Source organism: Somniosus microcephalus, chromosome 2, assembly GCF_052327205.1.
Source record: "Somniosus microcephalus isolate GS21.2 chromosome 2, FLI_Smic_1.0, whole genome shotgun sequence".
Taxonomy (NCBI): Eukaryota; Metazoa; Chordata; class Chondrichthyes; order Squaliformes; family Somniosidae; genus Somniosus; species Somniosus microcephalus.
The window spans coordinates 139,634,265-139,706,353 of NC_140988.1; the positions used below are offsets into that span (position 1 = coordinate 139,634,265).

The following is a 72,089-nucleotide window of genomic DNA, read 5'->3' on the forward strand; positions in this document are numbered from 1 at the left end:
GGTATAAACACACTCAGTGTGGGAGAGGGAGAAGGGCTGGGTATAAACAAACTCAGTGCGAGAGAGGGAGAAGGGCTGGGTATAAACAAACTCAGTGTGGGAGAGGGAGAAGGGCTGGGTATAAACACACTCAGTGTGGGAGAGGGAGAAGGGCTGGGTATAAACAAACTCAGTGTGGGAGAGGGAGAAGGGCTGGGTATAAACAAACTCAGTGTGGGAGAGGGAGAAGGGCTGGGTATAAACAAACTCAGTGCGAGAGAGGGAGAAGGGCTGGGTATAAACACACTCAGTGCGAGAGAGGGAGAAGGGCTGGGTATAAACACACTCAGTGTGGGAGAGGGAGAAGGGCTGGGTATAAACAAACTCAGTGTGAGTGAGGGAGAAGGGCTGGGTATAAACACACTCAGTGTGAGAGAGGGAGAAGGGCTGGGTATAAACACACTCAGTGCCAGAGAGGGAGAAGGGCTGGGTATAAACAAACTCAGTGTGGGAGAGGGAGAAGGGCTGGGTATAAACAAACTCAGTGTGGGAGAGGGAGAAGGGCTGGGTATAAACAAACTCAGTGTGGGAGAGGGAGAAGGGCTGGGTATAAACAAACTCAGTGTGGGAGAGGGAGAAGGGCTGGGTATAAACAAACTCAGTGTGGGAGAGGGAGAAGGGCTGGGTATAAACAAACTCAGTGTGGGAGAGGGAGAAGGGCTGGGTATAAACAAACTCAGTGTGGGAGAGGGAGAAGGGCTGGCTATAAACAAACTCAGTGTGGGAGAGGGAGAAGGGCTGGGTATAAACAAACTCAGTGTGGGAGAGGGAGAAGGGCTGGGTATAAACACACTCAGTGTGGGAGAGGGAGATGGGCTGGGATTTAACACACTCAGTGTGGGAGAGGGAGAAGGGCTGGGTATAAACACACTCAGTGCGAGAGAGGGAGAAGGGCTGGGTATAAACACACTCAGTGTGGGAGAGGGAGAAGGGCTGGGTATAAACACACTCAGTGCCAGAGTGGGAGAAGGGCTGGGTATAAACACACTCAGTGTGGGAGAGGGAGAAGGGCTGGGTATAAACACACTCAGTGTGGGAGAGGGAGAAGGGCTGGGTATAAACACACTCAGTGCGAGAGAGGGAGAAGGGCTGGATATAAACACCCTCAGTGCGAGAGAGGGAGAAGGGCTGGGTGTAAACAAACTCAGTGTGGGAGAGGGAGAAGGGCTGGATATAAACAAACTCAGTGCGAGAGAGGGAGAAGGGCTGGGTATAAACAAACTCAGTGTGGGAGAGGGAGAAGGGCTGGGTATAAACAAACTCATTGCGAGAGAGGGAGAAGGGCTGGGTATAAACAAACTCAGTGTGGGAGAGGGAGAAGAACTGGGTGCAGTGTATATACCTTTAAGAGGAGAACTACTTTTACAGCTCCTGTATACTGTCGCACCGGCAGTGACCGCACCTGTATATAAACCCTGAGTCGGGATCTGTATGGTTAGTTTTTAGAATACCCTCATCCAGTAAACACCTGTTGATTGTTCATCTGCAGTCACCGTCTATTTATTGAAGAACACCATACCTCAAGATTCACGGAATTAACAGTGGCGACGAGGCAGATTCGAACCTACCTGCAACTCTGCATTTCGTCCCAGGGATTCGCTCCTGGAGGACAGTGGAAGAAAGTCGAGGCCAGAAGCACGGGCGTCGAGCACGAGCAACCGCCTAGTCATCCAGCAGAGATTGAGCATCGCAGGGGAGGCTGTTGAGAGCTGGGCTTGGTTCTCCAGTCACGATGATCCAGCGCAACAGGCTGGCAACAGGTACGGCGCAGACCCTTCCCGGACAGCGGCGTCTGGAGCCGACCGATGGCACAGAAAAGGCCGAGCGGCATCGACGGAAAACAAAAAGAGAGAGAGGGTAAAGCACAGCTGGGGTTCAGGACCGAGTGGCGTCAACGAGAGAGGCGCGCAGGAAAACGCTCAGAGCGCAGCCAGTGCTCAAGGGCTGAGCAGCGTCCGCGGGGGAAGAAAGGAAGCGCGGGAGACGTCATTTGAGCCGCAGCGGAGAATAAGGGAGAGCGCGGGAGACGCCATTTTTGAAGCCGCAGCATAGAAGAAGGGCGAGCGCGGGAAGAAAGGGAAGCGCGGGAGACGCCATTTTGAGCCAGCGGAGAAGAAGGGAGAGCGTGGGAGACGCTATTTTAGCCAGCCTAACCACACCCAGGGATGCCGAAGAGTGGCAGTGTCACAGCATTCGACACTGAAGTCGAAGATTGGGCGACATATGTAGAACGCATTGAAGTGTACTGCAAGGCGAATGAGGTGCCAGATGCCAGGAAAGCACTGGTATTGTTGAATTCCATGGGTGCAAAAGCGTATGGCTTACTGCGAAACCTAGTAACCCCAGAGAAGCCAGTGGATAAGGATTTTGAAAGCATAGTGGCAATCCTGCAGGACCACTTAAACCCCACACCGCTGCTGATAGCAGAAAGATTTAAGTTTCACAAAAGGAACCAGCATAAAGACGAAAGTAATGCTGAGTATTTAACGGAACTGTGCAAGCTATCGAAACACTGCCAGTTTGGAATGGGACTAGCAGATACGTTAAGAAACAAGTTTGTGTGTGGGCTTCAAAGTGAAGGAACCCAGAAAGGGCTTCTATCAGAAAAGGATCTTACGCTGGACAAGGCTTTCAGCATGGCAGTATCACATGAAGCAGCCACACGGGGCGCTGCAGAGATACAACGGAGACCGCAAGAATATAGCACCAATGAAATGTCATATGGAGCAGTGAAGTGTTATCGCTGCGGCAGAACAACACACGACCAGAAGGATTGTTGGTTCAAGGACCAAGTGTGCAGACAGTGTGGAAAAGCAGGACACATAACAAGAGTCTGCAGGTCGGGAAAAGAAAACCAGCAGCAAGAAATCTCCACAGGAGAAGTACAAAAAGGTACATAAAGTGACGGAGAGTAGTTCAGACGAACAGAAAAGTGATACAGACTCTGGAAGCAAGGAGCTGGGTTGTCTGAAACTACATAATGTAATCAAAATGCGGGATCACCAAACTACCTGGGTCACGCTCAAGATAGACGGAGTCCAAGTGAAAATGGAATTGGACACAGGATCAGCCCTAACAGTCATAAACCGAAGGGACTACAAGCGGCTATTCTCACATATACCCTTGAGAGATACAGAGATTGTCTTGAAGACGTACACGGGGCAAAAAGTCTACCCCAAAGGAAAAATAAGGGTGAACGTGATATACAACGGCAAGGAAACACCAAAAATGGACCGATATGTATTGCCAGATGGAGGACCACCACTACTAGGACGTGAATGGATCCGGAAGATACAGTTAGATTGGCATTCCATACAAGCACTGACGGTAGAGGCCAAAAAGGATGACGACGTCACACCTGGACGACTGTCAAAAATGCTAACTGACGCACAAGAAGTGTTCCGGGAGGGACTCGGAACACTGAAAGGCATAACAGCGACGATCAAAATAGAGGAAAATGCAAGCCCAAAGTTTTTAAGGCCAGACCGGTGCCTTATGCGATCCGCCCAGCCGTCGAAGCAGAGCTGGAAGGGTTGGAACGTTCAGGAGTACTGTCCAAAGTGGACTGGAGCGAGTGGGCTACACCCATCATTCCTGTAATGAAGAGGTCGTTGAGTAATATGCCTGGGGAACCAAAGAAGGTTCGCATCTGTGGGGACTTTAAGGTGACAGTGAACCCAGTCCTTCACACGGTACAATATCCGCTTCCGCGGATTGAAGATATTTTCGCCTCGCTATCTGGAGGAAAACGCTTCACTAAGATTGATCTGGCCCAGGCGTACCTGCAAATGGAGGTAGAAGAAGCCTCGAAACAATACCTCACGATCAACACTCACAAAGGTCTCTACCAATACAACCGGCTGGTGTTCGGGGTAGCATCAGCTCCGGCTATTTGGCAAAGGGCAATGGATCAAGTCCTGCAAGGGATTCCAGGGACCCAGTGTTATTTGGACGACATCCTGGTCACAGGCGAAAATGACAGTGATCACCTCGCCAACCTGGAGCAGGTGCTCACTAGATTGAAGGAATATGGGCTCCGAGCTAATCGCCACAAATGCGAGTTTTTCCAGGAGCAGATCTCGTATTGTGGCCACGTTATTGATGAAAAGGGGTTACATAAGTCCCCTGAAAAGATTGAGGCAGTAGTCAAGGCTCCAGCATCGGAAAATGTGTCACAACTGAGGTCATTCCTCGGGCTGGTGAACTACTACCATAAGTTCTTGCCAAATTTGTCTACAGTATTACACCCACTGAACACCCTGCTGCAAACGGGGGTCCCATGGAAGTGGAATGACGAATGTAAACGTGCTTTCCAGAAGTGCAAAAATTGATCACATCAAAAGAGGTGTTGGCTCATTTTAACCCAGCACTACCAATTCGGTTGGCATGTGATGCATCACCCTATGGTATTGGAGCGGTGCTGTCGCACAAATTCCCGGACGGTTTAGAGGGGCCAGTAGCCTTTGCGTCTCGGTCACTAACCTCAGCCGAGCGCAACTACGCCCAGATTGACAGGGAGGCCCTCAGCCTAGTGTGGGGAGTGAAAAAGTTCAACCACTATCTGCACGGGCAGAAGTTCACCTTGCTGACTGACCACCAACCACTTGTCTCCATCTTTAATCCAAAGAAGGGCGTTCCGGTGATGACTGCGCAACGGCTACAAAGATGGTCCCTTTTTCTAGGGGTGAACCAATATGAAATAGAGTATAAGGGCACAAAACAGCATGGAAACGCTGATGGGCTATCACGCCTGCCACTGCCTACTGCGGGGGAAGTACCAGCAGTGGACCCTGTCGAAATATTTTATTCAACTATAATTGAACGCTTGCCAGTAACTAACGCGGATATAGAGAAGGAGACCCGAAATGATACGACACTGTCTCGGGTATATGATTTGACGGTGAAGGGATGGCCAACACATGGCGATTCACTGTTGCCAGCATTCTCATCCAGAAGAGAACAGCTGTCAGTATGCCAGGGGACATTGATGTGTGGATCCCGAGTGGTAATTCCACCCAAGTTAAGGGAGAGAGCGCTCAATGAGCTTCACGAAGGCCATCTGGGAGGGGTGAAAATGAAAAGCCTTGCTAGGGCTTATGTGTGGTGGCTGGGAATCGATCAACAAATCGAGGACCTAACAAAGAGCTGCTCAGGATGCCAGAAGGTCCAAAATGCACCACCACATGCCCCTCTACACCCATGGGAGTGGCCCTCCTCTCCATGGCAACGGGTGCATATTGATTTTGCTGGTCCATTCATGGACTCAATGTTCTTAATAGCAGTGGATGCGCACTCGAAATGGCCTGAGGTGATCAAAATGTCCTCCACCACTACGGAGAAAACGATTGCAGTCCTACGGACCATATTTGCCAGGAACGGCTTGCCAGAGCAGATTTGCTCTGATAACGGACCACAGTTTGTGTCCGAAGAGTTTCGGAAATTTATGAGAAGGAATGGGGTAAGGCATTACACATCCGCCCCGTATCATCCAGCCACAAATGGATTGGCTGAGAGGTTCGTACAAACCTTTAAATAGGCAGTAAGGGCCATGTGCGATGACGACATTCCACTGCAGCATAAGGTGGACAATTTCCTGTTAGCCTACAGAAATGCGACACATGCAGTTACCAACCAGACCCCGGCCATGATGTTCTTTAACCGAAGGTTGAGATCTCGTCTGGATTTGCTCAGACCAAATGTACGAAGAAATGTTGAGAATAAGCAATTCCAGCACATCAATGAGAAGCCGACAAGGAGCTTCAATGTAGGACAACCAGTCTTGGCCCGCGACTACCGAACAGAGAAATGGCAACCAGGAACGATATGCACACGGCAGGGGCCACTAATGTACACAGTGGATGTTGGGGAGAACATTGTGAGACGCCATGTCGACCAGATCCTAGCGTCACAGGAACGAGTCAACCCCATGTCTCGCGTACCTGGTGATGAACCCGACATCTACCCCAGAAACAGTAGCATCGGAAGCTGATGAACTAACCGACGACAGGGGGCCAGAATCGCCTCCGCACCAAGAGCAAGACATTCGGGAAAGGCACTATCCAGAAAGGATCAGGAAGCCGCCCCAAAGACTGAATTTAGAAATGGACTATTTCAGTTAATGTGCATGTTAAAAGTGTTAACTGTTAAATGAATGTTATGGTACTGTTAATCTAAAAGGGGAGGAATTGTAGTGTATGTACCTTTAAGAGGAGAACTACTTTTACAGCTCCTGTATACTGTAGTACCGGCAGTGACCACACCTGTATATAAACCCTGAGTAGGGATCTGTACTGTTAGTTTTTAGAATACCCTTGTGGTGTATGTAACCGTTCCACCTTTAAGAGAACTATTTTAAGAGATGCACTACTTTATCTTGGCTGCTGTATACTGTAATATCGGTGGTGTGTAATGATTTATTGGGCAGTTCAGCCTGACCTCCGACTAGTAAAGACCTGTTGAATTTACTCTTGTGGTCTGTGTGCAGTGATTCTTATTAACAATAACTAGAACACACAGACTTAACAGTGGCGACGATGACGATCTTACCCTGCGGCAGAGATATATCCAAGGCAGTTTAACGGGCGTCGAGAAGAGGCATCCGCCCTCATCATCCTGCTGAGAAAAGACTCGGGTCTGAAGAGCAAGGAAGAATCCTGACACGAAGCCTTCCATCAGCAACAGGCAGTGATCATCCCTTCTATCACGGTGTTGGGTAAGCCGATCAGCGACGAGCAGCAAGTCGGCCACATTGGCTGTGAAGTAGGGGAGGGAAAAACGGAGGATATAAGGGCGGAGAACTCGACCACGGCCGGGGAAAAGAGGCGGACAGAAGTCGGGGCCAGAGGCGCTGAGACTGGGGCAGCGTAAGGCACGGGAGCCGCGGTGAATGCAAACGCAGCCGGTGTAAAAGACCGGGCTGCAAGCGGGCTGGGAGACGCAACAGCGTCGAGAGAGAGCTCGACCGCGACCGGGGAAAAAGGCCGGGCAGCTACCGAGGCCGCGAGGCACGGGATAAAATAAAAAATAAAAAAAACGCGGAGAACTCAGCCGCAGCCGGGGGAAAGGACCGGACTGCAAGAGGGGCTGGGAGGCACGATTTGAGAACCGCTGGGGAGGGCGAACGCAGCAATACGGCAATCGCCATTACAGCCAGCGGAGGAGAAAGGCAAACGCGGGAAGCCGCCATTTTCATAGGCGGGGGAAGAAGACAAGCGCGGGAAACCGCCATTTTGAAAAAAAAAAAAAAAAAAAAAAAATCTTTTTGTTTCTCAAGAAGATTGCGAGGATGCCTAAGCCGGTACCTTATGCGATACGACCTGCTGTGGAAGCTGAGCTGGAAGGGCTAGAACGTTCAGGAGTACTGTCTAAGGTGGACTGGAGTGAGTGGGCCACGCCCATTGTTCCCGTCATGAAGCATTCATCGAGTAACAAGCCAGGGGAACCGGGGAAGGTCCGCATCTGTGGAGACTTCAAGATCACGGTTAATCCGGTGCTTCACATGGTGCAATATCCGCTTCCGCGGATTGAGGATATCTTTGCTTCATTGTCTGGCGGGAAACACTTCACCAAGATAGACCTGGCGCAAGCGTACTTACAGATGGAAGTTGAGGAAGAGTCGCGCCAGTATCTCACAATCAACACGCACAGAGGCTTGTATCGATATAATAGACTGGTTTTTGGAGTGGCTTTGGCTCCAGCAATTTGGCAGAGGGCCATGGAGCAGGTATTACAGGGAATTCCAAGCACTCAATGTTACTTGGACGATATCCTGATTACAGGAGATGACGATGAGGAACACCTTGCAAATTTGAAACTGGTGCTCACCAGATTGAAGGAATATGGACTTCGAGTTAATCGCCAGAAATGTGAGTTCTTTCAGAAACGGATCTCGTACTGTGGTCATGTCATTGACCAGGAGGGGCTGCACAAGTCACCTGACAAGATCGAAGCTGTTGTGAAGGCTCCCACTCCGGAAAATGTATCCCAGTTGAGGTCGTTGCTAGGGTTGATTAACTATTACCATAAGTTTCTGCCAAATCTATCCACGGTGCTGCACCCGCTGAACGCTCTTTTGCAGAAAGAAGTACCATGGAAGTGGAGCGAGGACTGTAAGAAGGCCTTTCGCAAAAGCAAGGCATTGATCACCTCAGAGGAAGTGTTGGCTCACTTCAACCCAACGCTACCTATTCGTTTAGCTTGTGATGCTTCTCCTTATGGTATTGGAGCAGTACTCTCACACAAGTTGCCAAATGGCTTGGAAAGGCCAGTCGCATTTGCATCCAGATCATTGACCTCCGCTGAGCGCAACTGTGCTCAGATAGATAGGGAGGCTCTCAGCCTTGTGTGGGGAGTAAAGAAGTTTAATCATTACCTGCAGGGCCAGAAGTTTGCACTGCTGACAGACCACCAGCCGTTGGTATCCATTTTTAACCCTAAGAAGGGTGTTTCGGTGATGACAGCACAGAGGCTCCAGAGATGGTCCCTTTTCCTAGGGGCACATCAATATCAGATAGAATTCAAAGGTACAAAGCAGCATGGTAATGCTGATGGGCTGTCACGCCTTCCACTACCTACTGAGGAGGAGGCACCGACGGTTGACCCGGTGGAGTTATTTCACTCGACCATCATCGAATGTTTACCTGTCACCAATGCAAATATTGAAAGGGAGACTAGGAATGACCCGACACTGTCCCGGGTCTACGAATTGACAGTAAAGGGATGGCCAGCCCATGGTGATCCACTGTTACCGGCATTCTCAGCAAGACGAGAACAGCTGTCCATCTGTCAGGGAACATTGATGTATGGAACAAGGGTGATTATCCCTCCTAAGTTAAGAGAGAGAGTTCTAAAAGAACTACATGAAGGTCATCTGGGGGGAGTCAAGATGAAAAGCCTTGCTAGGGCTTATGTGTGGTGGCCGGGTATCGACCAACAGATAGAGGATCTGACGAAAAGCTGCTCAGGGTGCCAAAAAGTCCAAAATGCACCTCCAATTGCACCGCTGCATCCATGGGAATGGCCTTCAACCCCATGGCAACGTGTACATATTGACTTTGCTGGTCCATTCATGGATTCCATGTTTTTAATTGCGGTGGACGCACATTCTAAATGGCCAGAAGTGATTAAAATGACTACCACTACCTCGGAGAAGACGATCGCGGTGCTAAGAACGATATTTGCAAGAAATGGATTGCCAGAGCAAATATGTTCAGACAACGGACCACAGTTCATGTCAGAGGAATTCCAGAAATTCCTGAAGAAGAATGGGGTGAAACATTATACCTCTGCCCCATATCATCCAGCTATGAATGGGCTGGCCGAGAGGTTTGTACAGACGTTCAAAAAGGCAATAAAGGCCATGAGCGAAGATCAGATTCCACTGCAACACAAGGTGGACAATTTCCTACTGGCATATCGAAACGCCACCCATGCAACAACAAACCAAAGTCCTGCCATGATGTTCTATAACAGGAGGTTGCGGTCCAGGTTGGACTTGTCAAAACCAAATGTGCGGAGGGAAGTCGAAAACAAACAGTTCCAGCATATCAATAACAAGCCCACTCGGAGTTTTGAAATAGGACAACCGGTGTTAGCCAGGGACTATAAAAACGAGAAATGGCAATCTGGAACAATTCGGGCCAGACAAGGACCCCTGATGTACACGGTAGATGTTGGTGAAAATGTAATGCGACGTCATGCTGACCAACTGGTGGGATCGAGAACAAGGGTCGAGCCCATGGTTACGACAGAGACAACCGTGGAGGAAGTTAGTGAACCTGAAGCATCTACCTCAGAAGTGAATATATCTGATGATGATGTCCTATCCATAGGGGATCAACTAGATGAGTCACCCCAGCAACGAGAACCAGAGACCCCTGAAAGGCGTTATCCGTCTCGGATCAGGAGGCCTCCTCAGAGACTGAATCTGTGAACTGTTTTTACATGAAGTTGTGTATATATGTTATTATGTTATGTTTAATGGGGAATATATACTGTTAAGCTAAAAAGGGAGGATTGTGGTGTATGTAACCGTTCCACCTTTAAGAGAACTATTTTAAGAGATGCACTACTTTATCTTGGCTGCTGTATACTGTAATACCGGTGGTGACCACACCGGTATATAAGTGCTGTGTAATGATTTATTGGGCAGTTCAGCCTGACCTCCGACTAGTAAAGACCTGTTGAATTTACTCTTGTGGTCTGTGTGCAGTGATTCTTATTACCAATAACTAGAACACACAGACTTAACAGCCCTCATCCAGTAAACACCTGTTGATTGTTCATCTGCAGTCTCCGTCTATTTATTGAAGAACACCATACCTCAAGATTCACGGATTTAACACTGGGTATAAAGAAACTCAATGTGGGAGAGGGAGAAGGGCTGGGTATAAACAAACTCAGTGCGGGAGAGGGAGAAGGGCTGGGTATAAACAAACTCAGTGTGGGAGAGGGAGAAGGGCTGGGTATAAGCAAACTCAGTGTGGGAGAGGGAGAAGGGCTGGGTATAAACAAACTCAGTGCGGGAGAGGGAGAAGGGCTGGCTATAAACAAACTCAGTGTGGGAGAGGGAGAAGGGCTGGGTATAAACACACTCAGTGCTGGAGAGGGAGAAGGGCTGGGTATAAACAAACTCAGTGTGGGAGAGGGAGAAGGGCTGGCTATAAACAAACTCAGTGTGGGAGAGGGAGAAGGGCTGGGTATAAACACACTCAGTGCTGGAGAGGGAGAAGGGCTGGGTATAAACACACTCAGTGTGGGAGAGGGAGAAGGGCTGGGTATAAACACACTCAGTGCTGGAGAGGGAGAAGGGCTGGGTATAAACACACTCAGTGCTGGAGAGGGAGAAGGGCTGGGTATAAACACACTCAGTGTGGGAGAGGGAGAAGGGCTGGGTATAAACAAACTCAGTGCGGGAGAGGGAGAAGGGCTGGGTATAAACAAACTCAGTGTGGGAGAGGGAGAAGGGCTGGGTATAAGCAAACTCAGTGTGGGAGAGGGAGAAGGGCTGGCTATAAACAAACTCAGTGCGGGACAGGGAGAAGGGCTGGGTATAAACACACTCAGTGTGAGAGAGGGAGAAGGGCTGGGTATAAACACACTCAGTGCTGGAGAGGGAGAAGGGCTGGGTATAAACACACTCAGTGCGGGAGAGGGAGAAGGGCTGGGTATAAACAAACTCAGTGTGGGAGAGGGAGAAGGGCTGGGTATAAACAAACTCAGTGTGGGAGAGGGAGAAGGGCTGGGTATAAACAAACTCAGTGCTGGAGAGGGAGAAGGGCTGGGTATAAACACACTCAGTGTGGGAGAGGGAGAAGGGCTGGGTATAAACAAACTCAGTGCTGGAGAGGGAGAAGGGCTGGGTATAAACACACTCAGTGTGGGAGAGGGAGAAGGGCTGGGTATAAACAAACTCAGTGTGGGAGAGGGTGAAGGGCTGGGTATAAACAAACTCAGTGCTGGAGAGGGAGAAGGGCTGGGTATAAACAAACTCAGTGCGGGAGGGGGAGAAGGGCTGGGTATAAACAAACTCAGTGTGGGAGAGGGAGAAGGGCTGGGTATAAACACACTCAGTGCGGGAGAGGGAGAAGGGCTGGGTATAAACAAACTCAGTGCTGGAGAGGGAGAAGGGCTGGGTATAAACACACTCAGTGCGGGAGAGGGAGAAGGGCTGGGTATAAACAAACTCAGTGCTGGAGAGGGAGAAGGGCTGGGTATAAACACACTCAGTGCGGGAGAGGGAGAAGGGCTGGGTATAAACAAACTCAGTGCTGGAGAGGGAGAAGGGCTGGGTATAAACAAACTCAGTGCTGGAGAGGGAGAAGGGCTGGGTATAAACACACTCAGTGTGGGAGAGGGAGAAGGGCTGGGTATAAACACACTCAGTGTGGGAGAGGGAGAAGGGCTGGGTATAAACAAACTCAGTGCTGGAGAGGGAGAAGGGCTGGGTATAAACAAACTCAGTGCTGGAGAGGGAGAAGGGCTGGGTATAAACACACTCAGTGCGGGAGAGGGAGAAGGGCTGGGTATAAACAAACTCAGTGCTGGAGAGGGAGAAGGGCTGGGTATAAACAAACTCAGTGCTGGAGAGGGAGAAGGGCTGGGTATAAACACACTCAGTGTGGGAGAGGGAGAAGGGCTGGGTATAAACACACTCAGTGTGGGAGAGGGAGAAGGGCTGGGTATAAACAAACTCAGGGGAGGAATCCGTCAGCGAGGTGGGGGAGTGGTCAGGCTGGCAAAAACACACTCAGCGTGGGGCACGGCAAAAATGTTCTCAATGGAAGGGAGTCGGACAGACCTTGCCGGGGACGGGAGGTAGCCGGTAACAGCTCAAGACAACAGGTGGTGGGCATATCGCATCATGGATTTGAGGCGAGAATAGGATTCTCCCAACGGTTACAGTATCAAATGGCCTGGAAATGCAATACAGCTCAGGTCCAGAAAATAGGAATTCCAATTTTGACTTGCATAGTGGGGTAGGAATCGGCCACAAAGAGGGAAGGCGGTGGATTTTTGAGTTAGCATTTCACTTTGGGAGAGTGGGAGCACCATTTTGGCTACACTGAGAGATTGTTTGAGTAAGAAAGGGCTAAATTACAATTTCTTTTGATTGCAAACTTACATTGCAGATCACAAAATAATGTAGAAATCTGTCATCTGCTAATACGTTATGTTTACAGGTACCAAATTTCTGCTGAGACACCTGGTGGACAGGGTGTGGAAATACATGCATGCTCGAATTGTTAACACAGAAGGAGCTGCTGTTCTATACGGTAACCTAAGGTATAAGGGAGAAAATTACAGGGCTATGAGAAAAGAGCAGGGGAGTGCGATTAATTGGATAACTCTTTCAAAGACCCGACATAGGCACGATGGGCCGAATGGCCTCCTTCTGTGCTGAAATATTCTATTATCATTTTATATTGAAAATACCTATCACAGTGCATAACAGTACTGCATAGATTTTTGTTACCCAATCAGGGATTGTAATATATTAGATATGGACATTGTTAAAGTATTTTTGTACATTGCTGTCCTATGTATATTTCATAAAGAAAGAGTGTCAGACACCTACCTTCCCTTTTGATTTTTTTCAACCAGTTTGAATGAGGCTTGATGCAGATTTCACCCCCAATTGTTAAAACAGCACTAGAAGGAGCAGAAATTATACATTCTTTGTGTGAATAGTAAAATTTAGAAGAAATTTGAAGGATTATGTTAAAAAGCAAAAAGGCAAAGATGTTAAAACAATGATACAGAATTCTTCTGCCACAGTGTAAAATGTCAACTAACAGCAGATTAGCAAATGGCAGAGAATGTGCATAGATGGTCATAGAGTGAAAGGAGCCTGGAGGCCACCTGCCAGCACAATGTAGGTGGCAGGATCGGGTTCTGGGGGTGTCTCACGGGGGTCTTGCATTCGGGAGGGGTGAGGGAGTCCAGAGCAGGGGAGACTTAAGCTTTCTTTGTGAGGCTCAGAGGAGCACTCGTGCTCCTTCTGGCCTCATAAAGGAAAGAAAAACACTTAACCTTTTCAGCCTCTTCTGGAGCTGATCCTTTTCCATCCCAGGTTGGCCTGGCGGGAAAGCCGCAGCAGCGTCACTGGTCAGGCCTCAGGTAAAATTGCAGTTGGGTCCCAATGATGTCATGCATATGTAAAGAAGGACCCGTCAGCTTTGGCCAGCTGTCCTTGTCGCCTGTCAGAGCAGGTTAAAATTGCAGAGGGCGAGATCCTGCTGGCTCCATGGTGGGTAAGTAACTTGGGGCATTTAACTGCGTACCCGCCTGGCCTCAGCTGGGCGGGCAAGGCTAAAATCTCCCCCAACATACTGATTCGGGTGATTACTTACATCACTTGTTCTTTGAAGCAGTGAGGCCCTCTGGAGAGGAATTTTATATCCTTGATGTACTGCATGGGAATGGAGGCCATCGTAGCTCTCGGGCAACGACAACGCCCTGCTCGTCTCAAAATGAATCCTGTACATTAAACAGAATCCATCAATTCATCAGGGAATAACGCTTGAATGTAACATGAGTAATGTCAGCTCTGAGAAATAGGCTATTCTTCTGCCTTTTGGACCTTGATCCATCAAAAAAATCCTGCGTCAGGAATACATCAGAGGTTGCAGCATTGGTGTTAGCTTTGGCTCACTCTGAGGCTGAAGGGCATGGGTTCAAGCCGCACTCCAGAGACCTGAACACATAATCAAGGCTGCTACTCCAGCATTGTACTATTTGCAGGCTATCACATTTTCTTATATTACAACATACTTGAAAAGTACTTCATTGGCAATGAAGAACTGTGAGATATCCTTAAGTTGTGCAGTGGTGAGAGTGGACCTGGTTGGGGACGGAGTGGAGCCAGGGGAATAAAGAGCGGAGGAGGGAGAGGCCCAAACTCACCAAGAGCAGCGGTGAGAGTGGACCTGGTCAGGGATGGAGCACAGCCAGGGGAATAAAGAGCGGAGGAGAGAGAGGTCCAAACTCACCGAGAGCAGCTGTGAAGGAATAGCCATGATTCAGAGAAATACACGATACCATGGACAGATTTCTAATATTATTAATAAAAGACATACTGGGTTTAAAAGACACAAGTCTCAGCAGACAAAGGCTGTAAACAGAGAACAGGCTTCTGAGATAAAGATCAGTTGATAACAAAGTTGTAAACAGGCTTTGAAATGAGAAGGGGATATTGACCAAGAAAAAGACCCTATTGAAAAGCAAAGACTTGTTTCCGAAGAGTCTAGAGTTTGGAACAAACACAATGAGAATGCCCAGTTTAAGTGTTAAGAGCTAACACATTGGAACAGAAATACAAACATTAAAAGAGGCATGTGACTTTGATACATGACATCAAGTAAAGAAACCTGCTGGTCAAATAGTTTTATGTTAAACTTGGATGACAGGAAACACGATTAAATATGCAACCAATTGAGATAGCTGGAAAACAAGTAAACACACAGTTAAAGTGGTTTTGATTTACATATTGTAAATATAATACCAACAAGAAGGCTTTGAAAATATGACTTCAATAGAGACACCAAGCAATTGCATTGTGTTTGTATTAAACTTGGATCACCACGGAGTCAAAATGTCTGGTAAAAAGCAGTTAAGCCAATAATGGCCCAGAAATTCAGGTCCCAACGCATGAGTACGGATGGAGTACTCACACGTGGACCCGATGGAAGTGCCGGAATCTTGCATGCACTACGCATGCGCAGGAAACCGGCACTTCCAATCCTCTGAACCAAGGGGTTCAGAGGTCGAACGCGTGCGCGCGGGAGTCTGCGCGTGCGCGTTGAACTTCCTTTTTTTTTACAGGCTTTAATGTGCAGGTAAGTCTGTACATTTTAGAAATGTAAAAAGCAGCCGTAAGGACTTCATTTTCAAAGGTAAGTGGTCAATTATTTAAAATTAAAACATTTTTTCCACAGGTTTTTTACTTTTAAATACTTGAAAGCAAGGTAAGTTTATTTTTAGACCCTTTTTTTATCAAATTACTTTTTTCAAAAATTTAAAATTTTTGTTTAAAATAGTTATTTAATGTCATTTATAGTTTATTTACAAAGTGTGATGTTTTTTAAAAATTTATTTGAAGGTAAAGTACAGTTTTACAGCCTCAGCATTTATACGTTTTGACAGTTCTATCTGTCAAGACTTATGAATGGGGCATTCCCTGCTCCGATTGGCTGCCTGTTGCTCACGTGATCCCAGGGGACGCATCGCACTAACTACGCCCCTGGGGCACGCCAGCATAGTGTGCCGGCCTCTGGGACAGGCCTTGGAGAGGAATTCCATGCAGGCCAAGAGGTCAACTGCTGGCGCGCTAGGTAAGTGTTGGTCAGGGGCTTGCACCCGCGGGAAGACCCCGACCCGAATTTCTGGGCCATTAACAATTGAATGAAAAATCTTCGATAAGAATGACATCAAACAGAAACCATAGCTGTCATTGCTTTTATGATGGTTTTTGGAACACCTAAAAGTAGAGAAATAATTATGCATGCAATAGTTAAATTGACAGTAAAGATAGAGGTATCAATAAAGACAATTAGCTAACATCAGCAGAGAACATCAAAGAAGAAACCACTGCCAAAAGAGTATAAAAATAAAACCATTTCAACAGAAAAGTCAGAACACGCTGAATGGGCAAAGCGTTTATCAACTCTTCAGAGAAATCTCTGTAAATCTTTAACTATGAGTCTCGGGTAGTCAAAGTGATTGATTTTGGTGGATGTTCTGGATTTAGAAATAAGTAAGAAATAAGAAATGTGACGAAGTAAAGATTTGAGAATAAGGATCTCTGAGAAATAAGAAATGTAAGCTAATTGTATTTTGAATTGTTAATGTTGCGACTGATTCAGCAGATGTTAAATGAATGTCGGCTCTTAAATGAAACTATATATTTTTAGAATTGTTTCAAAGAGTAATTCTGTATAAATTCGCAAACCCACAAATTCTGTACACTCTTTTGTAAGGAGTGGCGGAATTCTGGGGGTTATTCCGGACCCTCATAATATCTGGAAGGTTACAGCCTAGTTCAACTTATTAAAATACTATCTGGAGGATGGTAACATCTTCAGTCGTTCCGTTCCTTTAGGGAGAGATAGCCTGAACCTTTAGACCCATTTAACCATCTTATGGAATTCAGCTATCTCTAACTTAAGTTGAAGGTGAACGTCTGGGGAACACGCCTGATCTGGGATAGCCCAAAAGGGCTAGGACTGTAATTATCCCTTCACAGCGGCGAGAGCGGACCTGGTCGGGGACGGAGCACAGCCAGGGGAATAAAGAGCAGCGGAGAGAGAGGCCCAACCTCACCGAGAGCAGCGGTGAGAGCGGACCTGGTCGGGGACGAAGCGGAGCCAGGGGAATAAAGAGCGGAGGAGAGAGAGGCCCAAACTCACCGAGAGCAGCGGTGAGAGTGGACCTGGTCGGGGATGGAGCACAGCCAGGGGAATAAAGAGCGGAGGAGAGAGAGGCCCAAACTCACCGAGAGCAGCGGTGAGAGCGGACCTGGTCGGGGATGGAGTGGAGCCAGGGGAATAAAGAGCGGAGGAGAGAGAGGCCCAAACTCACCGGGAGCAGCGGTGAGAGCGGACCTGGTCGATGATGGAGTGGAGCCAGGGGAATAAAGAGCGGAGGAGAGAGGAAAGAAAATCAAGGAGTGACATCACAGGACAGCAGGTAGGTGATTGTTTGGTGAGTATTACAGTTTTTTTAGTCTCTAAGCTAGCTAAGAAACTGTAAATTGCTATAACTTTACTTCATTAAATTAGTAACTAAAACTAGATAAACCAATTAAGTAATAAAACTAAAATAATTGATAAAAAATAGCTAAACAAATAAATAAAGAATGTCTGATAGAGATGGCAGGGTAGGTGGTGTGCCATAACTGCAGCATGTGGGAGTTTGTGGAGACCAGTGAGATCCTGAGCAACCACATCTGCAGTAAGTATCTGCAGTTCGAGGAACTTCGGCTCAGAGTTGTTGAGCTGGAGTGTGAGGTGCAGACATTGTGGGGCATCAAGGAGGGGGAGAGTTACCTGGACACTTTGATCCAGGAGGCAGTCACACTCATTAGGTTAAGTAGTACTTTAGAGGTCGTCAACGGTCAGGGACAGGAGGGTGTGACTGTGAGTCATGAAGGTATGGGGAACCAGGATGTAGTGATGGAGGAGCCTTGGCCCTTGACTTTGACCAACATGTATGAGATATTTGCTTCCTGTGGGGATGAGAACAAAGTTTTGGGCAAGAGATACAGGGGGATGTGAGGAAAAACTTTTTTACGCAGCAAGTGGTGATGACCTGGAATTCACTGCTGATGGAAGTGGTGGAAGCGGAGACACTCAATGCTTTCAAGGGGAGACTGGAAAGACACTTGAGGGAAATAAATTGCAGGACTACGGGGATAGAGCAGGGGAATGGGACTGACTGGATTGCTCTACAGAGATCTGGCACAGACTCGATGGGCCGAATGGCCTTCTTCTGTGCCTAAATTCGGTTGATTTGCACCTCCTGTTAGTGCCCTAAGGGGGTGCTAATGGGGCGCAAATCAACTAGTGCCTGGGCACGGCGCCGCTAACGCCTCCTGTGAAATTTAGTGGGAGGTTAGTGGCGGCGATAATTGTTAGCACTGGCGGTGATGACATCATCGACGTGCGCATTGCCCTGCTCGTGCCCCGGCTGCAATATTGGGTGGCGCCCCCCGACATACCGCCAGACGCTATGTCCGCCGGGGTCAGGGGAGCCTATCTGCAGCCGGGGCGGCATTAGTTAAAGGGGAGGTGGCGGATGGCCATTTTTGTTTCTGGCTGCCTGCCAGCACCTGCCCCCATTGCTGTCCCCGGCACCCGTGAAGCCCCCCCAGGGGGTGCCAGCTGTTCTTCATGAGCCCAGCACTCCTCTTGAGTGCCGGGCTCGTTTGCCGGCACGCCCGATCCCTGGTGGCCCAGCTGCACGCCGGGACGCACTGCGCCAGGCCCCTCCCCTTTAATAAGGGGAGGAAGGCCTGCAGTACCACGGCACATGTGCTGCAGCATGTAGGGCTGAGATATTGGCTTGCAGTGCCCCAAGAGGGATGCGGGGCGCTTCCAGTAGCGCCCCTCCTCCCTCTCGGGGCGCTACCTGGGAAAATCGACCGCAGGGGGCGCTAACTTTTACCCCGTGACTCTATGATGACAGGGTGGATGAGCAAACTGACCATGACACCATGGCACAAGTCAAGTGGGAGGAGTGAAAAGGAATGTGGTAGGGGAAGCAATGGTCAGAGAGATGGTTAATCTTCTCTGCAGCCATGACCGGGAGTTCTGAAGGTTGTGTTGTCTGCCCGGTGCCAGGGTAAAAGATGTCTCCTCGTGGCTAGAGAAGAGCTTGGAGTGGGAGGGGGAGGATCCTGTTGTTGTGGTCCATGTAGGAACCAACGACATAGGTAGAACTAGGAATGTGGTTCTGTTGAGAGAGCTTGAGGAGCTAGGGTCGAAATTAAAATGCAGAACCTCACAGGTAATGATCGCTGGACTGTTACCTGAGCCACGCGCAAATTGGCATAGGGACAAACAGATTAGAAGGTTAAATGCGTGGCTCAAAGATTGGTGTGGGAGGCAGGGGTTTCAATTCATGGGGCACTGGCACCAGTACTGGGGAAAGTGAGAGCTGTTCCATGGGGACGGGCTCCATTTAAACCAGACTGGGACCAGTGTCCTGGTGAATCGAATAACTAGGATGGTAGATAGGACTTTAAAATAATGAAGGGGGGTGGGGGTAAATTCAAAAGCAGTAGGAGAAATGTCAAGGCTGCAGAGCAGAGTAGTGTCCTGAATTTAAATAAAGGAAACTACGATGGTCTGAGGAGCGAGTTGGGTAGGATTGATTGGGGAATGGCACTCAAAGGGTTGACGGTGGATAGGCAATGGCAAACATTCAAAGACCAAATGGATGAGCTACTGAATTTGTTCATCCCAGTTTGGCATAAAAATAAAACAAAAAAGGTGACTCAACCGTGGCTAACAAGGCAAATTATGGATAGCATAAGATCCAAGGAGAGGACATATAAATTGGCTAGAAAAAGCAATAATCCTGAGGATTGGGAGCAGTTTAGGAGTTAACAAAGGAGGACAAAGGGATTAATTAAGAAAGGGAAAATAGAATATGAAAATAAGCTAGCAGAAAACATAAAAACTGACTGTAAAAGCTTTTATGGATATGTGAAGAGAAAAAGATTGGTGAAGTCAAGCGTAGGTCCCTTACAGTCAGAATCAGGGGAATTTATAATGGGAAACAAGGAAGTGGCAGACCAACTAAATACATACTTTGGTTCTGTCTTCACAAAGGAGGACACAAATAACCTCCCAGAGATGCCGGGGAACATAGGGTCTAATGAGAGGGAGGAACTGAAAGAAATCAGTATCTGTAGGGAAATGGTGTTGTTAGGAAAATTGATGGGACTGAAGGCCGATAAATCCCCAGGGCCTGATGGTCTACATCCAAGGGTACTTAAGGAAGTGGCGCTAGAGATAGTAGATGCATTGCTGGTCATTTTCCAGAACTCGATAGACTCTGGAACAGTATCCATGGAATGGAGGGTAGCTAATGTTACCCCACTATTCAAAAAAGGTGGTAGAGAAAAAGTGGGGAATTATAGGCCGGTAAGCCTGACATCGGTAGTGGGGAAAATGCTAGAGTCTATTATAAAAGATGTAATAGCAGAGCACTTGGAAAGCAGTGACAGGATCGGACAAAGTCAACATGGATTTACAAAAGGTAAATCATGCTTGACTAATCTACTGGAATTTTTTGAGGATGTAACTGGTAAAATAGATAAGGGAGAACCAGTGGATGTGGTGTATTTGGACTTTCAGAAGGCTTTCGATAAGGCCCCACATAAGAGATTAGCATGCAAAATTAAGGCACATGGGATTGGGGGCAAGGTATTGACGTAGATAGAGAACTGGTTGGCGGACAGAAAGCAAAGAGTTGGAATAAACGGGTTGTTTTCCGAGTGGCAGGCAGTGACTAGTGGGGTACCGCAAGGATCAGTCCTAGGACCCCAGCTGTTCACAATATATATTAATGATCTGGACGAGGGAATTGGATGTAATATCTCCAAATTTGCAGACGACACAAAGCTGGGTGGGAGGGTAAGCTGTGAGGAGGATGTCGTGAAACTCCAATACGATTTGGACAGGTTGGGTGATTGGGCAGAAACATGGCAAATGCACTATAATGTGGATAAATGTGAGGTTATCCACTTTGGTGGCAAAAACAGGAAGGCAGATTATTATTTGAATGGCAATAGATTGAGAGAAGGGGAAGTGCAAAGAGACCTGGGTGTTATTGTGCACCAGTCGCTGAAGGTAAGTATGCAGGTGCAGCAGGCGGTTAAGAAGGCAAATGGTATGTTGGCCTTCGTAGCAAGAGGGTTCGAGTACAAGAACAAGGATGTCTTGCTGCAGTTGTACAGGGCCTTGGTGAGACCACACCTTGAGTATTGTGTGCAGTTTTGGTCACCTTACCTGAGGAAAGACGTTCTTGCCATGGAGGGAGTGCAGCGAAGATTCACCAGGCTGATACCTGGGATGGCAGGAATGACGTACGAGGAGAGATTGTGTCAATTGGGCTTATACTCACTGGAGTTTAGAAGATTGAGAGGGGATCTCATCGAAACCTATAAAATTCTGTCAGGCCTGGACAGACTAGATGCAGAAAGGATGTTTCTGATGGTCGGGGAGTCCAGAGCAGGGGTCATAGTCAAAGGATAAGGGGTAAGCCATTTAGGACAGAAATGAGGAGGAATTACTTCACCCAGAGAGTGGTGAACCTGTGGAATTCTCTGCCACAGAGGGCGGTGGAGGCCAGTTCATTAAATATATTCAAGAAAGAGTTGGATATGTTTCTTGAGGCTAAAGGGATCAAGGGATATGGGGAGAAGGCAGGGACAGGGTACTGAATTTGGATGATCAGCCATGATCTCATTGAATGGCGGAGCAGGCTCGAAGGGCCGAATGGCCTACTCCTGCTCCTATCTTCTATGTTTCTATGTTTCTATGATCTGGGTAAAGATAAGCAGAGTGGGTCAGGAAGGGACAGAAAGATTAATTAAGATAATAAGACATCAGGGAAAAATAGAAAAAAGTTAAAGCTAAAGTTATTGTATCTGAATGCACAAAGCATTCACAACAAAATAGATGAATTAATAGCGCAGATAGAAATAAATGGGTTTGATTTAATAGCCATTACAGAGACCATGGTTGCTGAGTGATCAAGGTTGGGATCTAAATATTCCAGGATATTTGACTTTTAAATGAGACAGGCAGAATTGAAAAGGAGGAGGGGTAGCCTTGGTAATAAAGAAGGGAATAAAGACAGTAGAGAGAAGGGATCTTGGCTCGGAAAAACAAAATGTAGAATCAGTTTTTGTGGAGCTAAGAAACAACAAGGGGCAGAAAACACAAGTGGGAGTTGTCTATAAGCCCCCTAACAGTGGTTGCAGTGTCGAGCAGAGTATAAATCAGGAAATTAGAGATGCATGTAACAAGGGGAATACAGTAATCATGGGAGACTTTGGCCTAGAAATTGGGTTGGGGCGCCAAAGTGGCGCAAAAGTCGCCTGAGCGCAGGATTTAGCACAACGATCGGAGTAATACCGATCGCCAGAAATTCAGTTTCAGTGCCCCTCGAGGGACACGGGGCGAGGCACGAGGCGCTCCGCATCCCTCTTAGGGCGCTGAAACTGATTATCGCAGCGCAACGTGCCGCGCCACGCGCTGCGGCACGGCACGCTGCGGTACTGCAGGCCTTCCTCCCACTGTTAAGGGGGAGGTGCCTGCAACAGCGCGATCCCCGCTCGCGAGTGCCGGCAAATGAGCCCGGCACCAAGGAGAAGTGCCGGGCTCTCGGGAAACAGCCGGCAATGCTGCGGGTGGGGGGCGGGTTAGGAGGCCGGGGACGGAGGTGCTGGCAGGCGGCCGCCAAAAAAGCGGCCGCCCCGCACCTCCACCTTAACTTGCGCCGCTGCTGGCACAATAAGGCCCCGTGAACCGGGCGCGGGTAGCGAACGGCGCAACTGCGGCATTCGCTACCAAATATCGCGAAAGGGGCACGAATGGGGTGCTGCGCACACCGATGACGTCATCGGTGGTGGTGCAGCACAACAGGCTAACGCCACCATTAGCGCCCCTCCTGAATATCACGGGAGGCGCAGCCAGTGGCCCTACAGCCACTGCCTGCCTCTTTAGGCACTAACAGGTGGCGCTACTCACCCAATTTCTCCCCCTTTAACTTTCATAGAGACTGGGCAAACCAAATTTGCAGAAATGGTGCAGAAGAAGTATCCATGGTATGCATTCAAGATAGTTTTCTATCAAGTATTTTAATGAGCCTATGAGGGAATTGACTATTTTAAATCTAGTACTCTGCAATGAGACAGGGTTAACTAATAACCTTGTAGTAAAGGAGCCTTTGGGGAGCAGTGATCATAAAATGATAGAAATTTATGCTGAGTTTGAGAGTGATTTAGTTAAGTCCTAAACTAGGGTCTGAAACCTGAACAAAGCAAACTATATAGTTATGAGAGGCGAGTTGGCTAAGGTAAGTTGGGAAACTAGACTAAAAGATATGACAGTAGAAAAGCAATGGCAAACATTTAAAGAAATAATTCATAATTTGCAACAAATATACTTTCCCTTAAGGAGTAAAAATACCATGGGAAAAATGCACCAACTCTGGCTAAAAGAGAAATTAAAAATAGTATTAGATTAAAGGAAGAGGCTTATAATGTTGCCAAAAAGAGTAGTAAGCCTGAGGGTTGGGAGGATTTTTAGAATTCAGCAAAGGAGGACCAAGAAATTGATAAAGGAAGGGAAAATAGAATATGAGCGTAAACTAGCGAGAGACATAAAAACAGACTGTAAAAGCTTCTATAAGTGTGTAAAAAGGAAAAGATTAGTGAAAGTAAACATGAGTCCCTTACAGGCTGAGACAGGAGAAATTATAATGGGAAATAAGGAAATGGCAGAGAAATTAAACAAATACTTTGGGCTGGATTTTGCCAGCGCTCAGAGGGCAGGTTTGGAGGCCGGTCAAAGGGTAAAATCATTTTGATTGATGGCAGGTTCCAATCCCACCATCAACCCACCTCCAAACAATTTTTCCAAGTGTCGGGTCTCCGATTTGCGCATGGACCCGACACCTAGCAGCGGGAAGAGGATTAAAACCAATTACCTGCCTATTAACAGGTAGTTGATAGGAGTTGACAGGCTATTTTTTAATTTTGCCGCTTCTGGCTCGGGCTTCCCGACATCTGGACACCATGCCAGGTAAGTGTGGCCTGTTGTGAGTCTGCTGTAATGTTTCTGGATTGATGACAGCTGCAGAAGTGGTGTGAAGGATCCAATGGTGCACTGGTGAGTCTCAGGGGTAAGAAAATGTTGGGAAATTCATTTTTAATACATTTACACATTTCTTTAGGTAATAAGTTTGTAAATCCATTTCCAGTGCAACCTCATTGGGAGAACCTCTCTCACCAGTGACAGATCGCTTCTGTCACCTCACCTGCAGCTGCCATCTATTCCAGCCTATGGAGGAAGTCATTAGAGAGCCTGGGTGCAAGAGCTGATCTTTGTACAGTGATTGTCAGTGTTTGCAGCACCTCAATGCTGTCAAACACTGAAAAATCAGCAGTCAAAAAAAAATTGTGCGTGGTCCCTTTAAGAATACCGGCAGATGACACGTCATCAAATGATGTCATATGACCGGCTTCCTCTTAATAGGCCGGCAAGCCCACAAGGTCAATCAACATAAAATCACGTCTGTGGGCCGGATGCAGTTGGGGGCGGGACTGGAAGCTGGAAACCACCTGACCCGCACCCAACCCGCCTCCAAAGGACAAATCGTGGCCTCTGTGTCTGTTTTCACGGAAGAAGAGGCAAAAAACCTTCCAGAAATAGTGGGTCTAGTGAGAATGAGGAACTGAAAGATATTAGTATTAGAAAAAAAATAGTACTGGAGAAATTAATTGGACTGAAAGCCAATAAATCCCCTGGACCTGATGGCCTACATCTTAGAGTTTTAAAAGAGGTGGCTATAGAGATAGTGGATGCATTGGTTGTCATCTTCTAAAATTCCATAGATTCTAGAACAGTTCCCGTGGACTGGAATGTAGCAAATGTAACCCCACTATTTAAAAAAGGAAGGAGAGAGAAAATGGGGAACTACAGACCAGCTAGCCTTACATCAGTAGTAGGGAAAATGCTAGAGTCTATTATTAAGGATGTGGTAACCGGGCACTTAAAAAATAATAATAGGATTGGGCAGAGTCAACACGGATTTATGAAAGGGAAATCATGTTTGACAAATCGGTTAAGATTTTTTGAGGTTGTAACTAGCAGAGTAGATAAGGGGGAACCGGTGGATGTGGTGTATTTGGATTTTCCGAAGGCATTCGATAAGGTGCCACACAAGAGGTTATTAAACAAAATTAGGGCTCATGGGATTGAGGGTAATATCTTAGCATGGTTTGAGGATTGGTTAACAAACAGAAAACAGATAGTAGGAATAAATGGGTCATTCTTAGGTCTGCAGGCTGCAATTAGTGGGGTACTGCAAAGATCAGTGCTTGGGCCTCAGCTATTCACAATCTATATCAATGATTTGGATGAGGGGACCAAATGTAATATATCCAAGTTTGCTGATGATACAAAGCTAGGTGGGAATGTAAGTTGTGAGGAGAATGCAAAGAGGCTTCAAGGGGATATAGACAGGCTAAGGGAATGGGCAAGAACATGGCACATGGAATATAACGTGGAGAAATGTGAAGTTATCCACGTCGGTAGGAAAAATAGAAAAGCAGAGTATTTTTTAAATGGTGAGAGATTGGGAAATGTTGGTGTTCAGAGGGACCTGGGTGTCCTTGTACACAAATCACTGAAAGTTACCATGAAGGTACAGCAAGCAATTAGGAAAACAAATGGTATGTTGGCCTTTATTACAAGAGGATTTGAGTATAAGAGTAAAGACGTCTTACTGCAATTATATAGGGCCCTGGTGAGACCATACCTGGAGTATTGTGTACAGTTTTGGTCTCCTTGCCTAAGGAAGGATATACTTGCCATAGAGGGAGTGCAACAAAGGTTCACCAGATTGGTTCCTGGGATGGGGGGATTGTCCTATGAGGAGAGATTGAGTAGACTAGGCCTTTATTCTCTAGAGTTTAGAAGAATGAGAGGTGATCTCATTGAAACATACAAAATTCTTACAGGGATTGACAGGGTAGATGCAGGGAGGATGTTTCCCCTAGCTGGGTAGTCTAGAACCAGGGGTCACAGTCTCAGAATAAGGGGTCAGCCATTTAGGACTGAGATTAGGAGAAATGTCTTCACTCAGAGGGTGGTGAATCTTTGGAATTCTCTACCCCAGAGGGCTGTGGAGACACAGTCGTTGAGTATATTCAAGACAGAGATCGATAGATTTTTGGATATTAAGGAAATCACAGGAGATGGGGATAATGCAGGAAAGTGGAGTTGAGGTAGAAGATCAGCCATGTGTCGGGAGCGGTAAGAGCGGAGGTTCAGTGAGTATTTAAACTCACTTTCACGGGCTTTTTTACAGAGGCCAGTGTCGGGAGCGGTGAGAGCGGAGGTTCAGTGAGTATTTAAACTCACATTTGCGGGCTTTTTTTAGAGGCTTACCAATTTCACAGACTGGCGGCGGTGTTCCAGAGACACGTCACGATTCAAAACATGACGTGGGCAGGAGGAAGCAGCTGATTGGGTGAGTACGTATACTATTCTATAGTTTGACAGTTAAGGTTCATAGTTTATAAAGTTTAGAAGATCTTAATTTTGTGGTTATAGTTTCTAAGGTCTCTGTTGTGTAGCGGGGAGTGCTAGGAAACAAGGGCCCCTGAGTATATCATTTAATTGTAGTATAATTGGTGGTATTGATTTAATTTAAATTAATTAAAGGGTAAGTCATGGCAGCAAATGTCAGCCCCGTGGCATGCTCCTCCTGCACTATGTGGGAAATCAGGGAAGTGTATCCAGCTGCAGCTACTGGCAGACCGCATTGCAGCGCTGGAGCTGCGAATGGATACATACTGGAGCATTTGCGATGCTGAGGACGTCGTGGATATCATGTTTAATCAGCTAAAGGCTGCACAGGCAGGAAGGGAATGGGTGACTACCAGGCAAAGTAGTAGGCGCAGGCAGGTAGTGCAGGGGTCCCCTATGGCCATCCCACTCTCAAATAGATATACCGCTTTGGATATTGTTGGGGAGGATGGCTTATTGGGGGAAGGCAGCAGCAACCAACTTCCTGGCACCATGGGTGGTTCTGCTGCATGGGACGGGAGGAAAAAGAGCGGGAGAGCTATAGTGATAGGGGATTCTATTGTAAGGGGAATAGATAAGCATTTCTGCGGCCGCAAATGAGACTCCAGGATGGTATGTTGCGGGCAAGGGTAAAGGATGTCTCGGAGCGGCTGCAGGGCATTCTGGAGGGGGAGGGTGAGCAGCCAGTTGTTGTGGTGCATATAGGTACCAATGATATAGGTAAAAACCGGGATGAGGTCCTAAAAGCTGAATATAGGGAGTTAGGAGGTAAATTAAAAAATAGGACCTCAAAGGTAGTAATTTCAGGATTGCTACCAGTGCCACGTGCTAGTCAGAGTAGAAATAGAAGGATATTTCAGATGAATACATGGCTAGAGGAATGGTGCAAGGGGGGTGGATTCAAATTCCTGGGACATTGGAACCGGTTCTGGGGGAGGTAGGACCAGTACAAATTGGATGGTTTGCACCTGGGCAGGACCGAGACCGATGTCCTAGGGGGAGTGTTTGTTAGTGCTGTTGGGGAGGGTTTAAACTAAAGTGGCAGGGGGTTGGGAACCTGTGCAGGGAGAGAGAGGAAAGGGAAGCAAGGATAGAAGCAAAAGACAGGAAGGAGAAAAGCAAAAGTGGAAGTCAGAGAAATCAAGGGTGTAAATCAAACATGGCCGCAGTAAATAGTAATTCTAAAAGGTCTAAGATTGTTAAAAAAACAAGCCTGAAGGCTTTGTGTCGTAATGCAAGGAGCATTGGTAATAAGGTGGATGAATTAACTGCACAAATAGATGTAAACGGATATGATATAATTGGGATTACGGAGACATGGCTCCGGGGTGACCAAGGCTGGGAATTCAACATCCAGGGCTATTCAATATTCAGGAAGGACAGGCAAAAAGGAAAAGGTGGTGGGGGAGCATTGCTGGTTACAGAGGAGATTAACACAATAGTAATGAAGGATATTGGCTCTGATGATGTGGAATCTGTATGGGTAGAGCTGAGTAATACCAAGGGGCAGAAAATGTTAGTGGGAGTTGTATACACACCCCCAAACAGTAATGCTGAGGTTGGGGATGGCATTAAACAGGAATTAGAGATGCGTGCAATAAGGGCACAGCAGTTATCATGGGTGACTTTAATCTACATATAGATTGGGCTAACCAAATTAGTAACAATACTGTGGAAGAGGAATTCCTAGAGTGTATACGGGATGGTTTCCTGGACCAATATGTTGAGCAACCAACTAGAGATCAGGCCATCTTAGACTGGATATTATGTAATGAGAAAGGATTAATTAGCAATCTTGTTGTGCGAGGCTTCTTGGGGAGGAGTGATCATCATATGTAGAATTCTTCATTAAGACGGAGAGTGAAGTAGTTGATTCAGAGACTTGGGTATTGAATGTAAATAAAGGAAACTACAATGGTATGAGGCACGAGTTGGCTAGGATGGATTGGGGAATGTTGCTTAAAGGGTTGACGGTGAATAGGCAATGGCAAACATATAAAGATCGCATGAATGAACTACAGAATTTGTTCATCCCTGTTTGCATAACAATAAAACAAAAAAGGTGACTCTACATTGGCTAACAAGGGAAATTAGGGATAGCATAAGGTCCAAGGAAAGGACATATAAATTGGCCAGAAAAAGCAGCAAACCTGAGGATTGGGAGCAGTTTAGGATTCAGCAAAGGAGGACAATGGGATTAATTAAGAAAGGGAAAATAGATTATGAGAGTAAGCTTGCAGGGAACATAAAAACTGACTGTAAAAGCTTCTATAGATATGTGAAGAGAAAAATATTGGTAAAGTCAAGCGTAGGTCCCTTGCAGTCAGAATCAGGGGAATTTATAATGGGGAACAAAGACATGGCGGACCAATTAAATACATACTTTGGTTCTGTCTTCACAAAGGAGGACACAAATAAACTCCCAGAGATGTCGGGGAACATAGGATCTAATGAGAGGGAGGAACTGAATAAAATCAGTATTTGTAGGGAAATGGTGTTGGGGAAATTGACGGGATTGAAAGCAAATAAATTCCCATGGCCTGATAATCTACATCCTAGGGTACTTAAGGAAGTGGTCCTAGAAATAATAGATACATTGCTGGTCATCTTCCAAAATTCTATAGACTCTGGAACAGTTCCCATGGATTGAAGGGTAACTAATGTAACCCCACTATTTAAAAAAGGTGGTGGAGAAAAAAACAGGGAATGATAGACTGGTAAGCCTGATATCGGTAGCGGAGAAAATGCTAGAGTCCATTAAAAAAGATGTAATAGCAGAGCACTTGGAAAACAGTGACAGGATCGGACAAAGCCAACATGGATTTACAAAAGGTAAATCATGCTTGACTAATCTACTGGAATTTTTTGAGGATGTAACTGGTGGAATAGATAAGGGAGAACCAGTGGATGTGGTGTATTTGAACTTTCAGAAGGCTCTTGATAATGTCCCACATAAGAGACTAGCATGCAAAGTTAAAGCACATGGGATTGGGGGTAAGGTACTGACTTGGACAGAGAACTGGTTGGCAGACAGGAAGCAAAGAGTTGGAATAAACGGGTCGTTTTCCAAGTGGCAGGCAGTGACTAGTGGGGTACCACAGGGATCGGTGCTAGGACCCCAGCTGTTCACAATATATATTAATGATCTAGACGAGGGAACTAGATGTAATATCTCCAAGTTTACAGATGACACAAAGCTGGGTGGGCGTGTGTGCTGTGAGGAGCATGCAGAGAAACTCCAGTATGATTTGGACAGGTTGGGTGATTGGGCAGATGCATGGCAGATGCAGTATAATGTGGATAAATGCGAGGTTATCCACTTTGGTGGCAAAAACAGGAAGACATATTATTATCTGAATAGCAATAGTTTGGGAAAAGGGGAAATGCAACAAGACCTGGGTGTCCTTGTGCACCAGTCGCTGAAGGTAAGCATGCAGGTGCAGCAGGCGGTTAAGAAAGCAAATGGTATGTTGGCCTTTGTAGTGAGAGGGTTTGAGTACAGGAACAAGGATGTCTTGCTGCAGTTGTACAGGGCCTTGGTGAGACCACACCTTGAGTATTGTGTGCAGTTTTGGTCGCCTTATCTGAGGAAGGATGTTCTTGCCATGGAGGGAGTGCAGCAAAGATTCACCAGACTGATATCTGGGATGGCAGGAATGACATATGAAGAGAGATTGGATCGATTAGGCTTATATTCGCTAGAGTTTAGAAGAATGAGAGGGAATCTCATTGAAACTTATAAAATTCTAACAGGGCTAGACAGACTTGATGCAGGAAGGCTGTTCCTGATGGCGGGGGAGTCCAAAAGCAGGGGTCACAGTCTAAAGATAAGGGGTAAGCCAATTAGGACTGAGATGTGGAGGAATTTCTTCACCCAGAGAGTGGTGAACCTGTGGAGTTCTCTACCACAGAAGACAGTTGAGGCCAATTCATTAAATATATTCAAGAAGGAGTTAGATATATTTCTTAAGGCTAAGAGGATCAAGGGATATCGGGAGAAAGCAAGGACAGGACACTGAATTTGGATGATCAGCCATGATCACATTGAATGGCGGAGCAGGCTCGAGGGGCCAAATGGCCTATTCCTGCTCCTATTTGTTATGTGCTAATGTTCTTTTGAAAGGCACTATATAAATGCAAGTTCTTAATTTCTTAAATGTAACCTACAAATCCTCTGAATTTATCTAGGTTCCAAATCTGATAAATCTGATCTGTGGGAATTTGTTACAACATGCCAATTTGTTGTAAGTGTCTCTTGTATGATGTAGAATCATTGTGATAGAAGGAAAGTAGTATAAGGAATATTTTTATACTACAAGTATTAAGTGAAAACCACTGATTCATGCTCAGTGGAGCTATTTCAAGAACACCTTACTGAAGCTGGTGAACTGTTTAATTCTTATTGCAATTTTCAACCATGAAAATATTAATGCTAACAATTTGCAGAAACAGTAGTGTGCACAAAACCAACTATTTGTGTCAAGACAATCATAATTCATGAGTCCTAAAAGTACCCAGGATTTGGCAGCTTGTTTTATATAAACTGATGGTCCATACATGTGCTCTCTATGTAAATATAAGTGGTACAACAGCTTCCCAAGCCAATTTTATTAAAAAAATTAAAGCACATATTATCCATATAATAAATGTCCATCAACATTATATAAAAATTAAAACATAAAGGTGGTTCCATTACTGCCTGACTCTTGGCTGAATTTTAATGGGGAGGGCAGGCTGGGGGCGGTTGGGCGCCAAGGCAGTGGGGAAACCCTGGAGAATGGGTTTCCCGCAAGCCCTGCCAAATTTAATAGCAGGGCCTGATTTGAATGGGAAGTCTCTGTTTCCCACCCGCAGCCAGCCAGATTGAGAGGCTGGCTGGCTCCGGGCAGGTAGGCCTGCGGCACTAGTCCACACAGAGGAGGGAGGGAGGGATCGCGGCGGGGTCGCCAGGGGCCAACCGGAGGAGCCGGGGGTCTGAAAAGATCGCGATCGCGGATCGGGACCAGCACGGGGGTGGGGAGTCCACAACATCACTGGCCGGCCGGAGGAGCGGGAGGGGTCCAGACCATCGCGGGCCTTAATCGCAGGTTCTTGGGTGCAAGCCTTATGTTGGCCAGTTTGTACTTTACTTCTCACATGAGTGGGGGTGGGGGGCAGAGGGTTCCAGGTCACAAAACTGAGCTGCGTAAAAGGAACTGGCTCCATTCTTTATTTTCATTTCCTCCAGGTGGGACACATCAGATTATCCATTCAGTTTGGCTTCATTTTTTGCTGTCTACTCTGATACCCTCTGAGAAACCATAATCCTCTGATACCAAGGTGCTATATAATTACACATGAGTAACTGCCTATAAATGTTGATATTTAGAACATGTAATGTTTAGAAGATAACAACTCTGGGTCTGTTATCCTCTCTGGTACATCCTGGGGAGTAGATCGGAGGCCTCGTGGGGGGTCTCCGATCGCGGGGGAAGGGTTAGGCAGTGACCCTGGATCCAGGAGGTAGGTGTAAAGGCACTTACCTCCTGGATGCAGTAGTCCTCGCCTTGCTGTAGCTGGCAAGTTTCAGGATGTGTGCAAAACTTGACCAGCTACAGTTAAACACAAAATGGTGATTAAAGAAGAGACTCCCAGCCTCATTACAATATTTAAATAGACGGCCCGCCTCCAGGCAGCGGGTTGGCTGCCCGCCCCTGTCCTGTCTCCGTTAAAACCGGAAGTGGGTGGGCTGGAGGCAGGTTTAGGTCGGGATTCACATTTTTAACACTTTAACTCCCCCCATGCTCCCAACCCACCCGTTTTTTAAGGTTAAAACTCCCCTCTGTGTTCACAAGTAATGTTATCCATGACCAGCAAGCATATACTGATTAGCTAAGTCATTGCTTTTTTGAGCTTTTGAGAGTAAATTCCCATCTTCACTGCCTGGACAGTAATCTCGTGAAGTGGATCATGGCACTGATATGAAATGCAGATTGGACCGGTTCTACAATGGGCAGGCGATCCCTCCACTGGATTTACTGCCCTGGCAGTGAAATTAGAATTTATTCCTTTCTGTTCTATAGGGCTTCCATTTTGAAAACTGGCTTTAATCTTGAAATCTCTGGTTAGGTGGCAATCCTGGTGCCATCTGTACCTGATGGATGTCTGGATAAGAGTCAACATATACAGAGAGCATGGCAAAATTATATTTAACCTCTCTAACGCTGAATATGCTGCAATACCAACCACCTGCTTTAAAAAAATCGAAATGGTGAATAGGAACAAAAGAAAAAACTTTCATTTATATAGCACCTTTCATGGTGCCAGGGCACCCAAAGTGCTTTAAAACCAATGAAACACTTTTGAAATGCAGTCACTGTTGTAATGTAGGGAAATGCAGCAGCCAATTAGCACTCACCAAGACCCACAAACTGCAATTAGATAAATGACCAGATAATCTGTTTAGGTGCTGTTCATTGATATTGGCTAGAATACCACGAGGACGCCCCTGCTCTTCTTGAAATAGTGCCGTTTGTTCTTTCCTTCCTATTCACCATTTCGATCCCCTCCCCTCTCCCCTCCTTCGATCCCCTCTCCTCCCCCCTTTCAATCCTCCCTCCCCACCTTCGATTCCCGCTCTACCTTAGATTCCCTCTCTCCCCCCTTTGATCCCCTCTCCTCTCTCCCCCCAACATCTGACCCCTGACCTTCTCCGCACGGAGTCGAGGAAAGCGTGCGGTGCAGGTTGCATCCGCCGCCTCGTTTGATACTGCACATGCGTGACCGGATCAAGTGCACATATGCAGTGCCAAAAGGGCACGCATGCACAGTGAGAGTCAAAAATACGTTGCAAATAATCACTCCACAGGTTTAATCCTGGTCGGTTGGGTTTCCCGGACCGCCGTAAAACCATCAGCTGAAGGGAAGCGAGGACTGCTTCGTGGAGAAGGTACGCACTACTTGTGGGCCAGGAGGAGCAGGAGTGCTTCACCCCAGCCCCTCAAGCTTACCCTCATGCCTTGGACTGGACCCCCACCCACCATCAGACCACCCCCATACAAAAACTCCCCCCAGGGTTGGGGACCAGACCCCCTCTCCAGGCTCGGGAACGGACTACCCCACGCTCCCAGTAGCAGCTACAGGCTCTTTACCCGGGGCTGCAGCCTGCTCTGGAGTGCTCCCAGCCCGACTGGAAGCCAAGCCTGTCAATCAGACTGACTTCCAGCCAGGGATCCTGGAGTCAAAATTCCAAAACTCCACCCCCCGCAACCCCTGCCTATGCAACACACCCCTGTCAAAATCAGGGTCGATGTTTCACAGCATGATCAGACTGATCTCAAAAGCTTTAGCATTCATAACCTCCAATCAAGCCTTATGATATGTAATAAGGTTAATACTGAAAAAAATATTTTTAGGTTCACAGTTGGTCTCTATTAAATAATGTACATAGTAAATCATCCTGATTCTGATAAGGAATATGACAATTTCCACACACCTTGAGCAGCTGCACACAGAAGCAGGAGAAGAATTGTCACAGTGGCTCCTCTGTTCATCTTCTTGCTTCTTCTGAACTGCGTGTTTAGCTCTGCAGGCCAGCACTAACTGCTGCTCTACATTTCCCTTTGTTTGGAGACAAACAGCTCAAGGACACTTATATAATCAGACCAACAACCATATAATCAGACCAACAACCAATGTACCTCCAGCAACCGCAAATGACATTCCCCCCTCAACAGCTCACGCTTGGCCTGGCAACTGAGAATGACAGCCAGGAAAAAGGTTTAGCTTGGGGTTGAAGCATTCAAGCAAAGAACATACATTTCCCATTTTTTGTATTCTGTCCATTTCACTGTTTTGCATCTTGAGCAGTAGCACAGACTAGGTGATAGCAAATTGACAGCCCATTTTACAGTTTACTTGATTTTCTTTTCCATTGTCTACGATTTGTATAACCAATAATTTGTATACGTTTCTCATTGCCTCTCTGCTTTTGTACTTTATACCACTATTTATAATCCCAAGGATCCTTTGGGCTTTTCTTTTTACAGCTTCCTCAGCTTGTTCTCCCACTTCTAAAGTTTGTGTATTTGCATGCACGCCAACCAGCCCTTTTATTTGTTGAAGACAAATTGTGGCAGCTTCATGGTAGTCTGTGACCGCCTGTCTGTGCCTGTTTCCCCACCCAGCAACTTCCAGGACAAGCTGGTGCCTCCTCCCCAGCAGAAGCACCGAGTGTAGATCTGGAGACCCCTGGCGAACAGATTTGAGAGAGCCCTGCATTCAGCCTGTTATGTCTGACATTGGTGATAGGTATTCGATTGCTTGTGCCTGGAAGCGTGTGTGTGTGGCAGCCATTATAAAAGCACCATGAACTGAACTCTGCTGACGGTCTCTGGATTATCTTTGCAAACGCAACATTTGGCGACAAGGATGGCTGAAATCTCTCTTCCACCACCTCCTCCCTTCCTTGCACTACCAGGTGAGCCCCCAATCCCATGGGTTCACTGGTTACAGTCCTTTGAAACCTACCTCATTGCTCTTGGACTAGAAACTGTGAGTACGGCTCGGAAAAAGGCACTGTTATCCCATTGCTTGGGAGCGGAGGGCCAGCGTGTTCTTGGGACATTATGCACAGCAGACTCAATCCAAACATATGATGAGGCTGTGGCTCTGTTAAGCACACACTTCTCTGCCCCACAAAGTGCCCTCCTGTGGCGATTCATTTTTAGACAGCGTCACCAACTCCTCGGCGAGTCGGTGCATCAATACGTGGCTAATTTGAGGAGGTTAGCTAGCTCATGCAAGTACGGTGCATTACAAGATGAGATGGTGCGTGATCAACTAATAGAGCACACAAACAACGTGAGAGCGCGTGAAAGACTGTTACTCGAGTCTGACGATCTGTCGTTGTCACAGGCAGTCAACATTGCCTTTTAAGTGGAGTCTGCAGCCGAATGTGCAGCGAAACTAGCATACACACCCAGTGACGGCGCCCTCGGCCCCGACAGCCCTGACACTGCAATGCTCACGCGACGGCAGCAACACGCGCTACCACGGCAACAGTGTGGAAACTGCGGATCTCGTTCACATGCTACCAGAGCGCAGAATTGCCCCGCGCGCGGCCAAGCCTGTCGCAATTGTGGAAAACAAAATCACTTTGCCAAGGTCTGCCGCTCTGCCCCTGTTGCTACAGATGAACACTCTCAGTCCTCAAACAGTTGGCCTATAATTCACAACGTGAGCTCTGGGCCAGTAGTGGCTTTCAAGCCATGCACAATTAACCTGAATGATGTGTGCATCCCTCTGTTATTGGATACCGGTGCCAGCGTCTCACTGCTGAATGTGGACACATTCAAATGCTTTTTCAGCTCCCTGCCACTCTCTGCGCCCTCCACTGCCCTTTGCGGGTATGGTAATTCGAAAATTGGACTAGTGGGCTCAGTCAACCTCACTGTATGCTATGGAACAAAAGTTTTGTCAGATTTTTGTTTTCATGTGGCACGCCAAGGAGCTAACCTGATGAGACTGGATCTTTTCACTGACCTGGGTTTTTCTCTCTTGGACACCGGCGGGTCTGCGATTCTGCACGTCGCCTCACCATGGCGCCAAACATGGCCAGCACTCTTCGAGGGTCTGGGCTGCCTGACTGCCTTCACCCACCAGCCCATGGTTGACTCCACTGTTACCCCCATCATTCAGCCACTGCGCCGCATCCCACTTGCTCTCTGTGACGGGGTCACAGCTGAACTAAAGCAGCTACTGGAAGCTGGCATCATCGAACTAGTTGATGCCTCCCCATGGGTCTCCAACCTGGTGGTCGAAACGAAAAAGTCAGGTGGTCTACACGTCTGTGTCGATCTTCGAGCAGTGAATAAGGCCGTAATCCCTGACAAATATCCACTGCCCACGTCAGAGGAACTCACAGCGCAGTTCTATGGTTCCATCCTGTTCTCGAAACTGGACCTTCGACAGGGCTATCTACAGGTTCCCCTCCACCCCAGCAGCAGGGACCTCACTGCTTTTGTGACACATGCTGGCGTCTTTCGGTACACCAGGATGCCATTTGGACTTAGCTCTGCACCCAGCTGCTTCCAAAAGGTGATGTCCTCTGTGCTCGCGGGCATTCCTGGGGTGGCCATCTACCTGGATGACATCGTCGTGCATGGGCCCTCGACCTCCACTCACGACGAACGCTTTCACAGAGTTTTCACAGCTCTAGCAAAACACAAGCTCACACTGAATGGCGAAAAGTGTGTCTTTGCTGTTTCAGAGATCGAATTTGTGGGGTTTCGGTTGTCGGCTGATGGTATATCCCCACTCCAGTCAAACGTGGAGGCCATTCACAGCATCCCAGAACCCAGCTCTGCAGCACAGGTTGCCTCCTTCCTTGGCATGACTGGGTACTACCTGAAGTTTTTGCCCCAGTACTCAGCCACCACAGCCCCACTGCGCCAGCTCCTGCGAAAGGATGAGCCCTGGGTGTGGTCACAAGCCTGTATGGTAGCTGTTCGCCTCCTCAAATCGCAGCTCACGTCACCTCCAGTGTTGGCTCACTTTGACGTCGCCAGCCCCACCCTCATCACCTGCGACGCGTCCGCTGCAGCTGTGTGGGCGGTGTTATCGCAGATACAGAATTGAGTGGAGAAATCAATCGCCTTTGCCTCCCGAGCCCTTAGCCCCACCGAACAGAAGTACTCAGTAGGCGAGCGTGAGGCGCTGGCGTGCGTCTGGGCATGTGAGCGGTGGCACCTGTACACGTATGGCCGTGCCTTCACCCTGCGAACTGATCACCAGGCTCTCACTGCCCTGCTGTCGACATCCGGCACGGGCCACAGACCACTGCGTCTACACCGCTGGTCTGACCGCCTCCGCCAATACAATTTCAGTCTCCAGTTCACACCAGGACGTGACAATGTTGTTGCAGATCTGCTCTCCCGCACTGTCTCTGCCCCAGCCCCACTCATCGGGTCTGAACATGTGGAACAGTATATCGTCCAGATGCTGCACACGCCTCTCCAAACCACAGTCTCTCTCCAGGAGCTCAAAGAGGCCTCTGAACAGGATCTGGCCCTCTCCCAGCTGTGCACCTTCATCAGAGATGGCTGGCCTCACAAGATGCCTGAGGAACTGTCTGCCTACTCCAGAGTTAAAGAGGAGCTCTCCTGCTGGAATGATTCCTGTGTTGCACGTGGGCTCTGCACTGTGGTCCCAAGTGCCCTTCGTGCGTGTGTTTTATCCATGGCGCATGAGGGCCACTTGGGCATAGTGAAGCTCAAACAACGATGCCGAGACCTAGTGTGCTGGCCGGGTATCGACAGGGAAATCGAGGCCCTGGTCAAGGACTGTGCAGCCTGCCTTGTAAGTGGCAAGACTGGCCACCAAGCTCCCCCACCCCTGCAACCCCTTGCCTGGCCCTCTCAGCCCTGGGAGCACCTGCAGCTGGACGTCTGCGGGGAGATCCATGGCGTCCCCCACCATCAATGGTTCCTAGTGGTGACCTATGACCTGCACTCAAAATGGCCAGAGGTCACTGCCGTGGGCTCCGTCACCTCTCGGGTCATCATTGATATCCTTGAACATAAGAACATAAGAACATAAGAAATAGGAGCAGGAGTAGGCCAATCGGCCCCTCGAGCCTGCTCCGCCGTTCAATAAGATCATGGCTGATCTGATCCTAACCGCCAATCTACTATCACTGAACCATCTCCTGAATCTAACAGAATTAGACACATGAAATAGGAGCAGGATCAGGCTACATGGCCCCTGGGCCCGCTCCGCTACCCACAGGGCCATGACCGATCCGAACCTAGACTCATGTCCAAATTCCTGCCCGTTCCCCGTAACCCTTTATTCCTTTTACTTCTAGGAAACTGTCTATTTCTGTTTTAAATTTATGTAATGATGTAGCTTCTACAGCTTTTGGGGGCAGCATATTCCATGAACCTACCACCCTCTGAGTGAAGTAGTTCCTCCTCATCTCAGTTTTGAAAGAGCAGCCCCTTATTCTAAGACTATGCCCCCTAGTTCTAGTTTCGCCCATCATCGGGAACATCCTCCCCGCATCCACCCGATCCAACCCCTTCACAATCTTATATGTTTCAATAAGATCGCCTCTCATTCTTCTGAACTCCAATGAGTAGAGTCCCAATCTACTCAACCTCTCCTCATATGTCCATCCCCTCATCCCCGGGATTAACCGAGTGAACCTTCTTTGTACTGGCTCGAGAGCAAGTATGTCTTTTCTTAAGTATGGACACCAAAACTGTATGCAGTATTCCAGGTGCGGTCTCACCAATACCTTGTACAACTGAAGCAATACCTCCCTTTATATTCTATCCCCCTAGCAATGAAAGCCAACATTCCATTGGCCTTCTTAATCACTTGCTGCACCTGCATACTAACCTTTTGAGTTTCGTGCACCAGGACCCCCAGATCCCTTTGTACTTCAGTACTTTCCAGTTTCTTGCCATTAAGATAATAACTTGCTCTATGATTTTTCCTGCCAAAGTGCATAACCTCACACTTTCCAGTATTGTATTCCATCTGCCAAATCTCTGCCCACTTACTTAGCCTGTCGATGTCCCCTTGCAGGTTTTTTATGTCCTCCTCACTCACTACTTTCCCTCCCATCTTAGTATCATCTGCAAACTTTGATATGTTACACTCGGTCCCCTCCTCCAAATCGTTAATATAGATTGTAAAGAGTTGGGGACCCAGCACTGACCCCTGTGGAACACCACTAGTTACGGATTGCCAGTCCGAGAATGAATCATTTATCCCAACTCTCTGCTTTCTGTTAGATAGCCAATCCTCTATCCATGCCAGAATATTACCCCCAATCCCGTGATTTTTTATCTTAAGCAATAATCTTTTGTGTGGCACCTTGTCAAATGCCTTTTGGAAGTCTAAATACACTACGTCCACTGGTTCCCCTTTATCCACCCTATATGTTACTTCCTCAAAGAACTCCAGCAAATTTGTCAAACATGACTTCCCCTTCATAAAACCATGCTGACTTTGTCCTATTAAATTATGATTATCCAAATGTCCTGTTACTGTCTCCTTAATAATGGACTCCAATATTTTACCTACCACAGATGTTAGGCTAACTGGTCTATAGTTTCCAGCCTTCTGTCTACTGCCCTTTTTAAATAAGGGCGTTACATTAGCAGTTTTCCAGTCTGCCGGGACCTTTGCTGATTCCAGGGAGTTTTGGAAAATTATTACCAATGCATCCACAATCCCTACCGTCACTTCCCTCAAGACCCTAGGATGTAAGCCATCAGGTCCAGGTGATTTATCTGCCTTGAGTCCCATTATTTTACCGAGTACCACTTCCTTAGTGATTCTGATCGTGTTTAGCACCTCCCCCCCTTTAGCCCCCTGTTTGTCCAGTGTTGGGATATTCTTAGTGTCTTCTACTGTAAAGACTGATACAAAATATTCATTCAGTGTTTTTGCCATCTCCTTATTTCCCACCATTAATTTCCTGGTCTCATCCTCTAAGGGACCAACATTTACTTTAGCCACCCTTTTTCTTTTTATATAACTATAAAAACTCTTACTATCTGTTTTTATAATTTTTGCTAATTTACTTTCATAATCTATCTTCCCTTTCTTAATCAATCTTTTTGTTATTTTTTGCTGTCTTTTAAAGTTTTCCCAATCCTCTCTCCTCCCACTAGATTTGGCTACCTTATATGCCCTTGTTTTTAGTCGAATACTATCCTTAATTTCTTTACTTAGCCACGGATGGCTGTCTTTTCTTTTACACCCTTTTCTTCTCAGTGGAATATATATTTTTTGGAAGTTGTAAAATAACTCCTTAAATGTACGATGTAGGTAAAAAGAGGGAGGAGGTCCTACAAGCTGAATTTAGGGAGTTAGGAGCTAAATTGAAAAGTAGGACCTCAAAGGTAGTAATCTCTGGATTGCTACCAGTGCCACGAGCTAATAAGTTTAGAGAGAGTAAGATAGATAAGCTGAATACGTGGCTTGAGCAGTGGTGCAAGGGAGAGGGATTTAAATTCTTGAGGCATTGGAACCAGTTCTTGGGGAGGAGTGACCTGTACCAAGGGGACGGTCTACACCTGAACTGTGAGGGAGCCGATGTCCTCGGGGTAATATTTTCTAGGGCGGTTCGGGAGGATTTAAACTAATTTGGCAGGGGGATGGGAACCTAGGTAGTGGAAAAGAGGGAAGTCATATGAAGTCAGAAATAGATGGTAGAAAGGTGAGAAGCAATAAGCAAAGGAGAGAAACACAAAGGGCCAAACTAATTCATAATGAGAGTGTGAAAAAAGCAAGCCTGAAGGCTTTGTATCTTAATGCTAGAAGCATTAGGAACAAGGTGGATGAATTAGTTGTGGAAATAGAGGTAAACAAGTATGATTTGATTGGGATTACAGAAACGTGGCTGCAGGGTGGGCAAGGCTGGGAACTTAACATCCAGGGATATACAATATTTAGGAAGGATCGGCAAAAAGGTAGGGGAGGTGGGGTAGCATTGCTAGTAAAGGAGGGGATTAATGCAATGGAAAGGAAGGATATTAACTCGGATGAAACGGAATCTGTATGGGTAGAAATGAGAAATAGCAAGGGGAGGAAAACGTTAGTGGGTGTGATATATAGGCCTCCAAATAGTAATATGGAGGTGAGGGAAGGCATAAAAAGGGAAATTAGAGAAGCGTGCGATAAGAGCACAGCTGTCATCATGGGTGACTTTAATTTACATATTGATTGGACTACCCAAATTAGTAAAAATTCTGAGGAGGAGGAATTCCTGGAATGTTTTCGGGACGGTTATCTGGACCAATATGTCGAGGAGCCGACTCGAGATCAGGCCATTTTAGACTGGGTATTGTGCAATGAGAAGGGACTTATCAGCAATCTTCTTGTACGAGGCCCCTTGGGTCAGAGCGATCATAACATGATCGAGCTCTCAGTCGAGATGGAGAGTGAGGAAATTGAATCAGAGACTAAGGTCCAGAACTTAAATAAAGGGAATTACGAGGGTATGAGACGGGAATTGGGTAAGATTGATTGGGTGGTGTTTCTGGGGGGATTGACAGTGGATAGACAATGGCAAGCATTCAAAGATAGAATGGAAGAATTCCAGAACATGTTTATACCGGTTTGGCATAAAAATAAACCTAAAAAGGTGACTCAACCGTGGATAACGAGGGAAATTAGGGACAGCATAAAATAAAAAAAAAGGGCATATCAACTGGCAAAAAAAAGCACCAGACCGGAAGATTGGGGGCAGTACAGGATACAGCAAAAGAGGACAAAGGGATTAATCAGGAAGGGGAAAATAGAATACGAAAGTAAACTTGCAGCAAACATAAAGACAGACTGCAAAAGCTTTTATCGGTATATCAGGAGGAAAAGACTGGTAAAATCCCAAGTCGGTCCCTTGCAGTCCGATTCGGGAGAATATATAATGGAGAATAAGGAAATGGCAGACCAATTAAACTCATACTTTGGTTCTGTATTCACAAAGGAGGACACAAATAACCTCCCAGGAATATCGGCAAACATAGGGACTAATGAGAGGGAGGAGCTGACAGAAATTAGTATCTCTAGGGATATGGTGTTGGGTAAGTTGAGGGGACTGAAGGCCGACAAATCCCCGGGGCCTGATAAACTACATCCTAGGGTACTTAAGGAGGTGGCCCTGGAGATAGCAGATGCTCTAAGGATCATCTTCCGGAACTCCATTGACTCGGGAACAGTACCCGTGGATTGGAGGGTAGCTAATGTTACCCCAATATTTAAAAAGGGGGGTAGAGAGAAAGCAGGGAATTATAGACCAGTAAGCCTTACATCGGTTGTGGGCAAAATGCTAGAGTCCATTATTAAGGATAAAATAGCGGAGCACTTGACAAATGGGGAAAGGATCGGACAGAGTCAACATGGATTTACAAAGGGTAAATCGTGTTTGACTAATCTGCTGGAATTTTTTGAGGAAGTAACTGGTAAAATAGATGGGAGAGAGCCAGTGGATGTGGTGTACCTTGACTTCCAGAAAGCCTTCGATAAGGTTCCACACAAAAGATTATCATGCAAAATTAAGGCTCATGGAATTGGGGGCAAAGTATTAACGTGGATAGAGAACTGGCTGGCGGATAGAAAACAGAGAGTTGGAATAAACGGCTCGTTTTCGGAGTGGCAGGCAGTGACCAGCGGGGTGCCGCAAGGATCTGTCCTGGGACCCCAGCTGTTCACAATATATATAAATGATCTGGATCAGGGAATTGGATGCAATATTTCCAAATTCGCTGACGACACTAAACTAGGAGGAGGGGTGGGCTCTGATGAGGATGTCAGGAGGCTACAGTGCGATTTGGACAGGTTGGGGGAATGGGCGGATACGTGGCAGATGCACTATAATGTGGATAAATGCGAGGTTATCCACTTTGGGGGTAAAAACAGGAGGGTAGATTATTATCTAAATGGCAATAGATTGGGAGATGGGGAAGTGCAGAGGGACCTGGGTGTTCTTGTGCACCAGTCACTGAAGGAGAGCATGCAGGTGCAACAGGCGATTAAGAAGGCAAATGGTATGTTGGCCTTCATATCAAGGGGGTTCGAGTATAGGAATAGGGATACCTTACTACAGCTGTACAAGGTGCTGGTGAGACCGCATCTGGAGTATTGTGTACAGTTTTGGTCGCCCCATCTGCGGAAGGATGTTCTTGCCATGGAAAGAGTGCAACGGCGATTCACCAGGCTGATACCTGGAATGGCGGGAATGACTTACGAAGAGAGATTAAATAGTTTGGGCTTGTACTCACTGGAGTTTAGAAGATTGAGAGGGGATCTCATCGAAACATATAAAATTATGGCAGGCCTGGACAGGCTGAATTCAGAGAGAATGTTTCCAATGGCCGGGGAGCACAGAACCAGGGGCCACAGTCTAAAAATAGCGGGCAAATCATTTAAAACAGAGATGAGGAAGAATTTCTTCACTCAAAGAGTGGTGAGCCTGTGGAATTCCCTGCCACAGAGGGCTGTGAAGGCTAATTCAATAAATATTTTCAAGAGAGAATTGGATATATTTCTGAAGGCTAAGGGGATTAAGGGTTACGGAGAAAAGGCGGGGACGGGGTACTGAACTGGTAAGATCAGCTATGATCTCAGACGAAGATCAGCCATGATCTCATTGAATGGCGGAGCAGGCTCGAAGGGCCGAATGGCCTACTCCTGTTCCTATCTCTATGTTTCTATGTTTCTATGTTTACACCACTGATCATGTATCGTCTTACCCTTTAATCTATTTTCCCATTCCACTCTACTCAATTCCGCTCTCATACCTTCATAGTCTCCTTTATTCAAGCTTAGCACGCTTGTTTGAGATCCAACCTTCTCACCCTCTAATTGAATATGGAATTCAACCATGTTATGGTCACTCATTCCAAGGGGATCCATTATTAGGACATTTTTAATTAATCCTGTCTCGTTACACAGGACCAGATCTAAGGTTGCTTGCCCCCTGGTCGGTTCAGTTACATACTGCTCAAGAAACCCATCCTTAATACACTCAATGAACTCATCCTCAAGGCAGCCCTGCCCAATTTGATTTGTCCAATTAATATGATAGTTAAAATCCCCCATAATTATAGATGTTCCCTTATTACAAGCCTCAACTATTTCCTGATTGATACTCCGTCCAACAGAGTTGCAACTGTTCGGAGGCCTATAGACTACGCCCACTAGTGTTTTTTTCCCCTTATTATTCCTTACCTCCACCCAAACTGTTTCATTATCCTGATCTTTTGACCCAATATCATTTCTCTGTATTACAGTGATTCCTTCCTTTATTAACACAGCCACCCCACCTCCCCTTCCTTCCTGCCTGTCCTTCCTGATCGTTAAATAACCTGGTATGTTTAATTCCCAGGCATTGTCACCCTGCAGCCATGTTTCTGTAATGGCCACAAGATCATACCCATATGTAGTTATTTGTGCCATTAACTCATCTATTTTGTTACGAATGCTACGTGCATTCAGATAGAGAACTTTCAAAGATGTTTTGTGACACTTAGTTCCTGCTTTTGCCCTTTTTATTACTTTACCTTTTACTCCATACCTTCTGCCCCTTCCTGACATACTCTGGTTTTTAATTTACCCACTGCTACCTAAGTCTATGACCTTCTCTGTTGTCATTTTTATTATTTGCTCTTTAGGAACCTCCCCCCCACTAGTTAGTTTAAAGCCCTCTCTACAGCCCTAGTTATATGATCCGCCAGGACTCTAGTCCCAGCACTGGCCAAGTGAAGCCCGTCCCAACGGAACAGCTCCCTCCTGCCCCAGTACTGGTGCCAGTGTCCCAGGAAGCAAAACCCATTTCTCCCACACCAGTCTTTGAGCCACGCATTTAACTCTCTAATTTTATTTGTCCTAGCCAAATTCGCTCGTGGCTCAGGTAATAATCCAGAGATTATTACCCTTGCGGTTCTGTTTTTTAATTTGACCCCTAGCTGCTCATACTCCTTTAACAGAACCGGCTTCCTAGTCCTATCTACGTCGTTTGTACCAACATGGACCACGACAACTGGATCCACCCCCTCCCACTGCAAGTTTCTTTCCAGCCCAGAGGAGATGTCCTTAACCCTGGCACTGGGTAGGCAACACAGCCTTCGGGACTCTCGCTCTCGGCTGCAGAGAACTCTATCTATCCCCCTAATAATACTATCCCCTACCACTACAACATATCTATTTACTCCCCACTCTTGAATGGCCCCCCGTTCCACGGTGCTGTGGCCAGGTTGCTCATCCTCCCTGCAGTCCCTGCTCCTGTCCCCACAGGGAGTAAGAACCTCGAACCTGTTGGTCAAGAGCAAGGGCTGCGGCTCCTCCAGCTCTACCTCCTGGATCCCCGTACCTGCCTCACTCGTAGTCACACCGTCCTGTCCCTGACCATGGGCTACATCTGAATTACTTAACTTCATAGGTGTGACCACCTCCTGATACACAGAGTCCAGATACTTCTCTCCCTCCCTGATATGTCGTAGTGTCTGAAGCTCAGACTCCAGCTCATCAACACGGAGCTGGAGTTCCTGTAGCAGCAGACACTTGTCACAGACGTAATCACCGTGAGCCTCAATGGGGTTCACCGGCTCCCACATCTTGCAACAGTAACACATCACCTGCTCCATTCTATTTAATTAATTAAATTTTTTATTGTTAGTTATGGACACCCTCTGCCCGATTTTAGATGCTAGTATCCCCTTTAATTAATTGGATTTAAATTAAATCAATCCCTCTAGTTACACCAGTTAAATGGTTTACTAACAGTCACTCTGCACCAGAAAGGCCTTGGTACACCACAGCAACCTTAAAAACTATAAACCACAGACTTAAAGTTTTAAAACGAGAGAAATACTCCAACCAATCACCTACCTGTTTTGTGGTGACGTCACACCTTGAATACTTTTTACCTCTCTCCTTGCCTGAGATTGAAGATTGGTACGCCTACCTGAGCCTCTGGGGCCTCTTGTAGTCGCTCTGCCGCGCTGCTCCGCCTCCACCCGCTGCCGATGCCGCACTGAGGCCTACCTGAGCCTCTGGGGCCTCTTGTAGTCGCTCTGCCACGCTGCTCCGCCTCCACCCGCTACTGATGCCGCACTTGAGTCCCTCTTCTCCCGCTGGGGGCATCCAAAGGCCATCACCACAGATAATGGCCCCCAAATGGTCTCTTTGGAACTCTCCTCTTACCTTGAGAGCAAGGGCATCCGTCACATTCGCACAGCGTACTACCACCCCGAGTCAAATGGGGGGGTGGAGCGTTTTAACCAGACACTGAAAAATGGCCTCAGAGCACACCTATCCCAGGGGTGTGCGTTTGACAAGACCCTCCTCCACACACTGCTGCACTACAGAGCCTCCCAGCATTCCACTACAGGGGTCTCACCCGCATCCCTCATGCTAGGCCGTGAGCTCATGCTGCCCCTTGGCAGGCTCTGCCCCTCGCTAGCTCAGAGCCCTGCTCCACCGGCTCAAGCCACAGTCGCTAGACAGCAGGAGAAGATGAAACTCCGCTTCGACCAGTCGAAGAGGGCCAAGGCGCCCAACATCTCAGTCTCCGATTGGGTCAGAGTCCGCAGGCCTCACCGCAATAATAAGATGGCGTCATTCTGGTCCTCCCCTCTCTAAATCAGCCGCCAACTTGGACCAGCCACTTTCTGCCTCACTGACGGCTCTCGGTGGCATGCCAGCCGCCTTCGGAAGGTGCCAGCACCCCCTGATGCGGGATTATACGGACCTAATCCCCAAGCCTTACCCCCAGAGTGGTGGGATGCACATGTGACTCAGCCAGCCAACCCCCAAGCAGATGTTGTGCCTCAGCCTGCTCCTCAGCAGTCCCCACTTCGGCCTGCTCTTCACCAGTCCACACCTCGGCCTGTTCGTGCACGTTCTCGTCCTGGCCACCTACAGGACTTTGTCACTACATTTCATGTTTGAAATTCTGTGAGGGGGGAGGAAATGTTATGTCTGACATTGGTGATAGGTACTCGATTGCCTTGGCCTGAGCACATGGAGTTTGATAGTGCTGTTATCATTGTATTGTGTATAGGTATTCGATTGCTTGTGCCTGGAAGTGTGTGTGTGTGGCAGCCATTATAAAAGCACCATGAACTGAACTCTGCTGACGGTCTCTGGATTATCTTTGCAAACACAACACAGCCTTCAGATACTTGGGGCCGGATTGCAGGAGACACTGGGCCTGACATTCTGCAGTGGTTCTTCTATCTCCCACTGTAATTTCGATGGCAGATTCATGGCACTGCCAGAGAAACACAGAATGTATGAATGTTTACTGGAATGTGTTAACAAACCTCCATCGAATCACGCTGATATGGTATGCGGGAAACTCTACCCTGGACAGATGTTTTGACTGGATTTACGTCGCATTCCCAGAATGTACGCGTTCTATGAATTTAATCTCTCATAAACTGAGCTTGTCTAATGATTATAAATTAATCTGAAATCCCTCCACAGTCAAATAGTCAAAAATCTCAAAACATCACACACATGTACAAATAAGGACGGTCAGCATTCAGGGAAAGAGGAACTGAAATGACAGCGGTGTATAAATTACTAAGTGAGCCATGCACAAATGTTATGAAAGTTTTCTCCATTCTGTGCCTATGTGCCAACAATCATCAGATGCTCCGTAGAACCAATAGATGAGTTGGCATTTCTAAAGTTAATTGCTGCTTTAGCACAAAGCCTTCAGTCAGCTGTGTGGAAGGAAAAGAGAAGTGGTTAAAGTTGGCATGGAGCCCACAAAAATCCATTAACCAGCTGGCAAGGCAAGCAACAAGTGATCAAAATTTCTAGTTCATTTAAATTGACAGTATGATTTCACAAGTTAATATTGCCTTTAAAAAATGAGATTATTTTATTTATTATTGCTATTATTATTTTTAACCGTGGTCCTGAGAAGTTTCAAGATTATTTTACACATGAATGATGTGTTGTTTGGTGCAGAGAGTGTTTATTGTCTTCTAAGTTTGGGCTTTCTCTGTTTACTTTTAGTCATTTTTAGGATAATTTATTAGGATTCTTAAGTTTCATTGGTGCAGATATGAAACAAGTGGATGAGAAGAAAATCAAGCATTTCCAGAAAATCCAACCTTTTCTTCCTTCATTATGAATACTTTCACTTCACTGAACACTTGTGATTTCTAGCAAAACAATGCAATGCAACACAATGAACTGGAATAATATGAAGTCATGCAATGCATTGTAATGTAAAATAGCATTAGATGCAATGTGATAGTGTACATATCATATAGAATTTAGCGTAATGTAATTTATATACAGAAGATACACAAACCACGCAGTAGTTTTTTTGATAATTCAACCATTAAGTGGTGTTGTGCATTTAATTAATCAACCTGAAAGCCATAAGGTCACCTAGTGTGGAAAAAGAAAGAAAATATTCACCCTGGTGCAGTAAGGCTGCTGCTCTGAATATGAGGCAAAAGTACATTGGGCACAATTTTCATCTCGCTACCATCCAATTTAAAAATGGGGCAGTAGTGAAACCAAAATCAAGTGGTGGGTAGTTGCACCAACTTACCATTGCATCAACGTTTGTTCCGATTTTCAAGCAGACCTACATTCTGCCGGCAAAGCTCCCATTGGAAAGTAGCGAGAGCCTCATACATTTAGGCAAATAGGGGTCATGATGCAATTAAGACCATTTTTGTCTCTTCCCATCTCACTGCTGCCAGTTCCTGCTCCTGCCCAACAACCATGGGTGGTACAAGTTGGGAAATGGCCATTTCCAGTGATAATTAAAGGGATCCTCATCTGTTGTCAGGTAAAGCTGGATGGAGATTTTGGAGACATTTTTCTGGCAGTCGCTTGTGAATTTTGCACCTTAATGTATCTGAAATGTTATGTCGTTACTGCTGTTGATTCTGCTCTGCTGCTCCACAGTGCTGCTACTCTTTGATCCCAATGCTAAATGCACCTCCCTTTTAAGTTGCTGCTACGGGCTCTTGACAAGCAGTGGTCACGCCGATGTCCCACCTGCAGGCCCAAAGTGAGATAGGAGGCCCCATGTGCCCCCTCTCAACTCATTTATAATAGCCGTCTGACACGTATGCCTGTTCCAGTACAAGCACTCTGCCCCTTCCTCCCCGCAGAAGCTCTGGAATTCCCAGGGCAATGCATAGGGGGCAGAGACCGGGTCCAATGGGTCTCCACCCATTTCTCCTCTGCTGTGGACCCCAAAAATAGGCAGATTTAGGGCACAACAACAACAACAACGTAACATTTATATAGCATCTTTAACGCATTAAAATGTCCAAAGGTGCTTCACAGAAGCGCGATCAAAACCAAAATTTTGACACCGAGCCATATAAGGAGATGTTAGGGCAGATGACCAAAAGCTTGGTCAAAGAGGTAGCTTTTAAGGAGCGTCTTAAAGGAGAAAAGAGAGGTAGAGGGGTTTAGGGAGGGAATTCCAGAGCTTAGGACCTTGGCAACTGAAGGCAAGACCGCCAATGGTGGAGTGATTGAAATCGGGGATGCCTTTGAGGTAAATTGTTATATATATTCTTGGCTTTTTTGTTTGTGTCAGTGGCGGTGGTGCACAAATGGATTCAGCGAAGTGGGAAATATAACCAGTTGAAGAAAATGCGCACTGTAATGTTGCAGCAAGTCAGTCACAGACATCAAGGAGAAAATCTCAGCGAAAGAGCAGGGAATGGAGACCAGAAGGAAAATGATGTTCGGAGACAAGGGAAAGGTAAATATTATGAAGTGGAATGATATCAAGCAGGAGGGCAAGGGGCACATACAAAAGGAAACAAAAATAAAATAGTGAGGAACAGAGAGAACGGAAAGAAATGCATAACTTATTTATATGAGGCATTTCTTGTGAGGTTAGGATTAGTATTATTTAAAAAATTCTTATTTTATTGTGCTAAATAATTTTTAAAGGATATTTCTGGCTGCTTCTGTTGCTTACCCATGTGAATGTTCTAATAGTCAGATATCACAAATGCAAGGATTATGCTCATATTATTTTCAATTAAAAGCTCCTATTAGGAGATGAAAATAGTCTTTCTTTTCAAAGTGAATCATTTCCATCATTAATTGACTTATGTGGAGGTTGTCAGCAGGTGTGCCACATTCACAGGCAAGTTTGAGAAATATGCTCTCTAGATCCTTTAAATCATGCCGATATATATATTCAGATTTGCAGTATGATTATTGTTAATTGTTCTTCTGGAAGTGCAGCGACACAAACAAATGAACGGTTTGGTATTTGTGTATTGGATTCTTCTTCATCTGGCGCAATATTTGGCCCTTTAACAAATGTTTACCTATGGGTCGCATGTCTTTAAATGCACCGTTGACATTTGTCTACAAATTCTGATTTCAAAGGAATTATCTGTTTAAATACTGACTGTTTGCTTCACTTTAGTTCATTCTCAAACCTTAAAACATGTCAGTAGGAGAAGCAACAAGAGCTGACATGATGTATGCCATGACTGTAGCATGATAATAATGTGAAGGCTGCAAGGAACACAGGAGGACTAAATCAGACTTTGTGAGGCTCACTTATTTAAATATTTTTTCTATCTGGGAGCCTCAAAACATGGAAGATTAATTTCCCGGGCACTGCTGCTAGCAACCTGGGAGAAAAGTAGAGTTCACACTTGGCATTCGCGGTTTGGGCCTGAGTTTTTCTTGCCTGTGTACTTTCTATGCCTGCTTGTGAGCAACCTCCTGGTTATGCAATACCATGAGCAAAAACACTCAACTACAAGGGACCCAATCAATGTTCCCCCTAAGGTGCACAAGCACACGGCCGCACATCGATCGGGAGGTCCCACGCAGGCCGCTCACCAGCTGTTGCCGCTGGAAACTATACCGTGCATGTGCGGCCACTGCAGCAAATTTAAAGGGACCACGCATGAAAAAAAAATTAGAGGGAACATTGCAGTTGAGTGTCTTTGCTCATGGTATTGCATTTGGCATGACTGGACCCAATCTTTATAAGATAAATGCAAACATTTGCAAACTGTGGGTATGCATCACGTGATCAAATGTCATATGATCAAATGACACTGGATTAAACCTCTAAGAATATGTTCAATTGTGGCAGAGCCACTGAGAGACTCTGAACAAGTGTACATAATTCCTTTTAACGATGTGTTAGCTACAGACTAAATCTGTACCATTGTATATACTGTTTGCATGTACAGGGTGCGGGCCCTTTAAGAGCGCGGGCAAACGCGATGACGTCATGCCGCCGATCACGTGATCACCCTAAATGCGGGAAGAATGTCATGACATCATGACGCCATCCACGGGACCGCCCAAGCAGTCCTCATGGAGCCTCCAGCGAGTTAAGACCTGTATTCATAGTTCTCTGGCATCAATCTGTTTAAACTCGTTAGTTTGACATTAAAAACCTTTTTGATTGATTGCCTGTGTCAAACTCAATCTCTGGGTAGGAATTTGACCATTCCTACATTGGTGACCCCGACTTTTGTGAATGGTATTCGCAAAAGGAACACAGCATGGAGAACAACGCTGTCTCGTTGAAGCTGTCGCAGTTCTGGGAGCAACAGGCGACCTCCTGGTTTATCCAAGCTGAAGCCCAGTTCGCCCTGAGAGGCATCGTTGAGGATCAGACCCGTTACTTCTACGTGGTCTCCGCTCTCGATAGCTCCACCGCCTTGCGGATCGTCAGTCTTCTGGAAAAACCCCCGACCGACCGCAAGTATGAGACCCTCAAAGCGCGGTTGCTGCAGGTCTTCGGGCTCGCAAAATCAGAGCGCGCCCGTCGACTGCTCGCTTTGCCCGGGATGGGGGACTCCAAACCTTCCAAGCTAATGAGCCACATGCTCACTCTCCTCGGCTCCAAACCGCAATGCTTTCTCTTCAGAGAGTTATTCCTCAGCCAATTGCCGGGGCAGGTGCAAGCGGCCTTGGCCAGGTCCGAGGTCGAAGACTGCGCAGCGCTCGCTGCTGAGGCAGATAAAATATTCATAGTTACGCAGCAGTACTGCGCTGCCACGAGGCGCCCATCCCCCACAGACGCCGCCCCAGCTACTCAGCCTGCGGGGCTGTGCTTCTACCACGCCCGGTTTCCGCGAAGGCGAGATGTTGCCGCCCTCCCTGCAGCTTCTCTCAAAAAAAACCGACAACTCTGTCCAATGAAGAGCGGGTCTAACGGGTGCCCCGCGGCCGCGATGGCAGTTGGCAACACAGGCAAGCTGCTCTTTATCACGGATACCCTCTCCAGTCGTCGGTTCCTCTGCGACACCGGAGCGCAGTGCAGCATCCTGCCCATGTCAGCTCTTGATGTACAGGCTGGGAGGCACGGCCTTCCCCTCGAAGCGGCTAATGGCGGCGCTATTCAGACCTTCAGCAGATGGCGGGTCCAGGTGTGCTTCGGCAGCCAGCGATTTGTTTGGGAATTTGTTACGGCCAAGGTTTCACACGCCATTCTCGGTGCGGATTTCCTGTGTGCCAACGGCCTCCTGGTCGATGTGCGGAACCGGCGGCTGATCAACGCGGCCACGTTTCACTCTATTCCTTGCCACCGTAGTAACACCATGTCGCGCGCCATCTCCTGCGCTTTCCCAACTCCGGATGAGTTCGCTCGCCTGCTAGTTGAATTTCCAGACCTGACCAGACCTATGTTCTCCTCTACGGCCACAAAACATGGTGCGGAACACCACATCACCACCACCGGCCCCCCGGTCCACGCGCGGGCCCGGCGCCTCGAACCCGGCAAGCTGGCGGTCGCGAAGGCGGAGTTTGCAACGATGGAATGCCTGGGGATTATTCGCCGGTCGAATAGTCCCTGGTCTTCACCTCTCCACATAGTACTGAAACCTGGCGGCGGATGGCGGCCATGCGGCGACTATCGGCGACTAAACGACGCCACCACTCCTGATCGATACCCGATCCCCCACATTCAGGATTTCTCTGCCCATTTGGCAGGAAACACCGTGTTTTCCAAGGTTGACCTTGTCCGAGGCTACCACCAGGTCCCGGAGCACCCGCAGGACGTTCAGAAGACCGCAGTCATTGCCCCATTCGGCCTTTTTGAATTTTTGAGGATGCCTTTTGGGTTGAAGGACGCCGCCCAGGCCTTCCAGCGCCTCATGGACTCCGTGCTGCGGGACCTCAAGTTCCTTTTCGTCTATTTAGACGATATCCTCGTTGCCAGTCGTAATAAGGAGGAACACATCGCACACCTACGCACCCTCTTTCGACGCCTCAGCCAACATGGCCTAATTCTCAACCCAGCCAAGTGTCAGTTTGGTCTGCCCCACATTGATTTCCTGGGACATCGCATTACCTCGGAGGGAGCGGTGCCTTTGCAAGCGAAGGTAGAGGCGGTGACATCCTTTCCGCACCCACAGACCATCAAGGCCCGGCAGGAGTTCCTCGGAATGGTAAATTTTTACCACTGTTTCGTGCCTAAGGCAGCCCTGCTCATGCAGCCCCTGTACGAGGCCCTCAAGGGCAAGTCTGGCAAGGATCCGGTAAGCTGGACAGTTGACATGGATCGGGCATTCACCGACACTAAGAGCGCCTTGGCCAATGCGACCATGCTGGCGCACCCGCTTCCAGGAGCCACCATCGCTCTCACAACCGACGCATCAGATTACGCAATCGGCGCTGTACAGGAGCAGTGGGTGAACGGGACTGGCAGCCGTTGGCATTCTTCAGCCGTCAATTACGGCGCAACGAGCGGGCGTACAGTACTTTTGACAGGGAGTTACTAGCCCTTTTTCTGGCCATCTGCCATTTCCGATTCTTGTTGGAAGGACGCCCTTTCACTGCCTTCGTCGACCATAAGCCACTGACTTTCGCCATGGCCAAGACCGCCGAACCATGGTCATCCCGGCAACAATGCCAGTTAACATATATCTCCGAATTTACTATGGCTAGGACCAACCTAAAAAAGGGGATCAGGACTGCCAAAAGGAAACAGACACTGCGGAAAGAGGATCATTTCCGCAACAACTCGGACCCCCGGCGCATGTGGCAAGGCATCCAGTCCATCACTGACTACAAGGGCAAAAACACCAGCCCCCCGGTTAGCGATGCCTCCCTTCCGGAGGAGCTTAACAACTTCTACGCTCGCTTCGACAGGGACAACAGGGAGCCGGCTACCAAAGCCTTGCCACCCCCAGAAGACCAGGTGCTCACTCTGTCGACCTCAGACGTAAGGGGTGTTCTACGCGGAGTGAACACACAAAAGGCTGCTGGACCGGATAGCATCCCTGGACGGGTACTCAAGGAATGTGCTGATCAGCTGGTTGATGTCTTCACCACCATCTTCAATCTGTCATTGGCCCAGGCAGTAGTCCCTACATGCTTCAAGACCGCTACCATTATTCCTGTGCCAAAACAAACGGCTGTGACGTGCCTGAACGACTATCGACCTGTCGCACTCACACCCATCATAATGAAGTGTTTCGAGAGACTGGTCCTGGCTCACATCAAAGCCAGTGTTCCCGCCTCTCTTGACCAACACCAGTTTGCCTATCGTGCAAACAGATCAACGGAGGATGCAATCACAACTGCTCTACACTCGGCACTGAATCACTTAGATGGTAAGGAGACCTACATCAGAATGCTGTTCATAGACTACAGCTCAGCATTCAACACTATCGTCCCCAACAAGCTGGCCACCAAACTCCAAACTCTTGGCCTGAACACTTCCCTCTGCAACTGGACCCTGGACTTCCTAACAAATAGACCCCAGTCTGTCAAATTAGGTAACCACACCTACCCCCCCCGACCCTGAACACGGGGGCCCCACAAGGATGTGTGCTGAGCCCCCACCTCTACTCCCTCTTCACCCACGACTGTGTGGCTGTTCATGGTTCCAACACCATCATCAAGTTTGCGGATGATACCATGGTAGTAGGCCAGATCACCAACAACGATGAGTCAGCCTACAGGGAGGAGGTCCAGCATCTCGTGAAGTGGTGCGCCGATAACAACCTGGCCCTTAACATCAAGAAAACCAAAGAAATCATTGTGGACTTCAGGAAGTCTAAAGGCGGAAGTCACACCCCCATCCACATCAATGGGGCTGTGGTGGAAAGGGTGGACAGCTTTAAGTTCCTCGGAGTCCACATCACGGAAGACCTCTCCTGGTCCCTCAATACCTCCTCTCTGGTGAAGAAGGCCCAGCAGCGCCTATATTTCCTAAGGAGGCTGAAGGGATGTAACCTGTCACCCCTGATCCTCTCTAACTTTTACCGCTGCACAATAGAGAGCATCCTGACAAACTGTATCACAGTATGGTATGGCAGCTGTAGCTACTATGACCGGAAAGCCCTGCAGCAGGTAGTCAAAACTGCCCAACGCATTACCGGCACCCGGCTACCGACCATAGAGCACATATACCAGAAACGCTGTTTATGGGGGTCACGGACCATCATCAAAGACCCTACCCACCCCAGCCACAGTTTGTTCGCCCCCCTGCCATCTGGGAGATGCTACAGATGCATTCGCACCCGTACGACCAGATTTAGGAACAGCTTCTTTCCCAGGGCTGTCATCCTACTGAACTCCACAAATAAACTCTAAAGCCTGCACATCTGCCAATGCACTTTATTATGGTTATGTTTATGTTAATGTATTACAAGCCAAATGTATGTTGAATGTTTAAATGTCTTAATCTAAATGTACACTCTCGGGAGCCGCAAGCCTACATTTCGTTGTACTGCACTTGTGCACTAACAATGACAATAAAAGTTGATTTGATTTGATTTTTACTTGATTTGATTTGATTTGATTTTTTTTTTTGATTTGATTTGATTTGATTTGATTTGATTTTTTGATATGCAGCACGTGGCCGGTAAAGACAACCTGGTGGCAGACTGCCTCTCCCGCGCGACTGTGCATGCGGTCCAGCTGGGCGTTGACTACGCCCTCATGGCAGCGGACCAAGTCTCAGACCCCGAAGTGCAGGCTTACCGCACCAACACCACTAGCCTCCAAGTGGCCGACGTCCGGTTTCATTCGGCTGGTACCACGCTGCTTTGTGACGTCTCCGTTCAGGACCCTCGTCCTATCGTGCCGGTCGCCTGGCGCCGCAAGGTGTTTGACGCTGTACATGGGTTGTCACACCCAGGTATGAAGGCTTTTCAGAAGCTAATGTCATCTAAGTTCGTTTGGCGGGGCATGCATAAAGATGTCCGTGACTGGGCCAACACCTGCGTGGTCTGCCAAAGGTCCAAGGTACAGCGCCATGTCAGGGCTCCATTGACCACCTTTGCAGTTCCGGAGCGACGGCTTGACCACGTCAACGTGGACCTGGTAGGACCACTTCCACCTTCCCATGGTTTTACGCATCTCCTGACCATAGTAGATCGTACCACCAGATGGCCAGAGGCGGTTCCCCTGTCATCTACTACTTTGGCGGACGTGGCCAGGGCATTCATCTCTTCCTGGGTCGCCCATTTTGGGGTGCCTGATGACATCTCTTCGGACCGGGAACAGCAATTTTCCTCCGAGCTCTGGAATGCAGTAGCTCAGGGACTCGGGATTAAATTGCACTGAACCACAGCCTACCACCCACAAGCGAACGGTCTGGGCGAACGATTTCACAGATCGATTAAAGCCGCACTGAGGGCCAGCCTCCAAGACGCCGGATGGGCAGACAAGCTGCCATGGGTCCTGTTGGGTCTTCGCACAGCCCCCAAGGAAGATCTTCGCTCTTCCGTGGCAGAGCTTGTTTATGGTCAGCCTCTGCAAGTGCCGGGGGATTTCCTGCCAACACCAACGGAGCCATGGTCCACCTCAAGCCAGCTCATCAGCCACCAGGAAGCAGCCAGACGTTTCGCACCAGTTCCCACATCGCATCACAGGTTTCAGGGCTCTCACGTTCCAGCAGAGCTGAAAGACGCCGGCTACGTGTTCATCCGTCACGATGCTCACCGGGATCCGCTCAAGGCCCCATACACTGGTCCTTTCTGCATGATAGAGGCAGGAGACAAGACCTTCACCGTGGATGTCGGTGGCAAACCGGACCACATTTCGGTTGACCGTTTGAAACCAGCACACCTGGACCTTGACCGACCCGTCGAGACCGCACAGCCGCCAAGGCGAGGTCAACCTCCCACCATCGTCACGCCGGAACAAGTGCAACTGCCCGCCAGACTGCCCGCCGTCCAACAGCTTCCACTTCGGGACAAAACTCGTTCTGACAGGCTCGTCAGACCCCCTCGCCGTTTGACTTTTTTCGTGAAAGACAATTCTGGGGGGGGCGCATGTGGCAGAGCCACTGAGAGACTCTGAACAAGTGTACATAATTCCTTTTAACGATGTGTTAGCTACAGACTAAATCTGTACCATTGTATATACTGTTTGCATGTACAGGGCGCGGGCCCTTTTTAAGAGCGCGGGCAAACGCGATGACATCATGCCGCCGATCACGTGATCACCCTAAACGCGGGAAGAACGTGATGACGTCATGACGCCATCCACGGGACCACCCAAGCAGTCCTCGTGGAGCCTCCAGCGAGTTAAGACCTGTATTCATAGTTCTCTGGCATCAATCTGTTTAAACTCGTTAGTTTGACATTAAAAACCTTTTTAATTGATTGCCTGCATCGAACTCAATCTCTGGATAGGAATTTGACCATTCCTACACAATCAGTGTTGGTAACCCTAGGCTCACTTATCCAAAAACCTAGGCCTACTAATGTTTCCACCAACTCTCACGTACACGCTCATTGATACACACATGTTTTGGGAAATAGCGTGGCCAGGTGCACAGCAAGGTCAGCGCTCTATAAACTTGCATGACTTCACCAATTTGTTAATTCTTGCAGGATAAAGAAGCTCATAACAGAAGGGAGAGATGAACCTCCAGCAGTGGGGTCCCTAGTCTGAAATCCCTGGAGGAACTGATCCTGAGTTGCTGAATCCAACTGGAGAGTCTGATCCAGGAGGACATCCCACATCTCCAGGATTTGCTGTGAAATTATTGAAAGATAAACAGTGCATTAAACCTTAAATTTGTAACATGAAGTGAAGCTGATTATTGCAGCTTTTGACACACAAACATTGAACATAAAGCACTAGAAATAAACCACTGACATTGGGCCAGAAATTAGGATCGGGAGCTTGCCGCGCGTGCAAGCCCCCGATGTGCACTCACCCTGCGCGCCGACATCTGAAGCCCGGGCCTGCTTGCATTTCCTGTCACTGGCCCGGTTCAGCTGTCGGCACGCTGTGCTTACCTGATCCAGCGGCGTAGTTAGTGCGATGTGCCGGCTGGGATCAGGTGAGCACTCTGCAGCCAATCAGGGGAGGGGAAACTCATTCATGAGTTTGATAGTAAAGACTGTCAAACTCATGAAAAGTACGGGCGCCCAAAAGACTAGTTTAACTTTAATTAAAATTTTTAAAAACATCCCAATAATTAAATAAACTATAAATAACTTTAAAAAACTATTTAAAACAATTAATAACATTTTTGAAAAAAATAATTTTTTACGAAATCGGGTCTAAAAATAAACTTACCTTACTGTAAAGTCCTTATAAACAATGAATCTGTGGAAAAAATGTAATAATTTTAAATAATAGACCACTTACCTTCAAGAATCCACTCCTTACGCCTCCTTTTTTCATTTCTAAAAAGTTCAGGCCCTTGCACACGCGCAAACCTGTCAAAAAGAAGGAAGTTCAACGCGTGCGCGCAGAGTCCTGCGCGCACGCGTTGGACCTCTTAACCCCTTGGTTCGATGGAGAGGAAATGCCGGTTTCCCATGCATGCGCTGTGCATGCTGAAATCCGGCACTTCCAACGGGCCCACGCGTGAGTACACCGTCCGTACTCACACGTTGGGACCGGAATTATTGGCCCATTGAGTCCATATTAATAATGTAAAATAATATTATGCATATAATACAAAGTAAACTACTTATAAGCTTTGCCCTCGGGGAAAGCATTTTGGGAATTCATCCATGGAGGACATTGGGTCCTGCAGTATTTTCAGTTTGTTAAAATCAATTAAAAATAATGGACAGAAAATCCTGTGGGGTCCACTGACCGTCACACCTGAATTCCCAGTATTCACTCCCGGTGGGCAAATCAGCACGCTGGGAGCATACGTTTGTGAAATTTACCCTAAGGGTTTGAGACTGAATAAAAGTACAATAAGGGTAAACTTTCTGGCCCCAGCAGTCAGGCTGTATACGTGGCCTGCTGAGAGCTTGCACCTGCACGTTTCAGGAATGGGCGACCTGGCCGGATCTTCCACGATTGATCTAATTATATATTCAGTGTAATTCCCCAGCCTGGATCAGGTCTCCTGCCAGTCGGGTGGTGGGAGGGGGTGGCGGCAGGAGGGGGTGGTAGCGAGGGTGGGGTGCAGGAAATTAATGTAGGTGCAGCTCTTAAAGGGACTGCAACTGCAAGTTAAAAGTGAGCTGATTTGAAGAACCCGTCTCCAAGTGCACCTCTCATTTCACCCATGTATTTGCACAAAAATAGCAAATACTCAGCAGAGACTAAATAAATAAAAACTTTTCTCCATAAACACTAATGATCCAGCTGAGACAGCGGCCAGAACTTTCATTACCAGAGCGGGTCGGGTGCGGGCGGTCGGCGTGGCGGTCGAACCCGTTGTTCTTTTCATCCTGCTCCTCAGAGTGACTTTCTGTTAATGGCGCCTATTAAGGCAGGGCTGTGCATTTCCCGGCCCTATTAAATAGTGAGGGTCTGATGACATCATCGATCACTCATTTCCAGTGGGAATATTTAAAGCAGCCTTGGCCACATTGTATTTGAAGGTTCATCTAGGAGTGTGCAGGCAGTACATATCACCATCTGGTTATTGCTCAGCCTTGCAGAGATGGCTTCACAGAGACAGAGGGCTGCACCCAGGTTTTCAGATGACTCCCTCCATATTCTTGTGGAGGGAGTTAGAGCACGCAGGGAGGTCCTCTTCCATGCTGATGAGTGGAAGAGACCTCCCCAGCTGACTTAAAGAGCCTGGCTCCAAATTGCAGAGGTCAACAGCAGGGATGTTGTGATGAGGACCTGGGTGCAGTGCCGGAAGCATTTCAATGATCTCATGAGATCAGGAAAGGTGAGTGCAAAGCCACACTCAACTTCATCCTGCTGTGCCTCTCACGACATCCCCATCACTCTGCCTTCCCAAGCCTACTCCTGCACATCCTTACTCAATGTACCTTGCATGCCTACCCATCCCTCTCTCTATCTACATACTCACATCTCCATCTGATTTGCCACCCCTCACACTCAGCCTCATCCTAATGCTATCATACCAACTAACACCACACAAGGAGGCCATTTGACATTGGCACTTTGGCATTGGTACCACACTCCCTCATAGTCACCCTCTAAAGATGTTACCCACATATTTCTTACACTCATGCGATCACTTTCACTCAAACTTCTCTTCTTTCCCCCCTTGCTGGAGAAAAGAGCCCACAATAAGAGAGAAAGGGAGAGGCCCTCCATCCTTCGCCACTTTGACAGCAGCAGAGGAGATCGCCCTGGAGGTTTCAAGTGTTGCTGTGCAGCTGGTGATGGGAGATGGAGAGAGGGGCACCTCTCAGCAACCTGGTGACAGAATTACATCTCATACAGCCACATGGCATACAGCAGTCACTCATACGGGGACTGATGTCAGCAGTCATAATGCATAATGGTCTCGTCACCCATTTTTGATATATCATTTCTAAATCATCTCTTTACTCTCCCACCAGGTCCTCTGGGCTGCAGATCTTGCTCCATCAAGCTGCAAATGTCTGCGACGATCTGGTGCAATATCTTGAGCCTCCTTTGGCACTGCTGCTCAGTCATGTTGAGGAAGTTCATCCTCTGTCTGTATACCCTGTGTTGGGGGTATTGCCTCCAGTACGGTGCAGCCCTGTGCTAATGCCCTCTGTCCTGTGGAGCATCAGCTTGTTGAGGAGAAGGCTGTTGATGCTGTTGCTGCTGTTGCAGCGAGTTTGCCTGCGGCTGCTGATGTTGGGGTTCATCCTGTTATGTTCATTAATAACTAGTCATTTTTATTAAGAACAGCTAGCTTTTGCTAGACACTTTATTGAGCACATGTGGACTAGGTACAGTATCTGTAGAGGCCTCCATCTTGACTGCTGCCTTGTGGGTAGCCCAGTGCATCCTGGGTAGCCCACTCTTATATACATATAGCACCACCTAGTGTACCATTCCAGAATGACAGGTTACTGATCATTACATCCCCCTTTCTTTGAGGTTAAACAAAATCAGTATCAATCAATATCAATCAATAACAACATAAACATCTTCAACAGTCAACACATTTTCAATGTAGTTTTCTTTGTACTCAAAGATTAAGTCTATCAGGCTTTTTTACTTCATGTGTGGATCTTCTCAGCACAGGTAAGTCTGATGTGTTATCATGAGAGCCTGTATGTGTATTTGTGTTAGATTGTTCTGGTGGTGAGTGACAAGATTCAGTTGCGGCATTGTCATCGATTTGCTCTTCGATAGTCTCTTGTGCTTTTAGGAGAGAGCGGCAGTTCCTCCTGAGAATCTGTCCTTCCTCAGTTCTAACAGTGTGTGACCTTGGTCCTACTTCCTCAAGAACTATAGCTTTCCTGTTCCATGCATCTGGATCCTCAATCCTGACAACATCATCCCTTGTCAATGGTTTCAGAGTTTTGGATGACTTGTCATAGTATGATTTCTGTTTCAGCTTTAACAGTTGAAGTCTCTGTCTCAGTTCCTTACTCTGCTTTTCTTTTGCACAGCAGGGTAGCGTGGTACGCAACTTGCGACCCATTAGGAGTTCAGCAGGTGAAGAACCAGAGTCTAAAGGTGAGGCTCGGTAGCTCAGCAGGGCGAGATAAGGATCAGACTTGCTTTCTGTTGCTTTCTTCAGTAGCTGCTTGAGAACTTGAACACCTTTCTCTGCCTTACCATTCAACTGAGCATACAAAGGACTGGATGTGATGTGTTGAAAGTCATAATGTGCTGCAAACTGTTGCCACTCCTTACAGTTGAAGCACGGACAATTGTCGCTAACGGCAATCCTGGGAATTCCATGTCTGGCGAAGATGGATTTCACACGCATTATGACACTGCTTGCTGTGGTGCTTGAGAGCAGCGCCATCTCAGGATAGTTAGAATAGTAGTCAATCACTATTAGATAGTCTTTACCATTCAAATGAAAAAGGTCCATACCAACCTTTTGCCATGGTGCTGTTGGTATGTCAGCTACTATCATTGGTTCCTTTGCTTGTTTGTTTTGGTGTTTCTGACATGTCTCACATTTGCCTATCATGTTCTCAATGTCCTTATTTATGCCAGGCCAATAAACAGTGTCTCTTGCTCTCCTTTTGCATTTTTCAATTCCGAGGTGTCCCTCATGAATCCTTTTGAGCATGTCTTGACGTAGAGCCTGTGGAATGACTATTCTGTTCTATTTTATTAATAGTCCACTTGCGACACTCAATTCCGACCTTATGTGAAAATATTTTGGACAGGAACCTTTTGGCCAACCATGATGAATGTTCTCTATTACTGTTTGTAACACTGTATCTTTTACTGTTTCTTCTGCTATTTGCTTTGATTTTGTGTCTGACACGGGCAGCGCAGCAGTGACCATACTCACATGAACATACACGTCTTCTTCAGTAGAACTCACATGACTCATTGTGGGTGCTCGGGATAGTGCATCTGCTAACACTATGTATTTGCCTGGTGTGTAGATCAGTTCAAAGTCATATCTTTGCAGCTTCATCATGAGTCATTGAATCCTTGGAGACATCTCATTCAGGTTCTTTTTTATGATGGCAACCAGTGGGCTGTGGTCTGTCTCAACTGTGAAGGTGGGAAGTCCATATATGTAGCCATGAAACTTTTCTAGTCCAACTACCAAGCCTAGACATTCCTTTTCAATCTGGACGTATCGACACTCAGTATCAGTCATAGACCTGGAGGCATAGGCAACAGGCTTCCAATCTTCACCCTGTGCTTGTAGCAAGACCGCACCTAGGCCATCTTTTGATGCATCCGTTGACACTTTGATTCTTTTTGTTGGGTCAAAGAAGGTGAGTACAGGTGTGGTTGTCAGCACTGTTTTGAGGTTCATCCACTCTTGTTCATGTCTTTCTGTCCATGCGAACTCATTTGTTTTACATAGCAGGTCTCGCAGACAGGCTGTCTTGGCTGAAAAGTTAGGAATGAACTTTCCAATGACAGGTTACTGATCATTACACATCCTGGTCCGATTCTGAGGACCAAGGTGACACAGTATAAATGGCACCCATGCTGATGTAATATATGGCATGTCAAGTAGAGATCAGAGGAGCAATCTGTCAATAGTGTGATAGATTGTACCAATGAGGTGAGAGTGGCTTCTGAATTTGCAGAAAAGACTTGAAAACTCTGGCGACCTAAATCTGTGCTCAAAATGTACTCAGCAAGAGCCTTTCCCTTAGGCAAGTAAGCAGGTGTCATGTGGGAGTATTTATTGTGCTTTTCATGATCTGCAGTAATGACCTCGCTGAGCTTCTGCTTCAGCTTGACAGATGTGGATCACGAGCTGCGTGATTCCCGTGGTCATGCAGTGAAATTCAACAGGGCTGGTTAAAAAGAATGTTAAGGGTCTGATAACAAGGTATTAATGAGTTAAATTAGGTCACCCACCTCAGCCGTTCTGGTCCGTGCCACACTGGCAAATGCACCCAAGTTAAAGGTGCGAGGAGGTGGGCTGATGGCGGGGTCCCCATGTGCTCCCATTTATTGCAAATTTTACTCCTGACCCGCCTCCAATCCTGTACGTACAGCAGCATGAAAATTCCGGCCAGTGTAAGGGGATTCCCCCTTACTCTGTATTACTCCACCACATCTGCAGTGCTCTGTGCTGCCTGGATTGAAGGGGAAGCACCATTATTGGGTCTAATAAATAGCATTATTTGTGAAAATTCTATTTTTACAAAAAAGTAAACCCCCAAATGTTATACTAACCCACCAAGTTAACATTTTCCTTATTTATGAAGGATTTGACTTTTTGTTTTCTTTACCCCTTTTGAGCATTTTTGCATTGATTTAAGTAAGGGAATCCAAGTGCTGGGAAATGGACCACTTTCTATTTGGGGCACTGAGTGTCAGCATCAAACATGGGCATGGCACAGATGGCTGCAGATGTAAGCTTTCTTCACTCTGCTACAGCACTGGGCTTCAATCCAAACATGGCTGCACCAGTGTGACATTCCCTTTCCCACAGCCATCCTTTGGCCTTTCTGAGAAAATGTGCCAATTTTGTGGCATACAATGCCATGTTAAGGGCAGCTTTGTATTGTGGGCCAGCAGGAACTGGATTAAGATGGCACAATCTCAAATAACGTAGGCCCCTTCTAACAAGCAGAGGAGACTTTCGTTGACCTGTCTTTGATGTACAACCAGGGAGTTTCCTATTGCTCATTCTTTCTTCTTGGGTAAGAAAAGGCACAAGAAGTTTCTTTAAAGTCATAATTGGTGATATTGCACTTAAAGCCAGAGTGGTTGAGAACAGCTGTGAATTCCCAGAGAACCCTGGGAGGATTGTGGACTGTAACTTCAAGCAAAGGCCTCTGCTGGCAAAGCACTTCCACTGCTACAGGAGCCTTTTATTTGTAACTCCTTTTGATGTTTTGACCTTCAGTTGGGTACCGAACTACATCTGGCAGCTCTGTCATGTCACAGACTAAAGATAACAGATGAAGACAAAGGAGTGGGCTGTCAGTGAAAAAGGCAGAAAGAATTCCTTTATTTACCAGAATTAAGAAAAGAGGATCGAAACACATCCCAAAGAAAGAGAACCCCGATGTAAAACATTAGACAAAATGGCACATCCTGAACTTACACTTCTTCACACAACATGGGCACTGCAGATGGCAGATTTCAAAGAACTAAGAACGATTGATATATAGCCAGAAAGTCTTTATTGTAGCATTTGTGATCCGTTACCTTTTGAACTGTGAATGATTACATTTTTGATTTTTTCAACCAGTGAATCTCTCCAAAGAGAGATTTTCATTCCCTGTTAACATTTGCCTTCTCCTGTTAATCCCTCTCCTGCCCCGACACATGTATCTGATCTTGATAGGCTGGATATTCAATCTGTTCCCAGGGCTTTGCCACTCTGTAATCAGATGCCAGCAAGAATATAGGATTCGGAGTAACTCACCCTTTCCCACTTTCCCATGATGTGGGGAAAATTTCACTCCCTCCCCTCGCCATCTTCCCAATACACCATCACTGGGATCAGAGACTCATAGGCCTAGAAATTCAGTTGGTTGCGCCAGCCGTTAGCGCCTTAGGAGGAGTAGATGTCGGGCGCTAGGCGGCTAGCGCCCGGGCGCAGCGCGATCTGCGCCTCGCCCCAACTTCACTAGAGATTTAGCGGCGGCGCAAAGTCTTTGCGCGCGCTCAGCTGCGCGTGCAGATCATGATGTCATTTCCTCGTGCAACGCCCTTTGTGCGCCCCCAACCGGAACTTCAGTGGCGACGCCCCATTGTGCGCCTGGCGCCCCTAGCGACTGTTAGAGTGGAACGGTGCTCAGCCGATGCGGGGCGCGGGGGGCGCAAATTAAAGGGCACTCCTCCTGCACTATAAAAGGCTGCCATTTCGCAGCACTCCTTCTTGAGAAACGGATCTTTGGAGAGAGACCAAGGTAGATAGCTTTCTGCTTTGGCCCAACACTCGGACAGGTACTTCTGGCTTCAGGCCACAGCTTTCCACTAGTCTTTGCCTTCATTGACATCTCATTGTTTGCCAGCATATTGTGGGGGCTGCAATGGGTGTCAACGCTGGCTTTCTCAATTACATCCAAAGGGCTCACAGACGCCGTGAGAGAGTGGCAGCCCTGGCTAGACGGAGAGGGGGCAACAGGCGTCGGGAAAGGAGGCCTTACCCACCCAGGGTATACCGCCAGCAGTTCTCCTATCTCAACATGCCTGACGAGCAGTGTGTTCGGAGGCTGCGATTCAGAAGGGACGTGGTCACAGAGATCTGCCAGCTGCTTGGCGGTGATCTGCAGCCACAGCTGAGGAGCAGGACGTCTCTGTCGGTGGAAGTGAAGGTGACAGTGGCTCTCAACTTCTATGCCACCGGCTTCTTCCAGTCCACTACTGGGGACATTGCCAACGTCTCCCAGTTCGCCGTGCATTGCTGCATCCGCCAGGTGACCAATGCCCTTTTCAAAAGGAGACGTCAGTTCATCTCCTTCTCCATGGCCCTTGCCAAGCAGCAACAGCGTGCAATGGGCTTTGCAGCATTCGCGGGCTTCCCCATGGTGCAGGGCGCCATTGACTGCACGCATGTGGCTTTGCGGGCACCTCTGGAGAATGCCGAGGATAACGCAACCGGAAGGGCTACCATTCACTGAATGTCCAGCTGGTGTGTGACCACAGGCAGCTCATCCTAGCTGTCAATGCCCGCTTTCCAGGCAGCAGCCACGATGCCTTCATCCTGCGACAGACTTCTGTGGCAGACATGTTCCAGGCACAGCCTCACCCACGAGGATGGCTTATCGGGGACAAAGGCTATCCTTTGTGTACCTGGCTGATGACCCCGCTCCATGCGCCCAGCACCCCTGCTGAAGAGGGATACAACGAGAGCCATCACGCGACCAGGAACATCATCGAACAAACAATCGGCGTCCTGAAGCAACGGTTCCGCTGTCTGGATCGTTCCGGTGGAGCCCTACAGTATTCGCCGGAGCGAGTCTCCCATTTCGTTGTCGTTTGCTGCATGCTGCACAACCTGGCTATCCGCAGGACTCAGGCACTGCCACCAGAGATTGGAGGACCACCTCAGGAGGAGGAGGAGGAGGACCAGCACAGGAGGGAGGCACAAAGTGCAAGGGCCGCCCGTCGCCGGCTTATTGAACGTCGGTTCTAGGCCCCCTCTCAGGGAATGGCTTGTGCCAATGTCAGCAGATGAATGTAGCCGCTCCACAAGCCCTCAGCCGAGCAGGGCAACCAGGACTTAACCAAAAAAACCATGCACACTGCAATTTAACAACAATAATTTATTGAAAACCTCTGCCCTTCCCACATTACATGCTCATGTGGAGAAGCCCCCTCCAAAAACACAAAACTACCAGTCTCGGCCTTACAAAAAGAAAGAAAGACACCAGTCTCAGCCTTACAAAAAGAAAGACACCAGTCTCGGCCTTACACAAAAACAACTGCACCAGTCTCGGCCTTACAACAAGCACCAGGCATTTGTGCATACCTCTACTTTTTGCCCTGCGAGGGCGATGCCTTGCGCATCCTTGCCTGGCCCCTGCCCGCCCTGCTGCTCCTCCTCAATGGGAGCCCAGTGGCTGCAGCAAGGCTGGGGGAAGGCTGCTGAGGGGCAGATGGCGAGACGGCAGATGCCCTTGGGGGTCGGCCTGCACCAGCTCTGGCCTTGGAGTGGCCGGCTGCTGACTGCTCCAACTCTGGCTGGGCGGCAGCAGTCTGTCCAGCGGCTCGTGGCAGCTGCAATGGTGGAGTGGCAGTGTCGGCTGCAGGAATGGTGGCAACCTGGCAGATCACAGGTGCTCGCTGGTCGCCTGAGACATTGGCACTCGCACGGGCCAGCACTGCAGCATGCGCAGCAAACAGCTGAAGAACAGACTGCTGGGCTGCTGCTGCACAGTGAGTGCCCTGGCGATGCCTGGCTGATCCAGCGAGGGTGGCAGCAGTTAGTGCCCGTGTGGCCCTGGTCTGTGTCCGCATGACACCAGCCAGTGAATGGACGGCACGACTGAGCACTTGGCTAGAAGCCGACTGTGCTGCCGCGAAGTCCTGCAGACTCCTGGCCTGTGCTGCACTGAATTGTTCCAGACTCCTGGCCTGTGCTGCACTGAATTGTTGCAGACTCCTGGCCTGTGCTGCTCTGAATTGCTGCACACTTCTTGACAGAGACTCTATGGAGTCAGGCATCCTTGCCACTGCAGCCATGAGCTCAGTGTGCCTGCGCTCAGCCTGGATGGCCATTTCCTCTAGGAGGCGCACCTCCTCTGCGCTCACCGTCGCAGGACTGGAGGCCGCACTCACCCTCTGGGGAGAAGTCTGCCGAGCTTCCCCACCCCTCCCGCGTTGCTGCAGGCCGCTGGGCCCCGGAGCTTCACTCTCCTCTGACCCTTCCCCCCGGCTCCCCTCCAGGGAAGACGTGTCCCCTACATCGCCATGGGCTGGCGCGGCTGAGGGTGGCACTGATGGGCCGGCTTCCTCTTCCTCTTCCTCGTCTTCCGAAGGGCTGACAGTGGCAGCTTGAGGGCCCGCCTCCTCACCTGGCGATTCACCATCTGAAAGCAGGAAGGCACAAGAGTAGCTTTAGAGTGAGGACAGGGTGGCAGCGAGGGAGGCATGAGTGGTGCCATTCACCGCATTGGTCGGACAGTGGCAAAGGATGCTGATCTGATGCGCAAGTGGAACGAGAGAGGTCCAAAAGGTGATGCCCTTACCATTGGTGCCCAGAACAGGGTCGGCATCTCCACTGGCGACGGGGCCAATCAGCCGGCCTGCCATAATGCGCTCCACACGCTGGTCGAGGTCGGAGAGCTCTTTGAGGTCAGGACGGCCTCCCCCGGTCTCAGTTCGGTTGCGCCGGTTGTGCGCCACCTTGGCCTGCAAGAGAAAGGACGGCCTCTAAGTACAGTGTGAAGCCCTGATCTTGTCTGCACTGCCTCCCATGGTCGAATAGCTTGTACAGTGTGTAGCCCTGATCTTGTCTGCACTGCCTCCCATGGTCGAATAGCTTGTACAGTGTGTAGCCCTGATCTTGTCTGCACTGCCTCCCATGGTCGAATAGCTTGTACAGTGTGTAGCCCTGATCTTGTCTGCACTGCCTCCCATGGTCGAAGAGCTTGTACAGTGTGTAAAGTGCTGAATGTGCAAGTGATTTTCATGCCAGTCCCATAGCTGCTGGATGAGGGCTGGCCATTAGGGCTTTCAGGTCCCTTTGCCCATAAAGTGAGGTGCACATGCAAGGATGAGGAGGACACTGGAAAAGGTACTCACCCTGACAACCCGAGTGAGGTCGTTGAACTTCTTCCGGCATTGCACAGGAGTCCTGGCAACCACGCTGTTGGAAGACACCCTGTTGGAGACCTCCCTCCAGGCTTTCCGGTAGGCGCTGGGCAGCGGCCTCTTGCCACCTTCTGGGAACAGAACATGGCGCCTGTGCTCCACTCCGCCAACCAGCAGCCTCAGGTCACCATCGCTGAAGTGCTGCGCTCTCTCCTTGGCCTTCTCCATAGCCCTGGGCGTTGTGCAGATGAAGCAGAAGTGGTCAGGCCTAGGTTGAGGGCTGCAGTGTGCAGGGCGTGGCAGGCAAACAAATCCACCCTCCCCCTTTAAGAGCTGACCGGCGCCAGAGTGTCTGCCGTCAATCAACAACTCGCCGCACCTGCGCTGCGCCCGGCCTCGGGGGTATCGCTCAACACCGCCGGCTTAGCGCCTAAAGATAGTTGTGCGTCGCCTGTTTTAGCGCAGCAGCAACCTCTTGGGGCGATGCGACTGAATATCGGCGAAGGGGGCGCGACTTTGCGCCGGGCGCAAACTTTAGCGGCCGCCCGACTTTACCGCCCCAAAAGTGGCTATACTGAATTTCTAGGCCATAGATACATAGAAGATAGGAGCAGGAGTAGGCCATTCGGCCCTTCAAGCCTGCTCTGCCATTCAATGAGATCATGGCTGATCATCCAAATTCAGTACCCGGTCCCTGCCTTCTCCCCATATCCCTTGATCCCTTTAGCCTTAAGAAATATATCCAACTCTTTCTTGAATATACTTAATGAACTGGCCTCCACCACCCTCTGTGGCAGAGAATTCCACAGGTTCACCACTCTCTGGGTGAAGAAATTCCTCCTCATTTCAGTCCTAAATGGCTTACCCCTTATCCTTAGACTATGACCCCTGGTTCTGGACTCCCCGGCCATCAGAAACATCCTTCCTGCATCTAGTCTGTCCAGGCCTGACAGATTACATTTGTCTCCTGCCACGGACAGGCGGCCGGTACACTCTGCCGGTCAGCTGCCCGGAAGTTAGCGTCTACCCCATTATAGAGTGGAAGTGGCTGACTCAATGTGTGGAGAACATGCTGTGCACAAATCTGTGTCCTACGGTGATAGAATGCCACCATGCTGCATTACCACCAGTGCCAGAGATCTCAATCTTATTTGAGTCAGTAAATCCACCTGCACAGATCCTGTCTCATGCAAAATCCTGCTTGGCCATCACCCGGATCCTCCCTAATCTACACTCGCTCTCCATCCTCCATCACATCAAATTTAAAATCCTCATCGTCATCTTCAAATCCTTTGGCCTACCCTATCACAGCAACCTCCTCCAGCCCTGTGGCCATCTCATGTATCTGCATCCTACTCCCTTTGCCTAACATTAGTGGTTGTGCATTCAACTGCCTGGGTGCAATTCTCTGAAAGTCCCTTCCTACACCTCTCTGCAACTCCACCTCCTTTAAAAACCTTCTCAAAACTCCTCACTTCCAATAAACTTTTGATCACCTTCCCTATTCTATCCTTTTCTGGCTCAGTGTCCATTTTCCATTCAACTATTTGTCAAGTGCCTTGAGATTTTATTGTAAATTAAAGGTGTTATATATGTGATGGTTGATGTTGACTATGAATGTCACTGCTCCTATATCCCTGTGGGTGTTGACTGGTGTGTTTCAGATCACCTCCAGTTGTGGCTTCTGACTGATCTGAATGAGTCACATTGACAACCTCCACTTCCACTCTATAATGGGGTAGACGTTAACTTCCGGGCAGCTGACCGGCAGAGTGTACCGGCCGCCTGTCCGTGGCAGGAGTGAAGAGGCCAAAGTCATATTGAGTGCATTTAAATAGAACTGGCGAGCTGCGGGCACCAAACAGGCATCTCAATGCAACTTGCCGAATCGATCCAACACACTATTGAACAGCCCGGAGACTGATGCTGTGTCTGAGTTGTGATGCAGCACTCGGTGTGAGCACAAGTCAGGAAGGCCCACGGCCTGTAAACTCCCCGGGGGACAAAGGCTGAGTGCCTCAGATTTCCCAACATGCACTCCCCGCCAAGAGCACCCAATCGTGGAATCAGCCATTACATTCCATTTTCATACCTTAATGTTACGTCAAACATTTCTCAGAATTGTTTAACTTTCACCGGCTCTCTTCTCTCATCACGACAAAAGCCACTGCTATAACATCTCATAATATGATTGAACATATTTTTTATTCATTCCTGGGATGTGGGCGTCGCTGGAGGCCAGCATTTATTGGCCATCCCTAGTTGCCCTTGAGAAGGTGGTGGTGAGCCGCCTTCTTGAACTGCTGCAGTCCTTGTGGTGAAGGTACTCCCATAGTGCCGTTAGGGAGGGAGTACCAGGATTTTGACCCAGCGATGATGAAGGATCGGCAATATATTTCCAAGTCAGGATGGTGTGTAACTTGGAGAGGAACTTGGAGATGGTGGTGTTCCCATGTGCCTGATGCACTTCTAGGTGGTTGAGGTCGCGGGTTTGGGTGGTGCTGCCGAAGAAGTCTTGGTGAGTTGCTGCAGTACATCTTGTAGATGGCACATACTGCAGCCATGGTGTGCCAGTGGGGCAGGGAGTGAAAGTTTAAGGTAGTGGATGGGGTGCCAGTCAAGTGGGCTGCTTTGTCCTGGATGGTGTTGAGCTTGTTGAGTGTTGAGCTGCACTCATCCAGGCAAGTGGAGAGTATTCCATCACACCCCTGACTTGTGCCTTGTAGATGGTGGAAAGGCTTTGGGGAATCAGGAGGTGAGACACTCGCCGCAGAATACCCAGCCTCTGACCTGCTCTAGTAGCCACAGTATTTATGTGACTGGTCCAGTTTCTGGTCAATGGTGACCCCCAGGATGTTGATGGTGGGGGATTCGGCGATGGTAATGCCGTTGAATGTCATGGCACTGTGGTTAAGTTCTCGCTTGTTGCAGATAGTCATTGCCTGGCACCTTTCTGGCGTGAATGTTACTTGCCACTTATCAGCCCAAGCCTGAATGTCATCCAGGTCTTGCTGCATTCGGGCATGGACTGCTTCATTATCTGAGGAGTTGCGAATGGAACTGAACACTGTGCAATCATCAGCAAACATCCCCACTTCTGACATTATGATGGAGGGAAGGTCATTGAAGCAGCTGAAGATGGTTGGGCCTAGGACGCTGCCCTGAGGAACTCCCGTAGCGATGTCTTGGGGCTGTGATGATTGATCTCCAACA

At 47.9% G+C, this 72,089-nt stretch overlaps 1 protein-coding gene across 1 annotated transcript; it reads right to left on the bottom strand.

Annotated features, from left to right (window-relative positions):
* Positions 1-13,034: 13,034 nt before the first annotated feature.
* LOC147122980 (permeability factor 2-like) lies at positions 13,035-34,050 on the bottom strand. The gene is made up of 3 exons (XM_086003961.1): positions 33,838-34,050; positions 13,890-14,016; positions 13,035-13,188 (listed from the first exon to the last, which is right to left on the bottom strand). Exons 1-3 carry the CDS (start codon positions 33,893-33,895, stop codon positions 13,050-13,052), a joined length of 324 nt encoding a protein of 107 aa, XP_085860087.1. The 5' UTR covers positions 33,896-34,050; the 3' UTR covers positions 13,035-13,049.
* Between the last annotated feature and the right edge of the window lie 38,039 nt (positions 34,051-72,089).

Coding starts and splice junctions, on each gene's coding strand:
- LOC147122980 (XM_086003961.1), bottom strand. CDS start 33,895: ATGAACAGAGGAGCCACTGTGACAATTCTTCTCCTGCTTCTGTGTGCA. Junction 14,017..33,837: donor TCTGTGTGCAGCTGCTCAAG/GTGTGTGGAAAT, acceptor TTTAATGTACAG/GATTCATTTTGAGACGAGCA. Junction 13,189..13,889: donor TGCTTCAAAGAACAAGTGAT/GTAAGTAATCAC, acceptor TGCTCCTTCTAG/TGCTGTTTTAACAATTGGGG.